Source organism: Pan paniscus, chromosome Y, assembly GCF_029289425.2.
Source record: "Pan paniscus chromosome Y, NHGRI_mPanPan1-v2.0_pri, whole genome shotgun sequence".
Lineage (NCBI taxonomy): Eukaryota > Metazoa > Chordata > Mammalia > Primates > Hominidae > Pan > Pan paniscus.
The window spans coordinates 24,436,857-24,504,387 of NC_073273.2; the positions used below are offsets into that span (position 1 = coordinate 24,436,857).

The 67,531-nt window shown below is 40.8% G+C and overlaps 1 long non-coding RNA gene and 2 pseudogenes across 1 annotated transcript; all 3 read left to right on the forward strand.

Moving 5' to 3' along the window:
• Nucleotides 1-24,268: 24,268 nt before the first annotated feature.
• LOC134729851 (uncharacterized) lies at nt 24,269-26,640 on the forward strand. Its single transcript, XR_010111353.1, has 2 exons — nt 24,269-25,095; nt 25,630-26,640. It is a non-coding gene; the product is annotated as an uncharacterized LOC134729851 (long non-coding RNA).
• Nucleotides 26,641-51,009: 24,369 nt separating this feature from the next.
• On the forward strand, nt 51,010-51,952 carry LOC134729859 (keratin, type I cytoskeletal 18-like; annotated as a pseudogene).
• Nucleotides 51,953-55,015: 3,063 nt separating this feature from the next.
• On the forward strand, nt 55,016-57,915 carry LOC129395690 (C-terminal-binding protein 2-like; annotated as a pseudogene).
• The last annotated feature ends 9,616 nt before the right edge of the window (nt 57,916-67,531 follow it).

The following is a 67,531-nucleotide window of genomic DNA, read 5'->3' on the forward strand; positions in this document are numbered from 1 at the left end:
TGTAGTTCTTTGGCATAGCAGCCTGAACTAATGCAAAAATGATATCCTTTTCTGTATTTCACCGGACAGAAGCTGAATTTGTACCCCCTACACTGTTAGAAAAAATGACATAAAAAAATGGATCTTCAGAATGAAAGATAGGAAACGGTTTGTTGAAACACTAACATTTTAACTGCTTATAAGGTTTTTAAACACTGGCTGAAATTGTTGGAACCGATATGGCCAACTGAAGTCCATGAAGAATCAGTTTGCAGATGTTAGAGCCCAAATTTCCATTGTGTGTTTCATACTAACTCTCCCTGAATTTACATGTGACCTGTGAGGAAGCAAGAAGAGATGACTGTGTATGTCTCATGATTTTCCATATTCCTACTTTCCTTCCAGCAATCCCCTACAGAAACCACCTCTTAGGCCTTTTCTAATCACTGCCTTAAAGCCAGTATAACAAAACAAATTTGATCTGAACTCCTATCTCCTTGTTAGCCAACCTAGAAGATAATATTTTCCTCAAAACCGAAGGGCCATACTACTGGCATCAGGAAGTATTCCATTTTATTCAATAAAAAACTGAGTCACTAACCACCTAGTACTGGGAGACTTTGTGAAGACTTCCCCTGTCATAGGTGTGATAAGGCACATGGATATGATTCTGAATATAAAGAGAAAGCACTAGAAAGTTGAAGCCTGTATTAGGTCATTCTCATACTGCAATGATGAAGTACCTGAGACTGGGTAACTTATAAAGAAAAGAAGATTAATTGACTCACAGTTCCACATAATTGGGGGGGGGCACCTCTGAAACCTTCCAATTACAGTGGCTGACAAGTGAAGTGAGTGAGAGCAGGGGATATACCAGATGCTTATGAAACTATCAGATCTCGTGAGAACTCACTATCACAAGAACAGCATGAGGAAAACCCGTCCCCATAATCCAATCATCTCTCCTCAGGTTTCTCCCTTAACACCTGGGGTTATAATACACAATGAGTTTTGGGTGGGGACACACAGCTAAACTATATGAATGCCAGAGGACAATATCTACATTTAATTTCAACTTCATACTGGAGCAGAATGAAAATGAGGCCCAGCAGAGAAGTGACATTCCCAAGATCACCCTGGCAGACCCCAGGCCTGTTTGAGTTGTGGTCCATGCTACCTCCCACCTATTCTCCTAATGCTTCCATCTCTAAGTGTGTGCATTATCTACAGGTGACACCACATCATTATTTTTATGTCTTATCTTATATACACCTAATACATTCCCTAGGAAGTAGATGTTAGCATCATCCCCACTGTGCATGCTAGGAGGCTGGGGAAGCCTCAAATACACAGTGACTTTTATTGGTTCCCAGAGATGGTAAGAAAAACACGGTTATGTTCCAGCTATCTCTTCTATCCTGGAACCCAGGCTGCATTTAGGTCTTTCCAGGGAATTAAGGGGAAGTTGTGTTTGCATAATTGTGTACAAATAAAAAGTTGAGCAATCAGTAGCATAGTGGGGCCTTTGGGTATGTCTTACAGAAACAAGCGGACCAGTAGATGGAACCTTGAAGAGTTTAACACACTTTCTTGGTGACAGAACCCAACAGCAGTTAAGAAACCAGGAATTCACATTCTTGAGACAGCTCTGTATCCACCTCTGTTGGTGAGAGATGCTCAAGAGAGTGAGATGCTCTTTCATTGTGCCCTGAAATTTCTGAGTTTCGGCCTTACAAAGGTTCAATGTAAAAGTCTTATCTGATAACACAGATGTCAACTCAGCCCTCATTACTGATGTTCCTGGCTACTGGCTGGTTGCACCTACAAATAACGCAGGGCAGCCCAGAAAAGACCACTCCAGGCCAGGCGTCTCTTCTCAACTCATCTGGGCAGTGGCACACCACTTCTTATACCATGAGTTGTAGGGGGAACAAGAGGGAGGGCACTCTTCTTGGACTGAAGCAGATTGTCGAGTGTTGGAACTCTTGAGTATCTGTCATGTTCATACCCAGGCCATAGCTGGCAGAATAAAAAGAAGAGGCTTGGAGAACGAGTCTATGTACTCAGATGTGAATTCCAAGACTTTAACTTGTCCTCTGGTTTCCTTCCTTGATGGAGATTTATACAGATTGTCCTTATGTGCCTAATCTGAAGAGCAGAATTTCTTTTCTTTTCTTTTCTTTTCTTTTGTCCTTTCTTCTCTTCTCTTCTCTTCTCTTCTCTTCTCTTTTCTTCTCTTCTCTTTTCTCTTCTCTTTTCTTTTCTTTCTTTTTCTTTCTTTCTTTCTTTCTTTCTTACTTTCTTCTTTCTTTCTTTCTTCTTTCTTTCTTCTTTCTCTTTCTTTCTCTTTCTTTCTTTCTTTCTTTCTTTCTTTCTTTCTTTCTTTCCTTCTCTCTCTCTTTCTTTCTTTTTTTCATGAAGTCTCGCTCTGTCATCCAGGCTGGAGTGCAGAGAAAAGCAGAATTTCTAATGGAGGTGTCACATACAGTGAAAACAAGGCAGACCACAGACTTTTCTTTGCGTGGTTTCTAGGCACTTTTTACAAAGCTGCATTCAGATTGATGAGGAGCTGTTTGATGTGGCCAACTCCTCTCTCTTTTTGGAAAAAGAGCAGGTGCACTAAACCAGCAACCACAGCCAGCACCTTCCTGTGCTGAGAGCAGCCACATAGGCATCTCTACAGACAGAGACCTGAGAAGACCGGGACAGACCCAGGACCCAGACTCAAATATGAAAAATCTCTGGGCTTTGTCCTACGGCCTTCCCATGAGTAACTCATAGTCTTATTCCAGTGGAATCTGGCCTTCATTAGTCTCAGTGGCAAGTTGGTTATGTGGAAAGTCTCTCTTCACACACTTGTGCGAATAACAGTACAGACTTTTGTATTGTTTTCGCTTTACATTAGGCCATGAGTATTTATGCCTGTGGCTGCAATTTTTATTAGTTTCCTGCCCCAGGAATCACCTGCAGCATGCAGCTTTAGTCCTACCAGACCCTCAAAACTTAAAAGCTGACACTATTACCAGGGAAGATTTCTCAGGAAAATGGAGAAAGTGCTACACACAAAAAAGGTTAAACTACTCTATGCATATTTCTGCAATGTATTATCTCAAGAACTCATCTCTGTAGCCCATCAGGGCAGGAGCTGGGCTCTCACCTTTTGATAATATTCCATAAGGGAGATTCTTCCCCACAGTGTTTAGTCTTCCAACGCTGGTACAGCCTGACATGATGACATTCTACTTTCATGTCGGTCATGCTGCAGGAAAAATTCTGTGAGTTTCCTAATATGCTGGAATTATTTGCTAGGGCGAACCCCATCTTTGTTGTTCACTTTTCTGTTATCTTATAATTAGCTTTATTCTAAGCAAATCCATGTCTATTTTATTTATTTGTTTATTTACTTATTTTTATGTATGGAAAAACACATTTTTTAATTAATTAATTTATTTAGAGACAGGGTCTCCCTCTGTCACTCAAGCTGGAGTACAGTGGCAGAGTGGTGTGATCATGGCTCATTGCACCCTCAAACTCTTGGGCTCAAATGATTCTCTCACCTCAGCCTCCTGAGCCACCATGCCCTGCTAGTTGATTTTAATTTTTTATAAAGAAGGAGTCTCATTATGCTGCCCAGGCTGGTCTCAAACTCCTGGGCCCAAGCAATTCCCTCATCTCAGCCTCCCAAAGCACTGGGATTAAAAACATGAGCCACTGTACTGAGCTGTGCCTACTTCAAAAGACTGAAAATAAAAAATCAATAAATCTTTGCCAAATTAAAAAACAAACAATAGTTTCCAGGTCTTAGATAAAGACAATTCTGTGTCATGAAGAATGGCGAAAGGCTTATTTAGCTGTTAAAATGATTTGCTTATATTTCAAAGAAGCAGAGAGAAAAAGGTACATATAAAAGTTTTCCAGGCCAGGCACGGTGGTTCATGTCTGTAATCCCAACATTTGGGGAGGCCAAGGCAGGAGGATCACTTGAAGCCAAATATTTGAGTCCACTACAGGCAACATGATGAAATTCTGTCACCATAAAAAATAAAATAAAATAAATATGGCTCGGCATGTTGGCTCATGCCTGTAATCCCAGCATTTTGGGAGTTGGAGGCAGGTGGATAATGAGGTCAGGGGTTCGAGACCAGCCTGGGCAAAGTGGTGAAACCCTTTCTCTCCTAAAAATAATAACAATAAAAAACTAGCCAGGCATGGTGGTGTGTGCCTGTAATGCCAGCTACTCAAAATGTTGAAGCAAGAGAATTGCTTGAACCTGGGAGGCGGAAGTTGCACTGAGCTAAGATCATGCCACTACACTCCAGCCTGGCCCACAGAGTAAGACACTGTCTTGAAAAAAATAAATAAATAGATAAATAAAGTTAGCCAGTCATGGTGGTGCATGCCTATAGTCCTAGGTAATTAGGAGGTTGATGCAGGAGGACTGCTCAAACCCAAGAGGTTAAGGTTATAGTGAGCTATGATTATGCCCTTGCACTTCAGACTAATCAAAAGCATAAGATTCTGTCTCAAAAAATTAGTGATACACGTTTTCTAAATTACATTGTTTAAGAAAAGGGAAAAGAAAAAAATATCTTTTTTAATTTTCAAATGGGAGAATAGAGCCTCTCATTTCTAACTTGTATTTCCTTCTGCAAAAACGCGGTCTAGGCCCATGGTCTTGAACTACTGGACATCTGAATTTTAGTAGGTGCTGGATTCAGGCAACTGAGGGGTGGCCTGGACACACTGAGTGCACTTAAAAAAGGGTTTGAGGTGAACTAAAAGGTAAAAGAGGGGAAGGTGCTATTAAGAACCCACAATTGGGAGACAGTAAAGGGTTGGTGGAAGGACAGGTTCATGCTACAGATACTGACCTAGGTGAAACTTTGCTCTGACTTATTTCTATGTCCATGCAAGAAGATGAGATTATGATCAGGTGGCACAGAAACCTGGAATGGTGAAAAAACCAGGTTGCCACTGCAGATTCGGTGTCTAAGGTAGAGCATATGCCAGGGGTCTTGTAGGCACATGTGTGGGTTTTTGGTGGGAAAGTCTTTGAGGAAAGGTAGCGTGGCAACAATCTTGATGCCGAAGCCCTGTCCTGGGAAGGGCTTGACCACATCAACCTGCAGTGCGTAAGTTCAGTGGGTGAAAAACATGTTGTGGCCTCAGGTTGGCAGGAGGGTAGAAGTCATCTGTTCTCGGAACTTCTTCCCTCAGAGTCCTTGGTCCTTCTCACCCTGGGAGGATGCCTGGAACCACAGGGCAGTTCATGGTGTATTAGCCTGTGTGCAGAGCAGAGCCTACCTTCCCCGAAACCCACTGATTCTCCAACACCCATTTGTTGCCCCCAAATTTAATTCTGACACAACTTAGAGTTCGCACAGACCCTAAAAATTCAGGGCTCAGTCTCACATCGCCATCTGCACTGCAGAGGAGAGTCACATGTCCTTGAAGCCCATCTATACTTCTCAGCTACTGCCTATAAATCTGAGACTCCCATAAACCCCTTTTCAAGTTAAATAATTTGATAGAATTACTAAAAAAAAAAAAAAAAAAAACTCAACAAATAACTCTAATTATATTTACCACTTTATTATAAAAATATAACTCAGAAACAGCCAAATGGAAGAGATGTCTAGGGCAAGGAACAGTTGTGGGTGAAGGTAATCCTGGAAATAGCTATATTTAAAGAAATTCCCCCATTCTTTGTATTCTCAAAGAACAGCTTAGTGAAGAGAAACGTGCTTCCCATTATGACTTTGAGAATGCTCCCCGCTGTCTTTTTAACCTATCACAAGATGGACACAGATTGAAAATTCCCATTTTTAAAAATGAACAACCATTCAGTAATTTAGTCTTCAGTGGTCAAAATAACATACTCGTTACAGGAACTTTGCTTGTTTCTCTTCTTCCAACCAGCCCCTGAACTTTGACTCACCCACCACCTCAGCAAACCTACAACCCTTATACATAACCCTCCTAAGAACAGGCTGACTTCAAGGTGAAACATTATCTTATCTGGGATCCGATTTTGCTGCCCTCCATCCTGTGCTTCCCTTCCAACCTTCCTTGTAAACTTGTTTTCTCCTCCCTATGAAATAAGACCCTTTTCCGCCTAACCTTTGAGACCCTCAAAGATCTAATCATTTGAACTTTTTCTTAATTGCAATATTTCTTAGGTAACTTCTTAGACCAAGTCTAGAAACAGTCTCAGGACAATAACAATTCCATTCTAGAAAGAATCTCCCAACATTTCTTCTATCTCAAGCTCAATTGCATCTGTCTGTGAACTTCCGGCTTACCAACGTTTTATATCTTCTGGCAGTAACAAAGGCTCCTTCCATGGTTGGTGTGAGCAGGCTTGGATGCCTGCAGGGCAGACACCCAGGAATAATCAACTGGGCCTTCAGTGGTCCTCTTTTGCAGGGTCAAGGTGGGCCTTAGCTTTTAGTCAATGGTCTAAGAGTTCTACTTACCAGTTAGTCATTCAGTTAGTTTTCAATTTAAAAAATACTTCATGTTTGAAGAATCCAGCAAAAATTATTCAAATCTAAGGTATAAAACAGAGGAAATTACAGCCGGGCATGGTGACTCATGCCTGTAATCCCTGCATTTTGGGAGGCCGAGGCAGGCAGATGACCTGAGGTCAAGAGTTTGAGACCAGCCTGACCAACATGAAGAAACCACGTCTCTACTAAAAATACAAAATTAGCCAGGTGTGGTGGTGTATGCTTATAATCCCAGCCACTCGGGAGGCTGAGGCAGGAGAATCTCTTGAACCCGGCAGGTGGAGGTTGCAGTGAGCTAAGGTCTTGCCATTGCACTCCAGCCTGGGCAACAAGAGTGAAACTACATCTAAAAAATAAATAAAATAAAATAAAATAAAATAAAATAAAATAAAATAAAATAAGATAAAATAGGCTTACATCTTATAACTCATTAAGAAAAGCCAAAGTATCTATCCCTTTCAGAAAATAAACATGTAATTTAATTATGTTCATAACAAATCATTTAGTAAACAATTAATCATATGTGAACACTTCCAGTAGGTGCCAATTCCCAGCTCCTAAAACTTAGCATTACCCTCAAACACCCAGATGGCAGCATATGGAATAGAGATATTCACTTTCACAAGTTCTCTGTTTTGAAAAAAAGAATAACTGATGTGATAAATTTATGTAATTTGACAATTAATCTACCTCATGGGCTTGCAGATATGTATTCATTTCCTACCACCGTAGTGGAAGACAGACTGTCCCTGTCTTTACACCTAGAAGCATTTCCAACACTAAGCTGTGAGATTCTGCTTGAAGTCCCCTCTCAAACAAATAAAAAACAGACCTGGAAAACGTGCTACACTCATTCTGCTGAAGAAATAGGTAAGTAACAATTTTTAACAAATGAAATATATTACTATTTAATTTTATTCAAAATTCACCAACTTAATGTGCTTTATAAATATTTTCATACCTTTGAAACTCTACTGATAAAACATAATTTACAGTTAATGAAAAAGTGAAGTTAAAATAAATACAATAATATATTCAGGGTGACAAAATTAAGAGGTGACAATGCCAATTGAAACACAGACATATCTTACCCAAGGGTCAAGTCAGCCCATTCTATTACTTGGGATATTTTCCCTGCTCCCATCTGTTTCAGTGAAGTGGGTCATCAGCATCCTACCAGGAGCCACTATGCTGTGCTCCACTGTGTCCCTGAGGTGCATTTTACTTTTCAGGTTTTTGCACTGATGCACTAGGTTGGGTTTCTTTGTCCTTTGAAATATTTTCTCTCCCTTCACCAATCTGAGGACATTTTTTCCTCAATATCAGCATCCAGTTGTCTGGACTGCAATGTGTATCTAAGGAATGGAAACTAAGCGTTGGGCTAAGAAATTCTTAATGTCCTAAGGGGTTTGCTTTTAGCGCAAGGGTATACCTGGAGATTCCTTCCAGGTACAGTGAATCCAATCACTCCACAAAGAGGCTGCGTTCTCAGACCTTGGGCTGTTCCCTGAGAGGAGATGACACAAGGGATGCTATTTACTAGACACTTCAAGAGTCATGGCCAGTGTTGGCATCTTGGGGAATCCTCAAACAGTTTTGAAACTCAAAACCAAGAAAATAACACAGGATGGCTGAGGATGTATTGCCCTGTGAAGTTTCCAAAATGAAACCTCAACCCAAAGACATTCTGATGGGGTGTCTGTGCCAAGGGAAGATTAAAGAAAGGGGCACAAATATTTTCCTTTCTTTCTTTTTTTTTTTTTTTTTTTTTGTACTGTGGAGTGACAGGGGATTATTATTATCTGCTTTCATCTCCTGTAAAATGTTTACAAATGAAAAATATTTTTTAAGGGTCATCCACTGCTTTTTGAAAAAATGAAGAATTAAAATACTGTGTCTAAAATGTACAATAAAGAACAGTTGATAATACTGTGAGTTACACAATGTTAGTTAGTGTTGGCAAGTGTCAGGAAAGAACCGGAAATTTAAAATCTGACTGCAAGCCAGAGTTAGGCTGGGGTAACAGGGAGGTAGATTTAAGGCTCTGCTTGCCACACATTTGGAAAATGCATGAGAAAACTAATTCTCTTTTGGAGTGTTAAAACAACTAAAAAACAGGCGATTGTGTTGAGGTGGCTCTAGTGTCCTGAGCTCTGAGTGGAGAGACAGGCAAAGGCCTCCCTAGATCCAAAAAGCTGTCCATTCTTCTCCAGCTGTGCACCTGATTAGATACTTTCCACTCCAGCACCCATGATTGGATATAGTTCAATTCCCCATCATGCCCCCTCAGGCCATGAGTGATATATGTGATTTGACACTGGGTTGAATAAAGCAAGAATTACAGGTTTTTTCTGGATCCTTTTCTGGCAGGGCTTCCTCCATACACTGGACACTGGCCCTGCCTGTAAAATACTTGCATTTACATTTGTGTGTAAGATTATTTTTATTTATGAATAATATATATGTGTTATTCATACATGGAAGCAATATAATGACTATTATTTTAAAATTTCAGATTTTTTTACCTTCCTGGCACATCCAGGTTTTAGAGCAGGCAGCCTGAGATTTCAAAAATGAGGCAATTCTCTAAGAAATAATATGTGAGGCACATGTGAATTTTAAATATTCTAGTAGCTACATTTTAATAAATACGCCAGACATGCTTGCCTGTGCCTGTAGGTCGAACTGTTAGGGAGACTGATGTAGGAGGATCACTTGAGGCCAGGAGTTTGAGACCAGCCCAGGCAGCATAGAGAAAGCCATCTCTACAAAAAAAAAAAAAAATTGAAAAATTAGCCAGGTCTGGTGCATGACTTCAGTCCCAGCTACTCAGAAGGCTGGAGCTGAAGGATCACTTGAGCCTGGGAGGTCAAGGCTGCAATGAGCCATGATCACACCACTGCACTCCAGCCTCACTGACAGAACAAAACCCTGACTCAAAAAACTCATCTCTGGAAAGGCATTTTCTTTTTCTGCAACGTAGCCAAATAGCTAAGTATGTATTGAAGCCATCCTTTAATTTTTAACAAGGCAAGAATGTTTTCTAAGACCCCAAACTCCAGATATGCAATGGGGCAAATCCTGAAGCGTACATGGATATCTCTCACAGCTAAAGCATTCCTCACCCCCATCCAGCGCTTCTTACCCCTGGTGCAAGAGAATCACCTACGGGGAGGAAAATTTTCAAAATCCCTTAAACCCAAGTTGTAACTGCTCAATTAAATCAGAATCCTTGGAGTTGGATCTGAAAAAAATATGGTTTAAGTTGTGCAGGTGATTACAATGTGGAGGCAAGCCACAAAACCATGGCTTTAACCAGCAGCTTTTGTTAGAAATGATTTCTCAAATGAATGTAAAAACGTTTGCTGCTGAATTGTGACCCTTCAATTTTATCTGCTTTTCCTACAAAGCATATTTTGCAGACCCAGGCTCGCTTCTCCTTTTGTTCCTGGTTCACCCAGTGCCGTGTGTGCTCAATGCATCCTGTGCATGGGTCACTGTGCTGTGTGCTCTGGCCTGGGAGAGCATCATTCTTCGGGGGGAACCTTTCTGAAAACAAAGCTGCATTCCAAAATGTTAAAACCATGCTACTTACTGTATTGAGGTAAAAATTAAAAGACCTAGGGGACTCATCCAAAAGTTAAAACATAAATAAATATCTTGGTACATTAATATACACCTGATGATGTCCTGAGTGAACATGCTCCACTTTAAAACAAAACAAAACATTACTATTATTCTAAAATATTAATTTAGGACTGTTATGCAGATATGTACTATTTAAATTTTTATTGATGAATAACATGCATACAGCAATATTGGAACAAAATATTTATGGAATGCTTGATGAATTATTACAAAATAAATACACTTGTGTGTCTAAGAATCAGATTTGTTCATGCCCTTGACACTTTCTCCTTCCCAAAGGTAACCAAGATCTTAAGAGCTAAGTGCAGATAAACTTTGTCATCTTCTACAAGTGTTTTATTGCAGATCATTGAAAATGTATACACAATACAAAAAAAGTATAACAGACCAGTCACTCAGCTTTAACAGCTACTAGTCATGTATCATTTTTGTTTCACCTATACTTCCAGCCATTCTCACCCCAACTTCATTATTTTTTAGGCTTTTTGGATAACATGTATATTCATTGCAAGGTACAATGTGAACTGTAAATAGTAGAGAGATGGGGTTTCACCATGTTGACCAGGCTAGTCTTGAACTCCTGACCTCAGGTGATTCACCTGCCTTGGCTTCCCAAAGTGCTGGGATTACAGGCATGAGCCAATATACTTGGCCTGAGAATTCATATTTCTAACAACGTACAAATCCATAGGGCACACATGACAACTGCAATGTCTATCTACAGTAAATACAGTTTGATGAATAAAATGAAAGGCAATTGACCTAAGGTGAAAAAAAAAAACAAAAACAAAAAATCAAAGCATGGGTACTATGTGCTATCTGTAAGAGCATTTGGTTAAGAATAACAAACAAACCAGTTTTATCATTTTAATAACCGAAATTGGCAAAATTTCTAGTTTTTCTTTCATAAAAATGCTCTTTGCAAGAAAAAATTTTCATATAGTGAGAGCAAAAATGGCAACCATTTGCAAGTAAATGTCTTGTGAAATTAAGTAGCACATATCAAGCTCATGACGTTCAGATAGTTACCCCTAACTCAATCATTTACACAGCAAGTGCAGATAATTCTCATAACTCCCTATTAAAATTATATTTGAATGCCCTTACAAATTGTGACTATTTTTAAATAAAGCTCACTAACTAAAATTTTGTATGTGACATATGATAAATTCGCCTTCAAGTCACCTTACATTTACTTAATTTTATTAGCCAGTATCTGTCTACTACCTAATAATACTTGGGGATTCTCCCTCCATTTGCACAGGCATCATAGCTGGGAAACAGGGATTCAAAAAACCCAGGCTGTTCCCTACATATGTTTCCTCCTCAGACATCAGTTCATCAGTCAATCAAGTCATGTGAGAGTGGAGGCCATGTATTCCCTATTATTTTGGGGCACTCTCCTCCAAGGAGGAAAAGGCCAGGAGGTCCTGTTAGAGGATGCACTCTGAGAGGCCAGGCTTCCTAAGGTGTGAGAGTTCTAACCAGCTGGTGTAGACTTTTCAGGAGTCAGGAAGGAGGCAGGCATTCCAAACCTGGAGCTTCATCACCTTTTGTTTCATCTCAAGACAGTTCTGAGGGGCTGTTTTGGAACGTGTCTGCAAGGTGAACATTGACGAAGAATGTGGGCTTTGCTGTGACTCAGATGAGATCTTTCATGGGGAGGCAGGAATTCAATGCCCAGAATCTGGGCTGGTGTCTTTGAGGTCAGTAGGTTGCCTCTTTGTATCCAAGTCCATTGTTACTAGGTTGGAGGCTGGAGATTCTAAATGGCTTCCAGACTGCCTCTCTGGTTCTCTTTGGGAGATGGGGTCTGAAAAAGACAATGTCAGTATTTTTGGGAAATTCTAGAAAGTCTGCTTGGAAACGTGGGAAGAGCTCTTGCCTAGTGCCTAAATGCTCCATTTGCATCTCTAGCCACGTAGATGCTTGGTAGGCATAAAGCTGGGTTTGCATTTATATCAGCAAAACCTATGTCAGAGTTGAAGAAGTAGTCAGGACAAAGTGTCTTGGTCGCAGGCTGGGGAACATCTTAGAAGCAAACTTCTAGCCTGCTGACTCTTGCAGTGAGTGTTGGTTCCTGGCTAAAGCGCCTTGAATGCAGCATGAGGCCAATCCATGAATCCAACTTCTCATGGAGAAATGTTAATATTTTTTCAGTTTAATGCAATCAGGGTGAAACTACCATGCTATTGGGTTGCTTACCTTTTATTATTTCATATAAAATCTAAGACAAAATACATTAAATGCTTATTGACATATGTATTTATTCTTCACCTGGCTGATAATATCTGCCTAATTTTAAACTTTCTTCCATTTTGTAGGTTTCAACTTATTTTATTGTAAGATATTATTAAATCTAATACAGGCATTGTCACTTTTACATATAATTTTATTTTATTTCATGTATTTCCTATTGGCATTTTACATTTAAATTATGGAGCACTTCATCATATAAAAAGCTTCATTTATATTTAAACAGTAAGTCTTTGGGTTTTTTTGTCTTGTAATTTCCATATTACATAGTAATGAAATAAACATTAATGTTTTCAGGGTATTTTAAATTTTAGATAATTACTCATTGTATTCATGTGAAATTTGTTTTTACTGCATGTGCGGGTTGGAGAACTGTTTTCACTTCTGATTCATCTTTACTCTTATCTCCTCAGAACTCATACCTCTTGCAGTTGGGGGATTGCAGTTTAGAATTCCAATAAATGGGGCAAATTCAATAATAACATAATACAAATGAATTTGAATGCAGGACAGGTCTTCAAAGCATACACAACATGGGTCTACATATGTACAACAATAATAATTTATAAGTTACAGTTTGGATGGAAAGTAAAAGTACTGAAAATTTGTTAAAGTAAATTAAAATGGAGATCACATCTCAATAATCTCTGAGCAGACAAAATTAGTTAGGTCTCATAAGTCATTTCAACCTTGCTTGATTTGCAAATACAAGCAAAACTTAAATTATTTCTTGTAGCTGCCTATTTAAAAAAGAGAAATGAAGCTCAACCAATCAGGAGTAGCCAACAACCTTATATAAATAGAAAGTGTCCAACAAGGTAAACAGACAAACAAAAAACAAAACAAAAAAAAAAAAATTTGTGCTACCACCAATCAAATGTTTTCTTTGTTTCTACATTTTTCAAATAAATACTTGCTTCTTACATTGTCAATAAGCACTCAATATCTTTCTGTCTGATATTTTATAATTTATCAATTGCTCTTACTCAAATAAACACTTTGCAAATTCATTGTGTCTCAAATTACTTTTTAGCAGAATAAAATAAACTAGGAATAAATATTAGAAAAATATGTACATAATATGGAAAAAACATGGAAAGTTTATGAAATATATGAATGTACACATAAGCAAATAGACAATTTGTATCATATTCTTAGGCAGAAAAACTCAATATTATCAACATCAATTGTCCTTAAAGTTATTTATAAATTCAATTTTGTTCCTATACTGATACCATTTAATATTGCAAGTAGACGTTACTATAAAATATTAGATAGATGAAAACACAAATAAGAATAGACAAGAAAATTCTTTAAAAAAAAAACACTGGCAAGCCCTGTGAAAAATCTTGATTGATTAAAAATCTCATAGATCACTGAAACTAAAAATTCAGAAATAAACCAAAGTGCCTAAGAAAGTGTCATAGTGCATCCTGGCTGCTATAACAAAATACCTTGGACTGGGTAAAGGATAAATAACAGAAATGTATTTTTCACAGTTATGGAGGCTGGAAAGTGGAAGATCAAGGCAGCAGCAAATTTAGTATATGGTGAGAGCCCTGTTCCCCATAGATGGTACCATCTTGCAGACTGGATAAGGGCATTCCCTTCAACTTCCTTTGAAAGAGCACTGATTCCATTCATGAAGATGAAGAACTCTTGGCTTCAACACTTTCCCAAAGGCCTCACACCTAAAATTATCCACATATGAATTTGAAAGAGGACATAAACATTCAGGCTATAGCAATAAAAACTACATGGGGGATGGCATCATTTATACATGAGGTGTAAAAATGTGACGTTCTTATCACAAAGGAAATAAATGATTTATTCTTCATGGCATATATCAAAATAAAGGTCCAATGAAAATATTGTTTATAAAGATAAATCTATATGGCAAAAAATTAAGTGTTGATAAGGTTAACCCTACAGTTTGCATCACGACGTTCAAGGTTTCAGGGAATGAACAAGGCCCCGGAGTTTCATCCTGTGACATTTTCCTGAAAGTTGCTCATGCTGTTATTCAATTTGAAAGTAGATAATATTGTTTTTTTCTGTTCCGATATTTACTAAATTCAAAATAATATAGGGCTCTTTACACGTAATTCTCAAACAATCATCCAGTCAGTGGGGCTCTGCTGAGGAAGGGCACAGACACATCCACACAAGTATAATGTTCCTCAAATAGAAGACATCTCCCTGTGCTGGAGCCACCTATGTTGCACTCGATCAGAGGCTTTCTCAGGATATAATTTCTCTGCAGCCCTACCACAGTCTTAACCCTGATAATCCGACTCAGAAGGTGACGGATGAACACCCACCCTAGGGTTCTAATGTAATGGATCCTCTCTTAACAATCCCTTCCAGGGATCTGGGATCTTTCCTGGATTCGTCGGCCACACACAGCTAGGCTCAAAATTTGAACAGAAACTTTGATCCTCGTTGGCCCTCCTGAGCTGTCCTACCAGATTCTCTAGAAGTATGCTTCTCTAATTGCTCCTGAGACACACTATCTAAGGGTATCTCCCTGTGCCAATATAATTGATCTCATAAAGTGAGAAGGGAAATAGGCAAGAGTCCAGCTAGGCTAGAAGCAGTGTCTAGGGTTCCTTACCTGATTTATGTCTCTGACTTACTTAAATATTGACAAATACAGATTCATCTCTACGTGGTAGAAAAACAGAAGGAGAAATCCCAGTTCATAGAGGAAGAAGAAAATGCAATCAATGCTGTCTAGAGGCCCACTTAAGCTCAGCCACAGGGTGCTAAGTCTCTTCAGGAAAAAGCAATGGTTGTCCATCATCTGAAAAACTGTGGCCTTGAACCAGGGGCACTGAGAGTGCACACTGCCCGCTAGAGTTCCAAGCCTACATCGCAGAGAGATAGAATAGTCTCAAAGGATTCTTAAGGGTAATGTGGAGACCAAAAGGAGATGAATCCGCAGCCTCTGCCTTACCGTCTGATCTAACGAATAGTACTTCCAGACCTTTTTGTGGGCTGCACCAGGGGTTATTCAGAAAGGAAAAAAGTTGTTAATGTCCCACCATTTCCCGTAGCTTCCGAGGTCTGTGTTGTTCATTCCCCAGGTTACAGGTTGTTGTTCTCCCACTACTTCCACAGAATCAGTGTATCTCATTCCGGTACCTATAATCTCACTTTTATTCTAGTCACCCTCTACTTTTTTCTAGACATTTTATCTAGTAGAGCCAGGTAAAATAGAGACAAGAATATTTACATAAAACTTAACTAGAACTAAGTTGGAGTCCCATAACTGCTACTAGGCTGGGATGCAACTAAGAGGATACAAAAGCCAGGCTTGCCTAGAATTGCAGTTATCGGAAAGAAAGTCACATTTCACCCAGGAATTATTAGCATGAAATTCCAACTTTGTGAAATAGATTCCTAGATCCCCCAACCATTTCATCCTCATCTTGGAGGCAATCAGGAAGAGATAATAAACCATATCTAATCAACAAATTATCTAACCAACATGTGTGGAAAAGAAGAGAACATCATAGAGTTGGCTCATTTTAGTACATGTGGTGAAAAATGCCACAAAGTCAGTGCTCAATTGGGCTCAAAAGCCTAAAAGATGGCACAGATTAGCTTCAAGGGACACATGGTGTGGCTGGAGTCGGCTTACTGTTATGCTGAAGATGTCGCGAGTGGTGACTGATATCTCAAGAAGTGGGCCAAAAGTCCACTTCTGGTTATTCTGCTAGGTATGGTGTAGGAATTCTTAAACCATGAGACAAACAGGTCAGCTTTCACCAGCAACCCCAAGTCTGGCTTGCAGTATTAGACTCTGCATTAGACACAGATTTAGGCTCAATCTGCAGCTTGATTGTGGTCACTCTCTAGAAAACAAACCCTTACCATGGATTTCTAGATGAGTGATCCAGTTAGATCAGCATCTGAGATTGTTTCTGGTTGGCAGCCCAAAAGACATTCAGCCAGTCTACAGTTTCCATTGTAGACAACCAAACAGATAGAATATGTGCAATTACCCCAAACCCTGAGTTCTGACCTTTGAGAGGAGCAACCACTCATGTCAGGTTCGGTATGGCTGGCACAGATTAAACAGCCACAGTGGCCCAGTGGACATCATGAGGTTTCACCTTCCCTGACTCATCTATGAACCAGGACCAGTCATATAGGAAATGCTCAGTAAATTGGGGGCCCCACAGAGACAGCAGCTTTGCTTCAGAGGATAGAAGGAGGCACAAAATTTCTACCAGCTAGGGATGCTCTAGCCCTCTATGGGTGAAACTGAGTTTGGCAGGAGTTCTGCAGCAAGCTCTTAGCTGACTTTCAAATCAGTGTAACCAGTAGTGTGTCACTGAGTCCAAAAGGCCAAAGAACACTTCTAGGTGGAGTCTAGTCCTTTACTGGAGGCTCCAAATGTCAAAATCAAGATTTTCTTGACCTCAGGATGAATTGATCAATGCAAATCTCCCCAAATATTTTTACTCAACCTTGATTGGATAGTAAGACTCCAGATTTTTTAATCCTCACTAAAAATAAATATCTGATTTTTTCACCTGGGATCTATGTATGTGTGTTGGAGCATGCCTTTACCAATCAGCATAAAGTTACAACTCTCCTTTAGCTTCTACTTTCTACTTGTGCAGAGTTTAAAATACAGAGGTGAGAGCTTAGGGTTTTCTGGGTCTTTTGCTAAGCATGTGCCTGACCCTGAGCATCGCCATTTCCCCATTTCCTTCTTGACCCCGAAGACCATTACCACAGTCCCAATTCCCAGCAGCTTTTCCTCCTAGAGCTTTTTGGCATGATTATTCTTAGACCCAACTGATATCCTTTGTTCCTGGTGGACTGTGTAGTTCATTTCCATTTAAATGCTTTTACAAACATTAAGCTATTGATTTAAGATTTATCTGCTTTTTAAATTAAGTAATGCTGCTGTTAGCTTTCCACAGGACTTGAGGGTTTAAAAAAAGGAGGAAAATAATTATTTTATGCCAATAGTATGAAAAAGAGACTGCAGATGACTATATTAATAGCAGCCAAAATAGACTTAAAAACTTTCAAGAGACAATAAGACATCATATAGTCATAGAATATCCATTTGGAGGGAAGATAGAAATAGTTTAAACCCATATATAATAATTAAACATTTAGATATGAAAAGCATAAGTTGACAGAATTAAAGGGACAAATAGACAGTTCTAAAATAATAGTTGAAGATGTTAATATTCCACTCTGAGTAATGAATAGAAAAATGAGATAGATGATAAATTAGGAAATAGAGGACTTGACTAACTCAATGAACCAAATTGATCTAACAGACAGATACAATATACTCCATCCAACAAAAGAGACTACACACTCTTCTCAAATGCACATGGGGAATTCTCCAGGATGGGCTGTATAGTAGATCTCAAATTAAATCAGTAACAGAAGAAACGCTAGAAAGTTTACAAAATTGTATAAATTAAACAACATACCCTTAAACAACCAATAAGGAAAGGAAGAAATCACAGAGGAAGTAGAAACATACTTACAGAGGAAGAAAAATGAAAACAAAACATATCAAAAGTTATGGGAAACAGCAAAAACAGTGCGAAGATGAAAAGTTTGCAGCTAAAATAAATTTTAAAAGAACAAAGATTTTAAATAAATAATAACTTTATCACCTAGCAAATTAGAAAAATAAGACCAAATTAGATGCAAAGCAAAGAGAAGGAAGAAAATATTAAAGATTTTAGCAGAGATAAATGCAATACAGGTTATACGAACAACAGCATTCCAAAAAAAACAGAAGTTCATTCTCAGTTCTTCAAAAAATTAACAATTGGCAAACTTTCAGCTACACACAAAAATAATTAACAGCATATTCACATACTAAAATGAGAAATGAAAGTGGGACATTACTACCAATTCAAAGAAATAAAATGTTTTAAAAAATGTACTGCGAGCTACGATAGGATGATAAATTGGAAAACCTAGATAAAGTGGGCAGATTCCTACGTATACATGACTTGATTACAAATAAATACAAAATCTGAATAGATACAAAACTACTAAGGAAATGGAATCAGTAATTAAAAATCTCTTCTCGAAGAAAAGCCCTTGTTTTTCTGGCTTTACTAGTGATTTAGATCAAGCATTTATAGAACAAAAATCCTTTCCAAAGTCTACCAAAAGCCCGAAGAGAGCAGTTCCAAACTTATTCCATGATGCCAGCATTAGCTCACACCAAAGCTTGACAAAGAGACTACAAAAACCCATTGACAAATATCCCTTATGAACACAGATGCAAAACTACTCAGCAACATCCTAACTAACTACATTCAGCAGCATACTAGCAAGATTACAACCCACGACCAAGGGGAATTTATTATTGGAATGTAAGGAAGTTTTAGCATATGGCTGGTTTCAGTGCAGTGGTGTTTACAAATAATTGATCACAACCAGTATAGATTTCTTTATTCTTTTTCCACTCTCACTGGTTCACTTAGCTAGCCTTTCTTAACAAATGTTTAAGCATATGAAAATTAATCAATGCATATGCCACATTAACAACATTTTTAAAAATATTCTCTCATTAATACAGATAATGTATTTTACAAAATTCAAAATATTTTATAATAAAAACAATAAATTAGGGATAAAAGGAAACCATCATTGTAAAATTCACATATAAAAACCCATAGCAAACAACATATTCTAGAGAAAAAGATCACAATTCTTTCCTCTAAGCTCAGAAGACAGACTGAATGTCTGCTCTTGCCAGCCACTTTTATTCAACACTATATTAGAAGTTTCATTCAGAGAAATTAAAAAAGACAGTGAAATAAACTGCATCAAAGTTGGTACAGAAAATATATTCTTATATGTAGAAAATCTTTAAGGTTCCACAGAAAAAAAATATTACAACTAATAAATTCAGCTGAGTAGTAGCATACAAAATCAACATAGAAAAACAAACTGTATTTTTGTAGTAATATGAATAATCTGAGAACAAAACTCTGAAAACAATTCAATTTACAATAGCATCAAAAGAAGAAAGTACTTAGGAAGTAACCAAGAAGTAAAATGCCAATTACTTTCGTGTAGATATAAAAAAATCAATTTTTAAGTTTATGGGGAATCTCAAAGATCCTTAAATTGCAAAAATAATTTTGAAAAATACCACAGTTAGGGAAGTCACACTTAATGATTTCAAAACTTACTACAAAATTCCCAAATAGCATGCTACAAAGAGACTAATGGAGTAATACAGAAAGCCAATATAAATAAACCCTCATATATATGGTCAAATGATTTTTATGGGAAATGAACTGCCTTTCAAAAATTAGTGCTGGGGAAATTGAGAGCCCACACGTAAAAGAGTGAAGCTGGGCCCTTAACTTCTACTATAAAAAAAAAATTAACCAACTGGATCAAAGACCTAAATGTAAGAGCTAAAACTACAAAATTCTTAGTATAAAATGTAGGTAAAACATGTCATAACACTGGATTTGGCAGTGATTTTTTTTAACAGGACACCAAAAACTCAAGAAACAAAAGAAAAATAGATAAATAGGACTGTATCCAGAATATACAAAGAACAATTCAGCAATAATAAAACAAACTACTTGTTTAAAATATGGGCAAAATACTTACTTAAACAGACATTTCTCTAAAAATTATGTGAAGTGGCTAATAAGTCCATGAAAATGTACTCAACAAAACTAATCATTAGTAAAATGAAAAGCTAACCCCAAATGACATATCACTTAATACGCATCAGCATAACTACTACCAAAAGAAAAAAACAAAACAGAAAATCACAAGTGTTGGTGGGGAAGTGGAGCAATTAGAACACTTGTACGCTGTTGGTGGAAATGTAAAATGCTGCAGCTGCTATAAAACAACAGCATAGTGACCAAATAATTTACACACAAAATCACCATACGATTCCGCAATTTCACATCTGGGTATGTAGCAAAATATGTGAAAGCAAAGACACAAAATAGTACACATACACCTAGGCTCATAGCAGCATTACTCACATCACCCAAAAGGTTTTTGAATTACCCGTGTCGTTTGAATTATGATCAATGAATAAATAGATAAAATGTGATTCATACATACAGTGGGATATTATTCAGTTATGTAAAATAAGGAAATTCTGACACATGGTACGTCACACATGAACCTTAAGGACATTGTGCAAAGTGACATGAGCCAGTCATAAAAGGACAAATACTGTATCATTCCACTTATGAGATACTGAGAGAAGTTAAATTCTGGAAACCCACGTGGAAGAGTGGTTCCTAGGAGCTGGAGGGGGAGTAACAGGGAGCTTTTATTTAATGTGTATTGAATTTTGGTTTTGGAAGTTGAAAGAAGGTCCCTATGAATGGGAATAATAGTTGGAAAACAACGTGAATGTAGTTAATTTTTCTGAGCTGCACACTTAAAATAGCTAAAATGGTTAATTTTATGTATACTTTGCCAAAATATAAAAAATAAATTTAAATAAACTATAGCTATCTGAAATAACATGAATTAATATCATAAATATAAAGTTGCAATAAGGAAAGTAGATGTAAAAGTATACATATTATATAATTTCACTTATATAAAATCCAGAAAGTGAACACAACTGAGGTTCTGGCTTCCAGCAATAATGAAGCAGACTAGTTCGTTGAATAACTGTTTCACAGATAACTATAATAAAGCTTAATAAAATACTACATTTTGCCATATAGAAACGCGCACTGTTTAAAGACTGAATGAAGATTTTATCTATGTCACTGTAGAAGAGATAAGGATTGGGGTTTGAATCTATTCAAATTAACTCCCTCTTAAAATAATAATTTTCAAAGAAATACAACAGAATCCAGAGTCCCTGTAGTTCCTATTTACACAATTTAAAAATTCATGAGATGCGTGAAGAAGCATGAAAATGTAATCTATTCACAAGATAAAAAGCAGACAATAGAACCTATTCCCAAGATGTGCAGGATGCTGCAATCAGTAGATAAGATTTGAAAGAAGCTATTGTAAGTACGTTCATGGGGGTAAAGGAAAACAGTCTCATGACAAGTGACAAGATGTGTAACTGTACACTCCCAGTCTTTTGGTGACAGGGCTGTGGGACTGAGGAGGGAAATTAAAGAAAAATAAAATTAAAAAGCAAGAGGAATACATTTTCTTGTATTAGGCTGACTTGTCCCAGAGGCATCAACAGGCACAGCGCAGACCCAGGAAAAGTCTTGATAATATTATCTTATGTGCTCTGGAGGCTCTCCCAACACTCCCCCAACATAGGGAAAAGAAAAACAAATTTCCTTTGTTTTACGAAATGAGTTTATAGATTCTTGTTCTCTGTAACTAGTGACTTCAAGCATTCTGTTTTATCGAAGAAGTACAATGAAAAGTCATGAGAAGCCTGAGTAGGCTGAACTATAGCTGCTTAGGCACCATAGTGAGGGTTATAGCATAATCCCCTGCCGAGGGAAACCTAGAAAATGGACATGTGGGTTGCTTGGCAATGGTCTTGTGCAATCTTGTCTTTGTCCTGCCTCTGTATTCCTGCCTTCACGCCACTGTAAGCTTGCTTCAAGCTGGCCCACCCCCTTTTGTGAAGTGTGTCTAAAAGTCAGGTTCTGTCTTTTTTCCGGGCCCAGTCTTTTTGACGTGAGTTAGCTGGTCCTGAGTTTCACGCGCATCCGTATGGAGAGACCACCAAACAAGCTTTGTGTGAACAATAAAAGCTTATTTAATCACCTGGGTGCAGGCGGGCTGAGTCTGAAAAGAGAGTCAGCAAAGGTAGATAGGGATGGGGCCGTTTTATAGGATTTGGGTAAGTAAAGGAAAAAGGGGGGTTGTTCTCTGGCGGGCAGGAGTGGGGCTCACAAGGTACTCAGCGGGGGAGCTTTTGAGCCAGGATGAGCCAGGAGAAGGAATTTCACAAGACAGTGTCATCAATTAAGTCAGGAACAGGCCATTTCCACTTCTTTTGTGGTGGAATGTCATCAGTTAAAGCAAGAACCGGCCATCTGGATGTGTACATGCAGGTCACAGAAGATACGATGGCTTAGCTTAGGCTGAGAGGCCTGACACTGAGTGCACTCAATAAAAATTCTCCTGTTTCAACCCGAGGTCTCTCTCATCCTCCTGAATTCCGCAACATGAGAATTCCAGCATGCACCAGGTTCACAGGACAGTGCGCGGTCACTGAAAGAAGAGTGGGGCGGGGAGGGTGGTGCGCGGCTGTGGGCACCTCTTGCGCTTGCTGGGAGATGTAGTCTTACAAAGACTCCCAGCCCTTTGGTCACAGGGCTGCAGCACCACAATTCCAGCATACACCGGAATCAGGGGCAGTGCGCGCCAGCAGAGGAAGAGGTAGAGCTGTGCGTGACTCGCTGGGCTTGATGGAAAATGTAATCTCATGAACACTCCTTAATGAACAGTGCGCCTCACTGGAGGAAAAGGCGGGGCTGTGCAGGCCTTGCTCTTCTTGCTGAGAGATGCAGTCTCATAAGAACTCCCTACCCTTTGGTCACAGGGCTGCAGGACTACATTCCCATCATGCACCGGGATCAGGGATAGCGCATGTGCCTGGGCGAAGAGACAAAGCTTTGTGCGCCTCCTTTGGCTTCCTGGGAGATGTAGTTTCATAAAGACACCGAGACTTTTCATTACAGGGCAGCAGGACTACAATCCCAGTATGCACCAAGATCAAGGATAGTGTGCATAACTGGAGGATGAGGCGGGACTGTGCACGCCTCGCTGGGCTTGGTGGGATATGTATTCTCATAAGCATGCCCAACCCTTTGGTCACAGGGCTGCAGGACTACAATCCCAGCATGCACCTGGCTAAGAGACAGTGCTTGTCACTGGAGGAAGAGGCGGAAGACTACAATCCCAGCCAGCACGGGGCTCACGGAAATTGTGCGTCACTGAAGGAAGAAGCGGCGTTGTGTGCTACTCGCCGGGCTTGCTGGGAGTTGTATTCTCATAAGCCCTTCCAGCGCTTGCATCACAGGGCTGAAGGACTACACTTCCAGCCCCAGCATGCACTGGGCTCGGGGACAGCGCGTGTCACTGGAGGAAGAGGGAGGGCTTTGCGCTTCTCTCTGTGCTTTTTTGGGAGATGTAGTCTCATTAACCCTCCCAGCCCTTTGGTCACAGAGATCCAGGACTGCAATCCCAACATGCACCCGGCTCAGGGACAGTGCGCTAGTCACTGCAGGAAGCGGCAGATCTGTGTGCACCTCCTGGGCGTACTGGGAGATGTATTCTCATAAACACTCCCATCCCTTTGGTCATAGGGCTGCAGGACTACAATCCTAGCATGCACCCAGCTCAGTGACGGCGCGCTAGTCTAAGGAGAAAGAGGCAGGGCAGTGTGCGCCTTGCTGGGCTTCCTGGGAGATGTAGTCTCATGGCCTCTCCCTGCCCTTTGGTCACAGTGCTATAAGACTACAATCCCAGCAGGCATGGGGCTCACGGACAGCCCGCGTCACTGGAAAACAAGAGGAAGGTTGTGCACACCTCGCTGCGTTTGCTGGGAGATGTTGTTTCATAAAGACTCTCAGACCTTTTGTCACAGGGCTGCAGGACTACAATCCCAGGATGCATCGGGATCAAAAACTGTATGCGTCACGGGGAAAAGATGCGGGGCTTTGTGCCTCTCCCTAGGTCTTCCGGGAAATGTAGTCTCAAAAACACTCTTGGCCCTTTCGTCACAGGGCTGCAGGACTACAATCCCAGCATGCAGCGGGTTCAGGGACAGTGTGTGTCACTGGAGGAAGACTTGGAGCTGTGCGTGCCTCGCTGGGCTTGCTGGGAGATGCAGTCTCATAACTACCCCAGTCCTTTAGTCACAGGGCTGCAGCACTACAATTTCAGCATACCTCTGGCTCAAGGAGAGTGCACTAGTCACTGGAGGAAGAGGCAGGTCTGTGTGCGCCTCGCTGGGCTTGCTGGGAGAGGTAGTCTCATAAACACTCCCAGCCCTTTCATCACATCTCTGTAGGGGTACAATTCCAGTATGCACGGGGCGCCGGGGAAGTCCGCGTCACTAGAGGAAGAGAAAGGCGTGTGAGCGCCTTGCTGGGCTTTCTGGGAGATGTTGTCTCATTATTTCTCCCAGCCCTTTGGTCACAGGGCTTCAGGACTACAATCCCAGCATGCACCCTGCTCAGGGACAGCGCGCGTCACTGTAAGAACAGGTGGACCTGTGCTGTTCTCGCTATGCTTTTTGGGAGATGTATTCTCATAAACACTCCCAGCCCTTTTGTCACTGGGCTGCAGCACTACAATCCCAGCATGCAACGGGCTCAGGGAGAGTGCGCTAATCAGTGGAGGAAGGGGCTAGGCTCTGCACGCCTGGCTGGTCTTGCTGGGAGATGCAGTCTCATAAACACTCCCAGCCCTTTGGTCACAGGACTGCAGCGCTACAATCCTAGCATGGACCGGGCTCAGGGAAAGTGTGCGTCACTGGAGGAAGAGGCAGGGTTGTGCGCGCCTCTCTAGGCTTGGTGGAAGATGCGGTCTCATAAACACTCCCAGAACTTTCATCACTGGCCTGCAGGACTACAATCCCAGCATGCGCCCGGCTCAGGGACAGTGCGCATTACTGGAGGAAAAGGCTAGGCTGTGGACACCTCCTTCTGCTTGCTAGGAGATGTAGTTTCATAAAGACTTCCAGAACTTTCATCACAGGGCTGCAGGACTACCATACCAGGTATGCACTGGGGTCAGGGACACGGCCCGTCAGTGGAGAAAGAGGCGGGGCGGTATGCGTGTCCTTAGGCTTGCTGGGAGATGTATTTTCATAAACACTCCCAACCCTTTGGTCAAAGGGCTACAGGACTAGAATCCCAGCATGCGCCAGTCTCCGGGGCGAGGCACAGTTCTGGAAGAAGGGGCAGAGTGCTACACGCCCCACCTAATATGCTGGGAGCTGTAGTCTGTTAACTAACTGCTCTCAGCCTGTTTGTCGGTAGGCTTCAGAAATATAATCCCAGCATGTACCAAGAACCGGGGTGCATAGCCCTGGAGGGAGGGAGAGAGCGGTGTGGGTGTGGACTTCCCGGTGTGCAAAGCACTGCTGAGTTCTTATGCTATGCCGACTCTTTGCCAAGGAGAATGAGTACAGAGGTGGACCTGGAGGACAGGTCTGCGCTGAGCATTGAGAAGGGTATTACCCTACGTAGACACCTTACCTTTGCCCAAATCAGGCGGGTTGTCCTCAACCGATTGGCCCTATCCTTCTCAGGTTCTTCTTTCAGCTGTACCCAGGGTTCTTTCCAGAGCATTGCGCCTTCTGCAGCCCAGGGCGCTGCCTTCTTTCCTAAACTTCTGTGGAAACTGTCCTGATGTCTGAGACACTGTCCATTGTGCCGCAGCCCTCTTTTTACTCTAGCCAGAGCTCATGCTCAACAGCTTTTGAGAGAAATCTTCCACGTGGCCTGCTTATGAACAGCTTCAGAACTCTGCAGGGGGTGACAACGTCTGTGCCTCCCTGGAAATGTCACTCTCAATGGCGCCTTTTTCACGAATGTGAAAGTCAAGGCATCAGGAAGGTTAATTATTGGGTGGCACAAAATCTGCTAAGAGCAAAGGAGAAGACCCCATTTCCGAGGAGTGAGACTTGTGAGCCATTTTCATCCACCCATTTAAGCGGACAAGCTCCAAAATGCAAGCTGAAGCTGCTGATTATTTAGGCATTTTACGCTTGAACTCATCAGTCTCATCTCAAGTCACGCCTGACTTGCCAGTGTCTCAGAAACACAGATGGGACCTGATCTCTCAGGAACAGATAGTGTTCCAGGTTTGTTGGAGCGACATTTAAGATGTGGAGCACTTGGGGTCCTTTGAAACCCGCTATCTTCATTAGGGACTTTTACTTCTAGACAGCATGTGCATTTTGATTTTATCTATCCTCAAACTGAACTTTTGCTCATTTTAATAGTAAAAACACATTCCTGGGTGGAGACTTAATATGCTAATGAGACATGCAATGTATGCACAAATATGTACAGCTACTGCACATGTGCATCCAGAAAACGACTCAAAACCTGCTTCCTATAACACTTCTTTCCACCTTCTTATGAATAATCACGTAAAAGTCCCAGAAGGAGGGTTTCTTCAGTAACAATTAATGCTGTCTCACTCTTATGAGCAGGCTGCCCTGGAATCTCTTTCTCAGAATGTACCGTCTATTCTGCACTTAATTTTCAAAGTATTCTTTTGTGTGTGTGTGTGCAATAAATTACTCTATGCGGTACTTCTTTTGCTGCGTGTTTCTTGTTTAAATTCTTTTAAACTAAGAAAATAAGAACCAAGGTATTACATCAGCCATCAACATTTCTTGTGCCATGGCCCGGAGAGATGTCTGTCCGCTTCATTAATTTCACTTTCATTTTACTTGCAGTGAATACTATGGCACTTCCAGACTACCTGGGTAACTATCGCTGGTTGTTCCAGCGCTGTTTCACTAACGTTCTGGGGAAACCCTGTCCCTTCAGGCTTTATGGATTTCCCAGCTCCTTGAAATTGTTCTTCAACAGTCTTTCTTTGCTGAACAAAAGATGCACAGTCATGTAAATGCCCAGTCGTAGGGTTTAAATCTGAGCATTGCAAGTGTTATAATTGGGCATCATAAATGGCAAGCCAGTGAATTAGGGAAAGGCTTGTCAGCCAGACATCTGCTCCCTAGCGAGCAGTGGGGGTCATCTCGGCAGGGCTGGAGATGTCCACCGCTGGTGAGATAGGACGGTGTATGGCAAATGCCTATGACCTCCTAGAGCTTCAGTTAATGGGGTTTCGAGGGGATGCACTGGACACCTTGGTGCTTCCACTTGGCCCATGGGGATGCCCATAGTCTCCTGGACTTTAGTACATGTTCTCTCGTTGCAGGATTCTCTCAGCACCATGGGAGTCACTTCCTCTATTGACACTGAAACACACCTGGGATGTATATTTAAAAATTGAAACAGCTTTTGGCTAGATGAATAAAAAAAATTATCTTCTTTTGTAACACTATTTAGCCTGCATAGAGATTAGTTCACGAAACATGGCTGGAGAATGAGACTGTGAACGTTAACACCATTCTACAGCTAGATCTTTTCTGTAGAAATCAGGGAAAATGGTCTGAAGTATCCCATCTGCAAGCCTTTCTGGGCTGACAACAAAACCCAGCTCTACGCAGCACCTGTGGGCTAAAGCCTAGTAAGCCACAAAGCCCCTCAGAACCATTAGAAGATCATCTGTTTTAAGGGTAAGGGACCCCAGACACCACAGCCCAATACCAGCTCCAGATAGGGGCCCTCAGAGGCCTACACCTCCTTTAGAATCCCCAGCGTCCCCACACTATCAGTCTTCTGTAGAATCTAAGCTTGTTTCATCTCCTCCTTATGCTCCTCTTTCGGCCTTTGCCAGGTACAATATAGACCAGCCCATCTGTAGTTACTCACAGTGGAGCTTCACACCATGCAGGACCAGATAATTTGATTCCCTTACAGAAAGTACCAAATGGAGAGAGGACCATCAGAGTGTTTGTTCTCTTCTCAATAAATGATCTAATCCAATGTAAGCAACAGCTCTGATGGCTCTCAGAGAACTTCAGCGCATTTACTGAAGCCTTCTAGGCTCTAACTTTGACCACAATTCAACTTCACCATCCATAAATGGACCCAATGACTGCTGACCACATAGCTGCACAAAACTTTTTCTTATTGGCAAAAAATAGTAAAGACTTAAAACTTTTGCTGCTTTCACCATTTTAATGCAGAATACTTTTGCAGCACAAATGTCACCATAAGGTGGATCCTTGGGAATCCAGTACAAACTATCTCAGAAAATCTTAATGTATCCCCAACGAGCAGCAGAGGGCCTCAATAGACTTCAACAACATCTGAACTCTATGGCCACTGTAGTCCAACAAAACCAAAGAGCCTGGGATATTCTCCTAGCAAGGCAAAGAGGAACATGTTTATATCTAAAAGAAGAATGCTGTTTTTTGAGATCAATCAGTCTGGTTTAGTCCAAGACAATATTAATAATATCATCACCCAGGCAGACAAAATTGAATCTCTAGGAACTTCCATGGGAACATGCAAGCAATGTCCATTGCCTGCCTTGCTCTCTTTAATAGTACCAGACATTATTATACTTTCAGCTTTTACTTTTATTCCAATTTTGTTTAAAATGTTAACTGATTTCTTGCTCTCTTGCTTGCAGCAGCTCCATGTTTGCATGATGGTTGGCAAGGCTTTCAACCTTTGGCTGCCAGCATCTTGCCCACTGGCTCCGTGAATGATGTTGTTTACACCCAGTTAGATCACACAGGAAGAAACTTTAAGGCCCAGGCTAGGCAGAAGTAACACCCGTCTCAGCAGGAAACAGCTCCAGAAAAAGTGGCTTAACCCCTCAACCTCCAATAAGATGATTGCCCTAAAATCTCTTAGGGGGAAATTGAGGCAGAATAGATAGTCCAGAAAATGACCATGATCTCGGGATACAGAAACCATGGTGACTGTACGGCCAACACAATAAGCCTTAGCATTCGCATTGTAATTGGGCTTATTCAAGCAAAGCTATCCTCATTAAGGACTTTCTGTTCTAGAGAGCATGTGCATTTTGATTTTACCTGTCCTCAAACTTAAATTTTGCTTATTTTAATAGCAAAAAAATACACCGCCTAGCCAGGCACGGTGGCTTATACCTCTACTCTCAGCACTTTGGGAGGCTGAGGAAGATGGATCACTTCAAACCAGAAGCTCGAGATTAGACTGGCCAACATAGTGAAACCCCATCTCAATTAAAAATACAAAAATTAGCAGGGTATGGTGGTGCATGCCTGTAATCCCAGATACTCAGGAGGCCGAGGCACGAGCATGGCTTGAACTCAGGAGGCAGAGGTTGCAGTGAGCAGAGATCACACCGCTGCACCTCAGCTTGGAAAACACGGTGAGACTCTGTCTCAAACAAACAAACAAACAAACAAACAGAAATACACTCTTGGGTGGAAATCTAAGATGCTAACGAGACATGCAACATATGAACAAGCATGTACAGCTACTGAGCATGTGCACCCAGAATACCACTCAGAACATGCTTCCTAGCAACTCCTCTTCCCTCCTCCTTATTAACAATAATGTAAAACTGCCATAAAGGGGTTTCTCCAGCGACAATCCACGCTGTCTCACTCTTATGAGCAACCCACCCTGGAATATCTCTCTCAGGGTGTACTGTATTCTGCACTTAACTTTCAAATATTTTCTTTTCCAATAAATTATGCTGTACTTTTTTTCTTTGTGTCTCTTTTTTAAATTCTTAAAAACTACGAAGACAAGAACAGAGGTATCACATCAGTTGGCAACACAGCAATAAGTCAGCCTCCTTCTTGTAAGCATAGCCCATGTAGAAAAGGAGAGTCACATCACCTAGGTGCTGGATCCAGAGACATGTCACAATTTATCCCATGCACAAAGTTAAGGTCATTGAGGAGAGTCGTATTAAATAGTTTCTGGGCTCAGGGATATGTCACAATGGCTCCTGTGAGCAGAGATCCAGCAGCATAATCACATAACTGGTGTGCTGGACACAGCGATAAGCCACCCTTCCATCTGTGAGCATGACCCAGGCAAGAAAGAAGAGCCACAGCATTTAGGTGCTTGCTGCAGAGGTACTTAACAATCTCTCTTATGGGCAAAGCTCAGGTAAGAGAGAAGAGTCAAATCTCCAAGATGATTCATGTAGAAATTTGTCACAAGAGACTTTTTAGGCAGGGCCCATGCTGGATCTTCTTATCTTCCAGAAGTTAGGTCCAGGGATACGTCAGAATACCCAAAATGCACAGGGCTCAGTCAATAAAGGAGAGTCACATCACCCAGGTGCTGGGTCTAGACATATGTCACATCTCTTGTGGGGAAATCTCAGGTGAAAAAGGAAGGTCCCATCAAATAGTTGATAGGCCCAGAGATATGTCACATTGCCTCCTGCTTGAAGTGTCTAGGCCAAAGACTCACATCACATTGGTGCTAGGCCCGTGTTCATATATAAACATTCAACCAGAGTTGAAATGGTGGCTCATTTCTAAACCCAGCTTATAGGCAAGGGAGGACTCTCTTATCCTGACCTAGTTAATTGTAATGATGTTGACTCTCATACCTGGGCTTAATGCTACAAGTATGATCTTGGGTCCCTACCATTAGGAAGGTCTCAAAGTTGATTACAACTCTCATTCATACTGTATAGGGCCATTGAGTAGTACATAGAGCGTGCTAACTGGGCCGAGCACATAGGTGAGATTGTGACACTCATATGCACACCCAGCCAACAGTAACTATTGTCAACCTCTCACGGGAACACAGGTCAGTCTGCGGAGGAATTGAGGTTCTCATACACAAATCCAGTCTGGTGTTGAGACGGTTATTCGTGGGCTTAGACCCAACATACAGGAGATGTTGAATGTCATGCCTACAACTGAGACAGTTGTGGGATTGTTAATCTAATTCCTGGACCATTCTGCAGCTTTCATTGTGAAATTTGCCAGTGCCTAGCACCTGAGTGCCTTGACGGTCTTGCATGGACCCAGCCCACAGATGCGATATTCACATATTGCTGGATCCAGCATATTGAGGATGTAACTCTGTTCTTCTTCCTTGGCACTGCCCACAGTGAGCATTTTGACATATCGCTAGACCTTGCACCCAGGTGATGTGCGTCTCCTCTTCTGCCTTGGTGCTGCCCACAGGAAGCGTTGTTATATATAGCTTGGCCTCGCACCCAGGTTATGTGACTCTCCGGCTTGCACACTGCCCATATGGGACACTGTGTTATATTTCTGGGTCCACTACTCAGGCGATGTAACTCCCCTGTCTGGGCCCTGCCTTACAGGGGCATTGTGATATATTTCTGTGCTCATCAGCCAGGTAATGTGATTCTCTTCTCCTGCCTGGTCCCTTTACACAGAAGGGATTGTGACATGTTGCTGGGCTTAGCACCAAGTTGATATTGATGTGAATCTTCTGCCTGGATCGAGTTCACAGAAGGCATTGTAAAATACCTCTGGGTCCATCACCTATTTGATATGACTCTCCTCTCTTACCTGAGCGTTGCCCATAAGAGAGATTGTGACATATCTCGGGGTCTAGCAGTGGGATGATGTGACTTCTCCCTGCCTGGGTCATGCCCACAGAAGGAAGTGTGACTTATAACTGGGCACAGCACACGGGTGACGTGATTCTTCTGCCTCGTCCCTACATACAGGAGTCATTGTCAAATACCTCTGGGCCCATGATCTAGACTATGTGACTCTCTACTTCTAGGGCCTGCTCACAGTAAGGATTGTGACATATTACTTTGCCCAGTACCTACATCATGTGACATTTCTCTCATGTCTGGGCTCCTTCTTGGAGATGAATGTGACATATAGCTCGGACTGGCCCCTAGGTTCTATAACTTCTCGTTTTTCAAAATCCTACCCACCAGGGGCATTGAAACATCTCTCTGGGCACTTCACTTAGGTAATGTTACATTGTTGCCTGGAGCCTCCCCTCAGGGGGTATTGTGTCATATTGCTGGACCCAGTACCTTCATGATATTACTCTCCTTTCTTGCCTGGGCCTTGTATACATTGTGTATTATAATATATGGCTGGGTTCAATGACTAGGTGATGCAACTCTTATGCATAGCACCTACGCACAGGGACCTTATGACATTTCTTTAGCTCTGACTCTCCTCTTTTTCCTTAGCCCTGCCAAAAAGGGAGGTGGTGACATATATCTGGACCTAGCAACCAGCTAATATGGCTCTCCTCTTTTGCCTGCACCCAGCATATTTTAGGTGTTGTGTCATATCCTTTGTCTCAACACCTGCAGGATGAAAGGCTCCTGCTTGAGCCCAGCCATCAGTCAAAATCGTCATTCTCCCACACGAACATGGACCATAATTGAGGTTCTGAAACTCACACCCAGAGGCAGTCAAAAGTTGGAAAGTTGGCTCTTATAAGTGGATATGGTCTGCCAGTGGGTTTGTTACACCCTGACCGAGATCCAAAACACTTGTGAGGCTGTGACTACACTAAGATAAGTCAGTTTTCAAAAGGGATTAAGGCTCTCATGGAAAAAATCCATTCCTCCATTGAGATTGTGACTTATGCATATAGATGCAACATACAGGAGGCGTTCACTCTCATACCCAGAACTGACACTTATGTGGGATTGTTAATCTCATCCATGGACCTTCTTGCAGGTGTGATTCTGACGTACACCTCTAGCCAGCACCTGAATGTTTTGCTATTTTTGCCTGGGTGTAGCCCACAAATGAGATTGGGATATATCCCTGAATCCAGCATCTAAGTAATATGCTTCTATTCTCCTGTCTTGGCACTGCCCATAATGGGTATCCTGATCTTTCACTGGTCCTGGCACTTTGTTATGTGACTCTGTCCTGTGCTTTGCCCATATGAGCCATTGTGACATATTGCTGGGTCCAGCACCCAGGTGATGTAACTCTTGTCTAGGCTTTGCCTACAGGGGGCATTGTGATATATCTCTGCACTGATCACCCAGGTGATGGGACTCCCTTCTCCTGACTGCTGCCTGTTCATAGCAGGAATTGTTACAAATCGTTGAGGGCAGACTGTAGGTAATGTGACTGTCTTTTTACTGAGCGCCACCCACAGGAGGCATTGCAAAATATCTATGAGCCTCTCACCTAAATGAGGTGACTCTTTGCCTGGGCCCATTTCTCAGGGGCATTGTGACATATGGCTGACCTCAGCATCGAGGTGATGTGAGTTTCTTCTATGGCTAGTGCTCTGACCAAAGAGAGATTACAATGTATCACCAGGCCCAGTACCTGAGTGATTGGACTCTCCCCTCTTGGCTGTGTCCTGCATATATTGTGTATTGTGACATATCACTGGGTCCATCACCTAGGTAATGTGACTCACGTGCATGGGCCATTTCCACCTGGGTATGATGACATATCTTTTTGTTCATCACTTAGGCGATGCAACCCTCCTCTTTGCCTTCGGCCCCGCATAATTTAGCTATTGTGATGTATCACTGGGCCAATAGCCTAGACAATAGGAAGCTTCTGCCAAGGCCCTGACTACTGGGGGCCTTGTGACATTGCTCTGCATTTATCACCTAGAAAATGTGATCCCTCTCATTTCTGCCTGAGCCCTAATCACAAGAAAAATTGTAGCATACTTCTGGGCCCAGCAAACAGGTGATGTGTTTCTCCTGCCTGTGCCTTGTTCACAGGGAAAATTGTGACATATCGCTGGGCCCAGAACCCAGGTGAGGTGACTCTGCTGCATGTGTCGTGCTTTCAGGAGGGAGCAAGAACATATCCCTGGCAGAACACCTAGGGATGTGACTCTCTTGCCTTGTCCCTGTCCTCAGGGGAGACTGTGACATATCCCTGACACAGACCCAGGTGATGAGACTCTCGTGCTTCGTGACTACCCAAATGTGAAGTTGTTACATATATTTTGGCTTAGCACGTAGATGTGATGATGACATTCATACCTTAAACCAACCAATAGGAGAGAAACTTTCTCTCATAGCCAGGCTTAACAAAACTTGCAAAATTATGGGTCTTCTCTTACTGTGAAGGTCAGAGAAAATAAACACTCTTGCATATCATATAAAGCACTCAGATGGTACAGTGTCATCACAGGGTCCAGAACACAGGTGAGATTGTGTTCTCTGTGTGCACACCCACCAATCATCTGAATTGTCATTCTTACACAGGAACAGAGGTGATTGTGGAGGTCCTAAATCTCATACCTGAATCAGTCCACAGTTGGAACTGTAACTATCATATGTGAACATCCGATCACAGTTGGGATAGTGACTTATTTCTGAACCCAGTTTATGGCCAAGTAAAGATCCTCTTATCTGGATCCATCCAGCTGGAGAGATGTTGACTCTCATACCTGGGCTTATGGCCACAGGTACAATCATAAGTTCATATCAGCACGAAGACCTCAGAGTGGATTATGTTTAATGCATACTGTACAAGGCCCACAGGAGGTACATAGTGTCCTAACAGGGCCCAGCAAACAGGTGAAATTGTAACACTCATGCACACTCTGGTGACAATAAAAGTTACCATCCTCAAAAATGGGCACAACTGGCTGGGCGCAGTGGCTCACGCCTGTAATCACAGCACTTTGGGAGGCCAAGGTGGGTGGATCATGAGGTCAGGAGGTCAAGACCATCCTGGCCAACATGGTGACACCCCGTCTCTCTACTATTTATGATTATGATTATGATTATGATTATGATTATGATTATGATTATTTTGAGACAGAGTCTTGCTCTGTCACCCAGACTGGAGTGCAGTGGCACCATCTAGGCTTACTGCAACATCCGCCTCCCGGGCTCAAACAATTCTCTTTTCTCAGCTTCCTGAGTAGCACGGACTACAGGCTTATGCCACCATGCCCAGCTAATTTTTGTATTTTTAGTGGAGACGGGGTTTCACCATATTGGTTAGGCTGATCTCAAACTCCTGACCTCAGGTGATCCACCCACCTTGACCTCCCAAAGTGCTGGGATTACAGGCATGGGACACTGCGCCTGGCCACCCTATCTCTACTAAAAATACAAAAATTAGCTGAGCGTGGTGGCATGTACCTGTAATCCCAGCTACTTGGGAAGCTGAGGCAGGAGAGTTGCTTGAACCCAGGAGGCAGAGGTTGCAGAGAACCGAGATCGCCCCACTGCACTCTGGCCTGGAGATAGAGTGAGACTGCATCTCAAGGGACCAAAAGAAATAAGAAAGAAAGAAAAAGAAAGGAAGAAAGAAAGAAAGAAAGAAAGAAAGAAGAAAGAAAGGAAAAGAAGAATGAAAGAAGAAAGAAAGAGAAAGAAAGAAAGAAATGAATGAATGAATGAAAAGAAAGAGAATGAAAGAAGAAAGATAAAGAAAGAAAGGAAAAGAAAGAATGAAAGAAGAAAGAAAGAGAAAGAAAGAAAGGAATGAATGAAAAGAAAGAATGAAAGAAGAAAGAAAGAGAAAGAAAGGAAGAAAGAAAGAGAAAGAAAGAAAGAAAGAAAGAAAGAAAGAAAGAAGAAAGAAAGAAAGAAAATTGACTCTCATATATGGATCTTGTCCACAGGTAGGTGGGTGACTCTCAAACCAAAATTCATTACATCTGTGAGACTGTAACTCTCCTAAGGGGAGAAATTCTTCTCAGCCAGAGAAGACTTATTTATGAATCCAGTTCACTGTTAAGATTGGGACTGGCGTACTTAGGCCCCACATACAAATTCTCATACTTGGAATCTGGACATGTGTGAAGTTGTTCATGTCATCCCTGTCGCTTTCTGCAGGTGGGATTGTGACATACATCTCTGCCCAGCTCCAGAGTGTTTTAGATGTTTCCTGTGTCCAGCTCACAGATGGGATTCTGATATATCACTGAAGCCAGCACTTAGGTGATGTGACTCTTATCTCCTGCCTTGGTGCTGCCCACAGGGGACATTGGGACATATCACTTGGCCTTACACCTAGGTAATGTATGTTTTCTGTCTTGCATTAGTGCTACTCACAGGTGCGTTGTGATGTATTGCTGGGACCCACATCCAGGTTATGTGACTCTTCTGCCAGTGCCCTGTCCACAATGGCCATTTTGACATATTGCTGCATCCAAAAGCTAGATGATCTACCTCTCCTTCCTGAGTTTTGCCCAAGAGGATGTTGTGAAATATCTTTGTGCCCATCACCCGTGTGGTGTGATTTTCTTCTCCTGCCTAGTCCCTGCTTAAAGAAAGTATTGTGACATATCACTTTGCCCAGCACCTAGCTCATGTTACTCTTCTTTTGTTTTTTAGGAATTGTTTGGAAAGAGATTGTAATACATTGGTGGGTCCAACTTCTCGGTGACATTACTCTGTTGACTTTGCCCTACAAGCAGAAAACACTGTGACACATTATTGGGGCCAACACCCAAGTGAGTCTCCTGCCTGAACCCTGCCTACAGCAATTTGTGACATAAGGCATTGGGACATATCTCTGGGCCCATCAACTATTTGACAAGACTCTTCTTTTTTAACAAAGGCTTTGCCCATAGGAGAGATTGTGACATAATTCTGAGCCCAGAAAATAGGTGATGTTTCTTTTGTTTTCTGCTTGAGCCCCACATTGTGATATATTCCTGTTCTCAGCAACTGAGGGAAGGGAATCTCCTGCCTGGGTCTTGCATACAGGGAGCCTTGTAAAATCTTTCCACACCATCACCTAACAGATTTGACCCTCATCTTCTGCCTTGGCCATGTTTACAGAAGGGAGAGTGGGTTATTCCTAGACCCAGCACACAGATCATATGATTCTGCATCCCGGTCTCTCTAGAGGGGTCATTTTGACGTATCTCTAGACTCATCAACTAGATAATGTGATGCTCCTCTTCTCCCTGAAACCTATCCATATTGTGAAATATGGAGATTTTGAAATACAGCCTGGCACAGCACCCACATGATGGTACTCTCTTCTCATGCTTGGGTGCTGTCCACAGGCATCATTGTGACTTATAGCTGGGTACAGTCTTCAGGTGATGTAACTCTCCTCTGTTTTTGGGCCCACACACACAGGGCATTACCATATAGCTCTGCTCCTCTGACCTAGGTGATGTGACTCTCCTGTCTGTTACCTCCTCTTAGGAGGTATTGTGATATATTGCTGGGCCAAAACTGAGGTGATGTATCCTTTTGTCTTGCCCGGGCCCTGCATACATGGTATATGGTAACATATGTCTGGGTTGAACAAATAGGTGATGTGACTCTTCTGCATAAGTCTTGCCAACAGGGGTATTATGACATACCTTTATATTCATTGCCTAGGCGATGTGACTCTCCACTCTTATCTGGGCCCTTCCAAAAGAGGGCATTGTGATATATCACTGACCCTACCACCAAGGTGATGTGATTGTTCTCTTTTTCCTGGGTTTGCATACTTTGGGTATTGTGACATATCCCTGGGCCCAAAACTTAGGGAATAAAAGGTTTATTCCTCTATCTTATGCACAGTGAAACTTGTAACATATTTCTGCATTCATCACCAAGAAGATGTGACTCTTCTGCCTGCATCCTGACCACAGAGAGGATGGTGACATATTGCTAGATCCAGCATGCAGGTGATGTGTCTCTGCTGCCTGGGTCCTAATTTGAGAAGTGGATTGCAACATACTGATGCCTGAGCATTCAGATAATGTGACTGTTGCCTGGTCTCTGCTCTCAGGGAAGTGACATATCACTGGCCCAGCGTCCAACAGATTTTACCCTCCTGCTCTCTTCCTATACGCAGGTGTAATTATGACATATATCTTGGAACACAACACACAGGTGCAATGATGACTTTCATATGTCAAACTAGCCAATAGGAGAGATACTGCTTCTCCTAGCTACACTTAGGGAAATGAAAAAAAAAACATGGGTCTCCACGCTAGGATCATCCACTCTCTCACATATTACAGAAAGCTCTCAGGTGGTAGAGATTCTTATCACAGGGCCCAGCACACAGGTGAAATTTGTTTCTCGTATGCACACCCTGCACCCTCCTGACCATTATGATTTTCACCCTCACATATAAACAGAACCCACTGGTGAGGTCCTGAATTGCACACATGAATCAGTTTATAGTTGGAACTGTGACTCTCATATGTAATCATCTGTCCAGAGTTGGAATGGGAACTTCGTTAAAAACCCAGCGCATAGAAAGTTGATGATTGTCTTATCTGGACCCCGCCAATTGTAAAGGTGTTGACTCATATATTGGCTTAGGGCCATAGGTATGATCATGGGTCCATGTCAGCATGAAAATCTCTGAAAGAATTGAGACTGTCATGCATAACATATAAAGCCCTCAGGTGCAACACAGATAGTCCTAATAGGGCTCAGCACACAGTAATATAATGACATTGGGATGCACACCCAGCCAACATTAAAAATTGTCGTTCTTTCACATGATCATAGTTCGCTTTTGAGGCTCTGAATCCCACACCCGAAGGCAGTTTCAAAAGTTGAAAAATTGACTCTCATATGTGAGAGTCACAGATGTGTTGATGACTCTGAGATCATGAGTCAGCACACCTGGGAAGCTGTGATTTCAATTAGGGGACAAAGTCTGCAAGAGAAAATAGGGTTGCCACGCACAAGTTTAGTCCACTATTGAGATAGTGACTTGTGTACTTAGATCAAACATACAAAAGGTGTTCACTCTCGTGCCTAAAACCAGAATATGTGCAGGATTAATCCCATATCTGGACCTTCCTCCAGGTGGCATTGTGACAAATATACACTTTTGTCCAGCACCTGAGTGATTAGACTCTTCTGTTTAAGCCCAGATCACAAATAAAATTGGGACATATCATTGGACCTAGAACGTAGGTGATGTGGCTCTATTCTCTTGCCTTCATGCTGCCCACAGGGAGCATTGTAACGTATCACTGAACTTAACACCTAGGAGATTAGAGGCTCCTGCCCAAACTCTGTCCACAGTGAGCCTTGTAGCCTATTTCTGCTTCCAACACCAGATGATGTGACTCTCCTTTCTGCCTGCACCTTGCCCACAGGAAAGATTCTGACATATCACTGGGCCCAGTAATCGGTAATCACGTGATGTGTCTCTCCTGCTATGGCCTTGCCCACAGGGAGTGTAGTGACATATCACTGAGCTCAATATTCAGGTGATTTGTCTCTGCTGCATATACTCTGATTTCAGGAGGGGATTGTAACATATCCCTGGTGAGCACACAAGTGATGGGACTCCCTTCCTAACCTCTGACCTCAGAAAACATTGTTACATATCCCTGGCCCAGCCTTAGGTATGTGACTCTCCTACCTGGTCCCTGCCATCAGGGAAGATATTGACAAATCTCTGGCCAAGCATCCAGGTGATGTGACTCTCCTGCTACCTCCCTACCCAGAGGAGAGATTGAAAAATATATCTTGGCCAGCTCACAGGTGTAATGACTCTCATACCTCAAACCTGCCACTAAGAGAAACATTGTTTTTCATAGTGAGGCTTTGGAAAACAGGTAGGTCCTAAGTTTTCCTTTTGTATGAAGGTCTGAGGGGAATACCACTCTCTCTTATATTATATAAAGCCCTTAAATGGTACAAAGAGTATTATCACAGGGATATGTTGCACAACCTAGGGAAGGGGCCCAGTTATATGTCACAATTACCCCAGGAGGCAGGGCATATGCATGAGAAGAGAGTCACATCACATATGTGCTGGCCTAAGTGATATGTCATCATCCTCACTGTGGACAGGTCTCAGTAAAAACAGGAGAGTCATATCATTCTAATAATAGTCTCAGAGATACATCACAATGACTCCCCTGGGCAGAAACAAGAAACAAGAAACAAGGGATAAGAGTCACATCACCTGTGGGCTAGGCCCAGAGATGTCACTCTTACTTCCGTGGGCATGTGTCAGGCTGGAGAGGAGAATCACATCATTTAAGCACTGGACCAAAAAATACATCACAATCTTTCTATGGGCAAAACCCAGGTAAGGGAATAGAGCCATATCAAATAGTTCATGGGCTCAGAGATATGTCACTATGCTCTCTGTGGGCACGGTTCAGGTAGGACAATCACATTACATTGGTGCTTGTTCAGCAATATATCCCAATGCCTTCTGAGGGCAGAGCCAAGATAAAAGAGTAAAATCATTTTGGAGTTTTACCTATCGATATGTCACAATCTCCCCCTTGGGCAGAACCTGAAAAAAAGCAAAGAGTCACATTAGCTAAATGCTGCGCCTGGTGATAAGTCACAATTCACCCTGTAGGCAGAGACTAGACAGAAGATAGAGTCACATCATCTAGTGACTGGTGCAGAGATATGCCACCATGCCCTCTGTAGGCAGAGTTCAGACAGGAGAGCTATGTCACCTGTGTTTTGGACCCAGAAATATGTCACAAGAGCTCATGGACAGAGCACAGAAAAGACAGTCACATAACCTGAATATAGGGTTAAGTGGTATGTCCCAATGCCTCCTGTGAGCATTCCAAGGCAGGAGAGGAGACTCACATCACCTGTGTGCAAGACCCAGTGATAGGTCACATGGAGGAGTACCACTGTCATGCATATTGTGTAAACTATGGTAGAGAAATTGTCACCACAGGGCTCAGCACACTGGTGAGATTATGCTTCTCAGATGCACACCCCACCAATATTCAGGATGGTCTCTATCACACGTGGAGAGAGTCCACTCTTGAGGTCCTGAATTACACATGCAGACACAGTCCACAATGGGGATTCTGACTTTCATATGTGAACACCCAGCCACAGGTGGGATGGTGACTTATTTTTAAACACAGCTCATAGGCAGTTAAGAACTCTTACTTGGAACTTGCCAATTAGAAAGATGTTGACTGTCATACCAGGGCTTAAAGCTAAAGGTACAAGGAGGGGTCCGTGCCTGCTTAAGGTTTCAGAGAGGATTGTTATATTCATGCAGACTCTATAAAGACTTCATGTGGTGAAGAGAGTGTCCTGACAGGGCCCAGAACAAAGGTAGATTGTGACACTCATATCTACTCTGAGCCGAGAGTAAAAACTGTCATCTTTTCACATGAACACAGCCCACTGTTGAGGTTCCGAATCTCACACCGAGAGGCAGTTGAAAGATGAAAAATTGACTCTCATAAGTGGATGCGATCCAGGTTTGAGTTAGCGACTCTAAAACTAACATTCAGTAAACACGTGAGGCTGTGACTCCATTAAGGGGCCACAGTCCTTAGGAAAGACTGAAGCTGCCATGCACAGATCCAGCGCACCATTGAGACTGTGACTTGTATATTTAGACCCAACATACAGAATGTGTTTGCTCTCACACCTAGATATGGGACATGTGAAGGGTTGTCAGTCTCAACCCTGGACTTTCCTGGAGGTGTAACTGTGAAATATATCTCGGCCCAGCTCCTGAGGGACTTGACTCTTCTGCCTAGCCCAGCCCATATATAAAATTGTGACATTATTGAACCCAGCACCTATGACCCTCCTCTTCTGCCTGGGTCCCGTCAAAAAGAGAGATTGTGACAAACCAATGGGACACAAGCACCCACATGATGTGACTCTCCTCTTTTGCCTGGGCGCTGCATATTTTAGATATTGTGACATACTGCTGGGCATAATACCTAGGGAATTGATGGCTACTGCCTGAGCCCTGTTCACAGGGGACCTTGTGACATCTCTCTGCATTCACCACCTAGAAAAAGTGCGTGCACCCTGCCTACTAACAAGATTGTAACAGATTACTTGTCCTAGCAACCAAGTGATGCGAGTCTCCTCTCCTGCCTTGGTGCTGCTCGCAGGGGACATTATAACATATACTTGGTGCTGCACCCATGTTTTGTAATTTTTCTGCCAGGGCCCTACCAAATAAGCCACATTGCCTGATCCAACACCCAGGTTATGCAGCTCTCCTGCCTGGGCTCTGCCTACAGTGGACACTGTGACTTATCTCTGCACCCATCACTCAGGTGATGTGACTTTCTTCTGCTGACTGATTCCTGCTCAAGTGGGGATTGTGACATATCAATGGGGGCCCCATCTAGCTGATGTAACTATTCTCTCCTGCCGAGGTTCTTCCTGCAGTGGAAATTGTGACATATCACTGGGCTTAACACCAAAGGGACATTAGTTTTTTGCCTTGGTTCTTCCCTCAGAAGACATTGTAACATATTGCTGGGCTCAGCACCAAAACGATGTAAGTTTCCTGTCTGGACCCTGCATACAGGAGTGTCTGTGACATATCTCTTGACTCATCAACTATTTGATGTCACTCTCCTCACTTCCCTGGGCTTTGCCTATAGGAAAGCATCAGCCTGGGCTCCAGAGCCAGCCACCCACCCCTGCACAGACAAGTAGAGGTCTCATTAAGCTTCAGCACAGTCTGGGACCTTGGCTTTTTTTGTAACGATTTGTTCGACATGAGGCCCACTCACAAGGGCCCTTCGTGACTGGACTCAAGGAAAATGAAAAGGCCAACTTGTCTTTGTGATTGTCTGTTGTTTCTCAATAACTATTTCTCAGTAACAGTGCTGGATGAATTCCACTAGGGGTTCACACAACCTGTTCCAGGACTTAGTGACCATTGTTTCTGTCCGTGTTCATTGAGTTCAAATTTAATATTTAACTTTTCCTCCTCATTCAGCCTCAATTTGACACTGAATCACAGGAAAATATTTTTACCGATATACAGGGAAGGCACAACTGGTATAGATTACAGATAAAGCAGAGGAGAATTAAAAGCACAATTAATAGAAACCACACCCACCACGGCCAACGCCAATGCCGGTTTGACAGCCAGTCCATGATGGGGTCCTGACGGTTAGATTCTCACTGTTTTACTTGTCCTTGCATGTCTTGGTCAAGGAGAGTAATATTGTGAGACTTGTCAGGGATATACACACAACATTCAGTATGCAGCAAGGTTCAAAGCCCTCCTTAGGCTGCTGTAAGCATACCTAATGCCATTCGATTTTGCAACACAACAGTACACAGCTGAGCAAATTCTTCTGATAACAACAGAAGTCTAGTGCTACTATCTTAGGCGCTTTTTCTACATGTAGACTTAATATTTTAATTTGTTGCTGAAGCAGGATTGTACCAGGGGCAAGGGAGAATATTGTGATAAGTTTCCACCACCAGGGAGTCTGGCACGTTCATAACCAGCTCTCTTCGTAAGCATCTAAATTACTGGGGAGGGGAATATTATCCCAGATGCTGAACGGAATTAATGGCACCCCCAAGTGAATCTCCCCATCCAACATGGGGGCAGGTACAGCCACCCATAGTGTCTGCATACCCAGAGGGCCCCCCAGGGGACAGTAATGGTTATACTATAATTATAGTGCATTAAGATGTTATTAAAGTAGCAAAGAAGTCCAGGTTGGATTGCAAGTGTTGTTGTTTTGGCCCCATTGGTAGTGACAGAGCCATTCAGAAATATTGGCAAGGACAACTCTCCAAGGTAGTCCATTTCCTGTGGCCTCTGTCAATTCGATGCATAGCCAGCATTGACTGCAGTTGGCTTCTGTTGCAGTGGTTGCTGCCCAGTTGATGAACTCATTCTCAGCCTCAGACAAGATGACCCAGGTGCTGAATACTAGCAGACAGGTTATTCTCTGTAACAACAAAAATGAAGGGGAACATGATATTGTTTTTCATTTTTAGGAAATTGTACTACCTCTTTATTTTCTGCTCCCATAGCTACAAGGTCACCAGCCTTAGGGGCGGGTTCTGATGGAGGCTGTATCCATATTTTGGCTCCAGGATTTAAGCTACCTATACCAGTGGATCTGAATTTCCCAGTTCTGTACGTAGCCTCTGTTGAGGCAGAGATTTCCTCAGGGGTTAATTGTTAACAAGGTACCAGGTACCAATGACAATTGAGCAACCTGCATCTGCGGTCTTGTAACAAAAGAATGTGGAGTGGTATTGTGTAAAGTGAACTATAACTCTTCCCGGTAATCATTATCAGTTATACCACCATACATTATAATGTGTCTCATTGCCAGGCTTGAACGTGTTGTAATACATTCACCCACATTCAAGTTTGCATTTATGCTGGAAATTTTCGCCTGTCGATCTGCCTGCTGTTTAGTCTGTCAAGAGAAAGCAGAGATGCATGAGCATCAGTATGGAAAACAGCAATAATGGTAGTGTGCATCAGGATTCAGGTATCTTCCAATATTGTTTTCTCCAAACCTCTTTATTTGTAATTCACCATTTATTTCATGGTCATTTGGGCAACTAGGTAGTAAGACAATTTTCTGCTGACTAACAGTCGGTATACAGGCAACAAATCGCTCTGGCCTCCTCCTAAATAGCTCAGGGGATGGCTTCTAGTTCAGCCAGCTGGCTGCTCACACCCCTCCCTTCATCAGAAATGTTTATGTTTTTAACAGGATTATAAACCACAGCCTCCCAGCATCGAGTACCATCAATGTATTTGGTGGGACCATCAGTAACCAAGCGTGTTTCTGATCCTCTGGACTTAGTACTTTAAAGGATTTGCCCCATTGGGCAAGGAAGGTTTCCTTCCCTATCTGCAGGACTTGCTCAGTTGTTTGCTGAGCTGGCAAGTTTTGCACATCCTCATGTAAAAATGATACATGTTTTGGTTCCAGCTTAGCCTGGTCTTTTATGTACCATTTCCATTTACTTTCTTGAGTGTACCCTATCCAGTGAGTTTTGAGGGAGCTCATGACCCAAGTCATAATAGGAATTTGGGGCCTCATAAGAACATCATGATTGAAACAAAGGTGTTCTGTTTCCTGTGAAGCCCAGTAGCAGGCCAACAACAGCTTCTCAAAGAGAATATAAGCTTTGCCAGCCTCTGGCAGCTTCTGGGTCTAAAACCCCAAAGGTATCTTCTTCCCATCTTGTTTCTACCTAAGGCTCCAATAAGCATGTTGATCTAGGACAGTTACTTGCAGTTCTGTTGACCCATCCTATAAGGGCCATAGATCCAGGGCCAGTTGCTCCGCTTGTCTGGCTTACTGAAAAGCCAGGCTGTCTTTCTGTCTCCAGTGAAATTCATAGCATTTTCAAGTGACTGCCTGCAGAGGTTGTAAAATGTTACCCAAGTGGGGAATATGATGTCTCCAGAATCCAAGCAAGCCACTACAATTTTGGACCTCCTTTTCAGTGGTAGGGCTGCAAATTCTAGTATTTTAGCCTTAGCCTTTGGTAAAATGGACCGTTTCCCTGCATTCCATAGGATGCCAAGAACTTTACAGTTTGTGCAGGCCATTGAATTTTACTAGAGTTAACTTCCCATCCTTGAGACAGGATTTGGGTTTTTACCCTCTCCAAGCCCTGAAAACTGACTAGTTCTTCAGTTTTACCCTGACCGGGCCACTGGGACAGCTGCTTTTTCTGCAATAGGCTGGTAGCTTTGAGCCTGATCAGTCAAGACATAGGCCTGGCATGGGGCCAGGGCCAGTCTGGAAGTCAGATTAAAATTTTCCTTTTCCAGCTTACATTTCTCTTGTAGCAACCAGTCCCTATATTGACACTTTAACTCATAAGCCGTAAGCAAGCATCATCAATGCTGGGAAATTCCCTCAGCATTCCAATTACCAACTGGGATTCCCTGCCGCACCTCACGCACAGCCAATGATTCAAAATGCACTAATATAGATTCCCAATTTTCACAAAGGCCAGTTCCCTTGGACCAGTCAAAGGCCAAGGGGAAGAACTGGAGGAGTTTCCATCTGAATACATGGGAAGTTCCTGAGCTCCCTGTCTGGTTTCTGCTGCCAAAAAAATGGCACGCTTTTGCTTTTGAATCCTGTTCATGACGCCAAAAATGTACTGTGCGGGAAACACCCAAAGGGAGAAGAAAAAACACACACACACACAATAGCTTTAAGGGTAAACAAACTTTATCCCACTTAAAAGGCAATGCAGATATAATAAGCAAATATATAAGCAAGTTGCAGTGGGAAGGGGAGAAGGGAAAGTATATATATTATATATATATAGTGTATATATACATTATATATAGTGTATATATATTTTAAATATAGTGTATATATATTATATATAGTGTATATATAATATATAGTGAATATATATTATATAGTGTATATATATTATAGCTATAGTGTATATATATTATAGCTATAGTGTATATATATTATATATACTGTATATATATTATTTATAGTGTATATATATTATATATATAGTGTATATATAATATATAGTGTATATATATTATACATATAGTGTATATATAATATATATAGTGTATATATATTATATATATAGTGTATATATTATATATATTGTGTGTATATATATTATATATATAGTGTATATATATTATATATATATAGTGTGTGTGTGTGTATATATATATATATATATATATAAAATATATATATTTACACTCACCAAACTATGGAGGATTCACTACCAGACTGTGAAGCAACAGCCTGGGCTCCAGATTGGCCACTCATCCGTGCACAGACGAGGAGAGATCTCATGAAGCTTTGGCGCAGTCTGGAACCCTAGCTCTTTTTGTAATGAGTTATTTGGCATGAAGTCCAGTCAGGAGGGCCCTTCACGACTGGGCTCAAGGAACACAAAAAGGTCAACTTGTTTTTTTGATTATCTATTGTTTTTCAATAACTAACATATAGGAATAAATTGAAATAGAAATTTATCTGAAACAGAGCCGGATGAAGCCTTCAAGGGGCTCACACAACCTGTTCTGGGACTTGGTGAACATTGTTTGAGTCCATGTTCAATTGAGTTCAAATTTAATATTTAACTTTTACTCCACAAAGTGTCAAAAGTAATTCCTTCAAATGCAGGAAATTATGTAGCTACTCACAAACTAAAATTCTCAACCAAAAGTCATAAATTGAGTACAGAGATAAAAAATAAAATAAAATCTAACTACATCTGTCTACAGGGTGCTCAATTTATTTATTGATTTGTTTATTTTAGAGGCATGGCATTGCTGTGTTTCCCAGGTTGGTCTCAAACTTCTGGCCTCAAGTGAACCTCCTACCTCAATCCCCTAAAATGCTTGGATGACAGATATGAGCCATCATACTATATAGTAACAAAAACAGACTAAAAGTGGCAAGATGCATCAAAACAATTTTATGCAAATCGTAAACAAATGAAGACAATGTCACAATTACATTATGCAAAATACTTTTTAAATGACTGTCTTAGTTTATAAAATATACTGTAAGTTAAAACTGTCAAAGAAAACAAAGGACAAACTAATAAAAGAGTTTATTCACTGGAAACCTAGGACAATTATATACATTTATATAATTGTATTTATCTAATTATGTATACACACACATATATATGCACCTCACATGAGGATTTTAAAAATAAACCAACAACATTTTGTCAGAACATAAACAAAAAACTGCAATATACTGAGAACAATATTTTAATACACCAGTTCTGTAATTAATAATAAAGCCAGATAGAATATTAAAAAGAAAACAGAGGACATGAAAATACTATAAAGCAGTTAGATTTAACAGATGCATAGAGACCCCTCTACACAACAACAAAACTCACAGTCTTGTCAAAAGCTCATAAAACATTGTCCTAAAAATAAATATTAGGCAAAAAAAAAATTCTTAACAGAATTAAAAAAAAATTGCACGTTACAGAAAACCCTTCAAAAAATCAATCAACCCAGGAGCTGGTTTTTTGAAAAGATTAACAAAATAGACAGACCGCTAGTAAGACTAATAAAGAAGAAAAGAGAGAAGAATCAAATAGACGCAGTAATAAACGACAAAGGGATATCACCACCAAACCCGCAGAAATACAAACTACCATCAGAGAATAGTATACACACCTCTACGGAAATAAACTGGAAAACCTAGAAGAAATTGATAAATTCCTGGAAACATACACCCCCACCCCAAGACTAAATAAGGAAGAATTATTAGCTATTGCTATGAATAGACCAATAGCAGGTTCTGAAATTGAGGCAATAATTAATAGCTTACCAACTAAAAAAAGTCCAGGACCAGACGAATTCCCAACAGATTTCTACCAGAGATGCAGAGAGGAGCTGGTACCATCCCTTCTGAAACTATTCGAATCAATAGAAAAAGAGGGAATCTTCCCTAACTCATTTTATGAGGCCAGCATCATCCTGATACAAAAGCCTGGCAGAGGCACAACAAAAAAACAATATCCCTGATGAACATCGATGCGAACATCCTCAATAAAATGCTGGCAAACCAAATCCAGCAGCACATCAAAAAGCTTGTCCACCACAATCAAGTCAGCTTCATCCCTGGGATGCAAGGCTAGTTCAGCATATGCAAATCAATAAACATAATTCATCACATAAACAGAACCAAAGACAAAAATCTCATGACTATCTCAATAGATGCAGAAAAGGCCTTCAACAAAACTCAACAGCCTTTCATGATAAAAACTCTAAATAAACTAGGTGTTGATGGAACATATCTGAAAATAATAAGAGCTATTTATGACAAACCCACAGCCAATGTCATGCAGAATGGGCAAAACCTGGAAGCATTCCCTTTGAAAACCAGCACAAGAAAACGATGCCCTCTCTCTCCACTCCCACTCAACATAGTATTGGAAGTTCTGGCCAGGGCCATCAGCAAAGAGAAAGAAATAAAGGACGTTCAATTAGAAAAAGGAGAAAGCCAAATTGTCTCTGTTTGCAGATGACATGATTGTATATTTAGAAAACCCCATCGTCTCAGCCCAAAATCTCCTTAAGCTGATAAGCAACTTCAGCAAAGTCTCAGGATACAAAATAATGTGCAAAAATCACAAGTATTTCTATACACCAACAACAGACAAACAGAGAGCCAAATCATGAATGAACTCCCACTCAACAATTGCTACAAACAGAATAAAATACCTAGGAATCCAACTTACAAGGGATGTGAAGGACCTCTTCAAGGAGAACTACAAACCACTGCTTGATGAAATAAAAGTGGACACAAACAAATGGAAGAACATTCCATGCTCCTGGAAAGGAAGAATCAATGTCATGAAAATGGCCATGCTGCCCAAGATAACTTATAGATTCAATGCTATCCCCATCAAGCTACCACTGACTTTCTTCACAGAATTGGAAAAAACTACTTTGAAGTTCATATGGAACCAAAAGACAGCCTGCATAGGCAAGAAAATCCTAAGCCAAAAGAGAAAATCTGGAGGTATCATGCTACCTGACTTCAATCTATACTACAGGTCTACAGTAACCAAAACAGCATGGTACTGGTACCAAAACAGATATATAGACCAATGGAAAAAAACAGAGGCCTCAGAAATACCACCACACATCTACAACCTTTGGATATTTGAAAAATGTGACAAAAACGAGCAGTGAGGAAAGCATTCCTTATTTAATAAATGTTGCTGGACAAATTGGCGAGCCATATGCAGAAAACTGAAATTGGATTTCTTCCTTACACCCTATACAAAAATTGACTCAAGAAGGGTTAAAGACTTAAATGTAAGACCTAAAACCATAAAGACCTAAAACCATAAAAACCTAAAAGAAAACCTAGGAAATACCATTCAGGACATAGGCATGGGCAAAGACTTCATGACTAAAACACCAAAAACAATGGCAACAAAAGCCAAAATAGACAAATGAAATCTAATTAAACTTAAAAGCTTCTACACAGCAAACGAAACTATCATCAGAGCGAACAGGCAACCTACAGAATAGAAGAAAATTTTTGCAATCTACCTATCTGACAAAGGACTCACATCCAGAATTTACAAAGAACTTAAACAAATTTACAAGAAAAAATGAGCAATCCCATTAAAAGGTGGGCAAAGAATATGAACAGACACTTCTCAAAAGAAGACATTTATGTAACCAGCAGACATGAAAAATTGTGCATCGTCACTGTCATCAGAGAAATGCAAATGAAAACCACAATGAGATACCATCTTACACCAGTTAGAATGGGGATCACTAAAATGTCAGAAAACAACAGATGCTGGAGAGGATGTGGAGAAATAAAATGCTTTTACACTGTGGGTGGGCGTGTAAATTAGTTCAACCACTGTGGAAGACAGTGTGGCAATTCCTCAAGTATCTACAACCAGAAATACCATTTGACCCAGCAATCCCATTACTGGGTATATATCCAAAGGATTATAAATCATGCTACTATAAAGACACTTGCACACGTATGTTTATTGTGGCACTGTTCACAAGAGCAAAGTCTTGGAACCAACCCAAATGTACATCAGTGATAGACTGGATTAAGAAACTGTGGCACATATACACCATGGAATACTACGCAGCCTTAAAAAAGGATGAATTCATGTCATTTGCAGGGACATGGATGAAGCTGGAAACCATCCTTCTCAGCAAACTATCACAAGGACAGAAAAACAAACACTGTATGTTTTCACTCATAGGTAGGAGTTGAACAATGAGAACACATGAACACAGGGCAGGGAACATCAAATGCTAGTGCCTGTTTGGAGGTGGGGGGCTAGGAAAGGGATAGCATTAGGAGAAACACTTAATGTAAATGATGAGTTGATGGGTGCAGCAAACCAACATGGCACATGTATACCTATGTAACAAACCTGTACGTTCCGCACATGTACCCTAGAACTTAAAGTATAATAAAAACTGAAGGTTACAGACTATAATTTCTGACCAAAATGGATTAAAACTAGAAATCAATAACAGAAGAAAATTCATAAAATTCACAAATACATGAAAATTAAACAATTTACTCTTCAACATGTTTTTGTTCAAGAGTTAGAAAATTTAGTATTTTGAACGTGTCTATAACACCCAAGGTGAGCTACAGATTTAATACAATCCCTATGAAATTCTTAAGATTATTTTTGACAGAAACAGAGAATGTGACTCCCCAAAGTATACGGAATTTCAGGGGACCACATAAAGAAAGTTGGAAGCATTACAATTCCTGATTTCAAGACATGTTAGAAATCTACAGTAATCAAAATCGTTTGTTACTGGCATAAGGACAGAAAACTAGACTAATAAAAAAATCTTTGCCAATTCTGCAGACAGTGCCTGCATCATCCTGCAGACTGAGAATGATCATTTTGCTGCTGATGACTTTGAAGTGTGAGACAGAGCTGGCCATATGCCAGTTTGTGGAGAGCGACATTACTGATAACACCAGTATCACTCAGCCTCTGCTGGAGACAGAGATGGAGGCCCTCAAGGAAGAGCTGCTCCTCATGAAGAATCATGAGGAGGAAGTTAAAGGTTTATAATACCTGATTTCCAGCTCTTGGTTGACCATGGAGGTAGATGTCCCCAAGTCTCAGGACCTTGGCAAGATCATGGCAGGCATCCAGGCCCAATATGACGAGATGGCTGAGAACAACCGAGAGGAGCTGGACAAGTACTGGTGCCGGCAGACTGAGGAGAGCACCACAGTATTCACCATGCAGTCCACTGAGATCGGAGCTGCCGAGAGGATGCTCAGGGAGCTGAGATGTACAGTCCAGTCCTTGGATATAGACCTGGACTCAATGAGATATCTGAAGGCCACCTTGGAGAACAGCCTGAGGGAGGTAGATGCAGATGGAGGAGCTCAACAGGATCCTGCTGCACCTGGAGTCAGAGCTGACCCAAACCCGGGAAGAGAGGCACCAGGCCCAAGAGCACGAGGACCTGTGGAACATCAAGGTCGAGCTGGAGGCTGAGATTGCCACCTACTGCCGCCTGCTAGAAGACGGGGAGAACTTCAATCTTGGCGATGCTCTGGACAGCAACAAATACCTGAAAAACATCCAAAAGAACACCCCTGCAGGATAATGGACGGCAAAGTGGTGTCTGAGACCAGTAACACCGACGTTTTGAGGTGCTGAGCCAGCAGAAGCAAGGTCCCTTTGGGGAGCAGGAGGCCAGTAAAAAGTTCAGAGGTCAAAAAAATTACCTTCAAATCACAGAAGTGTTTCCTTCACACAAAAGTAATATAGAATCATTAATACATAGAAGTGGAAATTAAGACAATTTCCACAACTACGCACCCAGAGAGGATTAAAAAAGTAATTGACCACCAACTAATAAAACAAATACACAAGTCATAAATAAAGTATGAGTAAAGTTTATACAGGCAGATGAACAGAGAATTATGTTGGCAATAGACATATGGTTGATTCACATTTGACTTATTTTCTACACTCTTTGAAACTGTACACAGTTGAATATAGTCGTGCAAAATTATAATATATAGGCAGAATCTAAAAACACAAATGATGTAAGGCAGCCTATCCTAACAAGGAAATAGAAGAATATATAATATTAGAAAATAAAATTAAATAAACATTAACCTGTGAAATACTGAATAAACAAAGCATACAACGGAAGAAGACTCTTTCTAGGTAACTAGCATGTTCAACCATAACTGGGCACCCAGAAAGATCAGATTTTGAATTATTAGCATATGGTTAGAGTAACAAAATTGCACAACAAATACATTATAATCTCCCATAAAGAGCATTTAGAAGAAAATTTTAATAGAGATTTCAATGATATTAGAGACACTTTTTATTATATTCTTAATATATTACTCCTCTTTTTATACAAATGCAAAGGCTATTATTTATTTATTTATTTATTTATTTATTTATTTATTTATTTAATTTTTTGAGACGGAGTCTCGCTCTGTCACCCAGGCTGGAGTGTAGTGGCGAGACCTCGGCTCACTGCAACCTCCGCCTCCTGGGTTCACGCCATTCTCCTGCCTCAGCCTCCTGAGTAGCTGGGACTACAGGTGCCCACCACCACGCCTGGCAAGTTTTTGTGTATTTTTAGTAAAGATGGGGTTTCATCATGTTAGCCAGGAAGGTCTAGATCTTCTGACCTTGTGATCCACCTGTCTCGGCCTCCCAAAGTGCTGGGATTACAGGCTTGAGCCACCGCACCTGGCCGGCTATATTTTTTGTAGTTTTAGTAGAAACGGGATTTCACCATGTTGGCCAGGCTGGTGTTGAACTCCTGATCTTGTGATCCACCCATCTCGGCCTCTTAAAGTGCTGGGATTACAAGCATGAGACACAGCACTGGCCAATAATTTATTTTTATAAAAGCAAAGAAAAGCCTTACATTTTTACATATGGGAAAAACATGAATATTGTAAAATATGCTGTGGAACACTACAATATAATAAGCAATTAGAAATAAATTATACTATCATTCAGATAGATGTTGAGGAAAGTAAATGGAAACACTAATGATAAGTTTTTCTATGCAGTGAACTTAGACACAAACTAAAACTTTTCTTAATGTGATGTGCATACTATCTACTTCACTTTCTGTATAACACATAAATTCAAGTATGCTATTCTGAAACCCCCGAAGCTAAAATTATAGGCTAATTTGACATACACAAAAACAGGACAGGGAAAACGTACAGATCACAGTCCCACTAAGCTTCATATAAGATTAATTAATAAAATAACTCATTAAGAAATCATGTGACAATTAAGAATTTGTTCTATTCCTGGCAAGTTTCCAAGTTTTTCTATGGCATCAAGTTCTTTAAAATTTCTTTGAGATGAGTAGATACAATAAACTATTCCACAGGTGAGACGTTTGGCATAGAGAGTTCACATTTCTAAGTTAGTTTCTACTAAGGGAAAGAAAACATTTTGACCTACATTACCAGAGATGAAAAAAAGAATAAAGTGAAATAGAAGATTCAACTTTATCATATGTGCTAAGGTGCTTTGGGCTCTGATAATTTTTTTTTCCAATTTTTTTGCAGGATCACATTTGAAATCATAGGACTGAAAATTATGAAGAAGAAACCTTTGTCCTTGGACTTTCTGAAATATGTGAACCAAACCCCAAGGCCTGCACTTTTACTCTCACAAACTTCTGACATGAGGCACAGATTTTTACAAAACAGCTTAACATGGAAGTCTCACAAAATGTGCAGATTTCCTCAGATCCCAAAAACAATGGAAAAGTACTTAGACCACAAGGCCTTCACAGGAATAACAGAAAGAAGAGGAGAACTTTGGCTGTCACTGTGAATGCCCTGGAATGCTAGAGGATGAACAGGAGAAGCCTTAGAAGATTGAAGAGCATAATAAGCAAGGGTAGGAAATTCCCATCTGTGGAGGCAAAAGAAGTAAATCTAGAATTTTCCAGAACCAATTTCTTTGAAGCAGAACTTCCAACACCACATTTTAAAGGTTTTCTCCTTGGCCTTTGCACCTCTCATCTTTGTTATTTGTTCATTCTTTCCTATTGGGGTGATGCCTATTATTCTCTCTTTTTACATTCCAAAGATATTTCCTTTACTGTAGAATGGGGCATCCAAGGGAGACTACAGCCATGAGTTCTTAGCTTCTGTTTCTGGTTGAGCCAGTAAGGTCCTTTCCTCATTCCCCTTTGCTGCTTATCACTAGAGACAGAACCTGAAAACCATTGCTGCAGGCTGCTAAAAACCTAACACAAAACAGAGCCATAACAAAAACAAAACAAGGCGGGTTGGAAAAGCTTGCTGTACAAGGCAACCAGGTCTGGCTTATATTCACCACATCCCTTCTTCTTTCCCAGAACAGCAATTGGGCTCAAGAGAAAACATCCAACTTTCAGTATCTCCCTCAGTATAGAATGAGAACAGTGGAACATATATTCAAAGGTTTGGCTTTTTGGGCTACCCCGATGACTAGATTCTGTCTCCCCCAACAGGGAATGCTAAAGGAAATGGCAGAGTTATGAGAATGACAACTTATGACTGCTGAGAAGAGAAGTTCCATGCTTATCACAGCCTCAGAGAAACAAACACTGCAATCAACTGCGGAAGCAAAGGACTACCGTGTCTGGAAAACAATGGGAAAAAATATCTTTACCTTAAAAATACACACACAAGCCCACAGAAGACACATTGAGGACCCTGTTAATGAAGCACCAGGATGTACAGCCTCACTGATTGTTGTATTATCTTGTAGTAAGAAAGTTTGTACATACTACATTACACAGTTGTTTTATAAATTTCTGAATCTCATCAAAAGATTGCAGGGCATACAGAAAAGGACGAAAACATGTCCCAAATGAAGAAATAAAATAAACCTACAAATATTGACCTTTAAAAATATTTGTTGACTTTTAAAGGTCAAAATTTGTAGGTTTATTCTTTGTTGTTTTTGTTGTATTCGCATTATATAATTTCAAAAATCAAAATAATTATCAAAGCTCCTTAATGACATGGACACTCCTCCGGTCCGCAGGGCCCCCGCAAGGGAGGAGACTCGACACCATGCAGGACACCCGGGTGGACCCCCAACCCACGCCCAAGTCTCAGAGCAGGAGCAGGCACCTGGCTGCACCAGGACGAAGCCGCCTCCACCCCCAGCGGTCGCGGACTCCAGGAGCTCCAGACCTAGGGTCGTGGTGAGATTTTTTGATTGACTGCGCGATGGTGGCTGAGTTGCAAGCAAATGGGTTTCATCACCTTAAATGGTTTTGAATCAATGAAGCTATATTCCCTTAAAAAGACGGACAGCCCATCGTGTGAACTATAGAGTTTGTGAACAAATTTATATTGGGTTCATAGTGGCATCATGCATACAGACTCCTGCGAGTTCCCCTAAGTTCTTAGAGGACTGCTTTGCCTTTTGAGCTGAGAGTTGCAAAGTTCCGTAAAGAATGGCCCTTGTCGATAAGCGCTAAGTCAAGAGACAGCGATTGGACAGAATTTGTGAAGGAATTCGCCGCCAGATCATGAAAGACCCCCTGAGCCCCCGCTCACTGGCCGCGTTCCTGGTCGGCCGTGACTGCACTGTGTACATGCCCATCCTGAAGGACCTGGCCACCGTGGCCTTCTGTGATGCAGTCCACGCAGGAGATCCACGAGAAAGTTCTAAACGGAGCCGTGGGCTCCATGATGTACCACACCATCACCTCACCAGGGAGGATCTGGCAAATTTCAAGGCCTTGAGAGTGATCGTGGGGGTGGGCAGTGGCTATGACAACGTGGACATCAAGGCTGCCAGCGAGCTTGGAATTGCTGTGTGAAACATCCCGTCCGCAGCCGTGGAAGAGACAGCAAATTCCACCAACTGCCACATCCTCAACATGTACCGGAGGAACACATGGCTGTACCAGGCACTGTGGGAAGGCAAGCGGGTTCAGAGAACGGAGCAGATCTGCGAGGTGGCCTCGGGAGTGGCCCCCATTCGTGGGAAGACGCTGGGCCTCATCGGCTAGGGTCGCACGCAGCAGGCTTTCGCAGTTCCAGCCACAGCCTTTGGATTCAGCGTCATATTTTATTACCCCTACTTGCAGGATGGGATCGAGCAGTCCCTGGGCATGCAGAGGGTCTACACCCTGCAGGATTTGCTGTAGCAGAGCGACTGCATCTCCTTGCACTGCAGTCTCCACGAACTTAAGCACCACCTTATCCATGACTTTACCATAAAGCAGATGAGGCAGGGAGCATTCCTTGTGAATGCAGCCCGTAGTGGCCTGGTGGACGAGAAAGCCTTAGCACAGGCCCTCAAGGAGGGCAGGATACGAGGGGCAATCCTCGACGTGAATGAGTCGCAGCCCTTTAGCTTTGCTCAGGGTCCGTTGAAAGATGGCCCCAATCTCATCTGCACTCCTCACACTGCCTGCTACAGCCAGCAGGTGTCACTGGAGATGAGGGAGACAGCTGCCACGGAGATCTGCGGAGCCATCACAGGCCGCATCCCAGGAAGCTTAAGAAACTGTGTGAACAAGGAATTTTTTGTCATATCTGTGCTTTGGTGGGAAATAGACCAGCAAGCAATTCATCCAGGCATCGTGGGGGTGGCTCCAGGAGGACTTCCCGCATCCATGGAAGGGATCTTCCCTGGAGGCATCCCGGTGACTCACAAACTCCCCACAGTGGAACATCCTTCCCAAGCGCCCTCTCCCAACCAGCCGTCAAACACGGGGACAATCGAGAGTACGCCAAGGAGAAATAACAGACAATGCCGGAAGGTAATCATTCAGATACACTTGGGAACAAGAGACAGTGAAAAATAGATAAACTAAGAGAAAAAGAATCTGACGCTCTTTTTAGCTGATTCTGGACATAGGCTCATTGGTATTGCAGTGCTAAAACTACAAGAGCTAGAAAACTGAAGATGTCGTCTGCTTACGGAAGCTCTGAAAGACTAGAGTGTGATTTATTAACGACCAACTTCCGTTATTGTGTGTTGTTTTTCATCTGTGCGTCAAATCACAAAGAATAAATAGAACTTTTTCCTTTATCAGTCCCTTGGGCACAGCAGGTCCGGAACACCCTGCTCAGAATGTTGCATCAAGACTTCAAACATCAAAATAAAAACCATGAGGAGGAAATCCCCATCTTTTGACTTGAGTCCCTTCAGTCTACAGGGACTGTTTACCGCTTTTTGCTAATAGGAAGATCACATTACTAGAAAATGTGGAGTAAACTATGTGCCTGTGTTAGTCATCCGCACCCATAGGATTGAAGACAGTACCGGCCCCTGTACAGAGAAGCATCTCTCATATCTGAACTGCATACTGAGCGGGCAAGTCGGTTGCAAGTTCAGTAAAAGCCTCCGATAATGCAAGCAAAAAAAAAAAAAAAAAAAAAAAGTATTAAGTTTCACAAGCTGTTTGTAATGAAGTATATTTTCGCAGTTTCAGATCCTCTGCTATTTTCTTGAGTGGAAAGGGTTCAAGGTTTCTTGAACCCTTGCACTAAAAGGGTTCAAGAAAAATAATATTGCATTTTCTTATGTCACAGGAAACACTTTTAATGGTAACTTGTCAGATGCTCTATGAACAAACCCACTTTTTAAGACATTGATAAAGTCTTCTTTTCTTCACGTTGTGTTTTATACAAGAACACTTCAGATGTATTGGATGTGACTGATTTTAACAAATTCTATTAGATTTGCCTCAATTAGTTACATGTTCTGTTCATAGTCTTTTGTGAATCATTGTCTTTTTGTTTAAAAAGATGGCCTATTTTGATGCTTTGATTAGGTACATTTACGTTTTTGTAAGAAAAGAAAAATTTTTTAAATTGTCCCAAACAGAAAAATAATGGCTATCAGAAGTACGTTTTTTTGTAGTGTAGTACGAGTTACCATTACTGTAGTTGTTTATTGTAAAGATGGACATTTAGCATTCAGTGCAGTTTTCAATAAAATGTAATTAGAAAAAAACTGTTTAATGAACAAAAACAGAACACAGATAACAAAAGAATATTAGAAGAAGTGATACATAAAGAAAATGAGATATCAATAAAAATATTTTTAAAAACCTACAACAATTGTGAATCTGAAGAACATAATAACTATATTAAAAATTTAATCAACACTCACAAAAGCAGACTAATAAAGAGAAAAAAATTACACAATTAATGACATTGTAGTTATAAATATTGAGTGATAAAAACAAATTTTTTAAACAGAATGTAGAAAAAAGTATAGGACGTACTGCACACCATCAAGTGGACTATTATATTTATAAATATAAATATTTACATTTTTTTGTTATCTTACAAAAACAATACAGGAGAAAAGTAATAAAGCGGTTATTTTTAAAAAGTAGCTGAGAAATCCCCAGATGACAAGGTAATTAAACAAGAAGAAATACTTCCAAACAAAAACCTTCAACTGGAATAATATCACTTCAGAAATAAAAAAACTAAACCTTTCCAAAATAAATAAAAGTTGAGTCTGTTACTAACCACTGGAACAGTCCTAAAGGAAACGTTAAAGAAACTCTATCACGTCAAAAAATGAAATGTTGCTGCACAGCATCATAAAAGCACATGAAAATAGAAAGTGCTATATTAAAGGTAAATATATAAACAGGTAAAGAAATCTCTACTGTCATAATGATGGTGCACAAAATTTTCAAAATATTGCCATGGACTTTAAAAAATGCAGCAAAAATCTGCATAAATGTGTGTTCATAGAGAATAAGAAAAGATAATATGTGATATTAATAAAACGGTGGGGATGTGAAGAGGTACAACTTTGCATTCAGTTGAAATATAGTTGTTATATACTGTCATAACTTTAAGATGATTTATGAAGTCTTTATTTCTCAAGATGATTACCAAAAAAACCTGTAGAATGTACGCAAAGGCAAATGAGAAAGAAATTCAATCATGTCACTACAAAATCAACAAACAAAAATAAAGAAGTAAGAGAAAAAATGATAAATAACACATCTACAAGAAACACAGAACACAATTACAAATAATAAAGTAACTTCATTAACTGCAGTAATTACTTCAAATATAAAAAGCTAAATACCTTAAAGAAAGTTAATAAATAATTTAATGTATTAAGAACAAAGAAGATCCGGCAATGTGCTCTCTACAAGAGTCACTTCAGCTCTAAGAACTCAAATAAGTTGAAAGTAACAGTATAAAGAAAATGTACTTTATGCAATGAGTAGCTACAATTGGAGGGCCATGGTCATAATTATATTAAACAAAATATATTTTAAATCAAAAATGTGAACAAGAGACAGATTGGTATTATGTTTTTGTTTTTGTTTTTGGAGACAGAGTCTCATTCTGTCACCAGGCAGGAGTGCAGTGGCACTATCTCGGCTCACTGCAACCTCCGCCTCCCCGGTTCAATCGATTCTCCTGCCTCAGCTTCCTGAGTAGCTGGGACTACAGGCATGCGCCACCACACTCAGCTAATTTTTGTACTTCTTAGTAGAGATGGCGTTTCACCTTGTTGGCCAGGATGGTCTCGATCTCTGGACCTCATGATTCACCCGCCTTGGCTTCCCAAAGTGCTGGGACTGCAGGCGTGAGCCATTGCACCCGCCCGGCCGAGACAGATTGGTATTATGTAATGGTGAGATGGATTAACTTTCAAGGAATCTATAACAATAATTTATAAATCACATATGTATATAATTTGAAAAATCTGCAAAAATATACCAATGAGATTTTGACAAAAATTACATTAAATTTTTATATTACTATAAATAGCATTGACATCTTTCTGTTTTTTTTTTTTTTTTTTTTTTTTTAGAGACAGAGTTTCTTTCTCCCAGGCTGGAGGGCAGTGGCACGATCTCGCGATAGGCTCAGTTCAACCTCCTCCTCCCAGGTTCAATTGATTCTTGTCTTTCAAATATGTAAAAGAAATATTGACAGAAGTCATGCAAGGAATACATAGCAACACAACAATGGTGGACTTCAAGACTCCACTTTCAATAACGACTAGAATAGTCAGATGTAATATCAGTAAGAAAGCCAAACCTGAACACTATAGACCCAACCAGCATTTACAGAACTCTCCAATTGAAAGGAGCAAAATCTGCGATATTCTAAGTCACACAGGGTACATTCTGTTAGGATACATGTCTTATTAAATTTAAGAAAACTGAAGTCATACAAAGTAAATGAAACTAGAATTCAAAAGCAAGAAAATGTGGCAAATACGTAAATAAGAGGAAATTAAGCAAAACCTTTCTATAGTCTTGCTGAAGTGTCAGGTGATTTAATATTGTTAAGATGTCAGGGCCGGCACGTGGCTCATGCCTGTAATCCCAGGACTTTGGGAGGCCAAAGTGGGTGGATCACTTGAGAGCAGAAGTTTGAGACTAGCCTGGTGAATATGGCAAAACCCTATCTCTACTAAAAATACAAAAGTTAGCGAGATGTGATGGTGCATGACTGTATTCCCAGCTACTCTGGTGGCTGAGACTGGAGAATTGCTTGAACCTGGGAAGCAGAGCCTGCAGTGAGCACATCTCACACCCCTGCCCTTCAGCCTCAGTGACTCACTAAAACTCCACCTCCAAAAAAAAAAAAAAAATTGTTGTCATTACTACTCATGATGATATAAAAATGTAATGTAATTTTTGTCAAAATCCCAATGGTATTTTTTTTGCAGAATTTTTGTGTATAATTATAAAGGTTGCTTAGGAAATGTGACTAGCCAAACACCCTTCAAAAAGAACAAAGAGTTATTAAATTTTCTGATTTAAAATCATAATACAAAGCTACGAAAATAAAAAAAATATAGTATTGCCACAAAAACAGATACATAGATGATGAAACAGAATAGAGATCCCAGAAATAAACCCTTGCATATGTGATAAAATACTCTTCCATAAGCTTTCCATGATCACACAATAGAAAAATAAGAATCTCTTTAACAAAGAATTTTCCAAATTGAATATTTACAGAGAAAAAAATAAAGTTGGATGCTTCCTTTGTATCACATAAAAAAAGAAAAGTTTTTTTTTAATGGATTCAATACTTAAACACAAAAACTAATAAAATTCTTAGGAGTAAACATAGAGGAAAAGTTTATGACATAAGTCTTAAAACTCTTCCCTTAAGTTTGACATCAAATTCATATGCAACAAGGAAAAGAACAACGACAAAAAAAGGGACTACATTAAGCTTCAACTATTCTACACATCAAATAAAACATTTAGTGGCATACAAATGTCACCTAATAAGTGGGTGAAAGCTAGGCATGGTGGCTCATGCCTATAATTCTAGAACTTTAGGAGGCCAAGGTAGAACAATTACTTGAGGCCAAAGTTTGAGACTAGCCATGAAAACATAGGAAAACCCTGCCTTGTATAGGGTTATATATGTGCATACATACATACACACATACATGTAACAAAAAAAAGTAAAAATATTTTCTAATCACATATTTGGTAGATGTTAATTTTCAAAATATATAAATTCCTAAAACTCAACAACAAAAAAAGTTAGTAACTTGATTTAGAATGGCAAATGTTTGAAATGACTTTCTCCAAAGAAGATATAGAAATGACTAGGCATTTAAAAGGATACTCGACATCTCTCTTCTAGAAAAATGCAAAGCAAAGTCACAATAATCTACCACCTCAAACCTATTTTTAAAATAGTATGAAAGCTCTTCAAAAAATTTAAAATAAGATCATTATACAATCCAGCAAACCCTATTCTGGCTATGTATTTAAAATATACAACACATGATCCAGAAGAGATATTTGCACACCCAAATTTATTGCAGCATTACTAACACAAGCCAAAAGGCAGAATAACCCAGATGTCCCTTGACCAATGAACAGATTAATAACAAGTGACACATACATAAAGTAGAATATTATTCAGTCTTTAAAAAGTCACATTATATGATAATTATTGAGAACATCATGTTAACTGAAATAAGCCAGGAACAAAGTGACAGTCTATGATTCCATTAATAATCAGGTATCTTAAGCAGACAAACTCATAGGAAAAAAAGTTAGAATGGTGTTTCTTAAGGGCTGAAGAGATGGTAAAATGGGCAGTTGTCTTAAAAGGAATTTAATTTTAGTTTCGCAAGACATAGAAGTTCTACAGATCTTTTGCATAACTAGGTGAATGTACTTAACACTAACGAAATATACACTTAAAAAGAATTAAGATGGTAAATTTTACATTATGTGTTTTTACCACAATCACGATTTTTAAAAGAAAAAATATGGACTTATAAAGCTTTCCAAAAATTAAATTTTGTTCACAAAAGATTTTCTCTCACACAAAGGAAGTATAGATTTATAATTAAACACCTTGTGAAATTAAGACTATTACAATGACTATTCATCCACACAAGATAAAACAACCACTGAAAATCAGCCAAAAAATATGGAAGATAAGCCATGAGCAAAGTTAGGGACATATTTATAGAGACAAGCACACACACATATAATTTAATTTTGAAAACGTATGACCGATTTATATTTTAATTAAACCCAACATTAGTTGCCTGAGTGAAATTTGGTTTTCAATTTGGGCAAATGAAAACGTTTCTGGGGTTAAATGGATTCTTTCTTCTCCGTTTCTTGATATGGACCTGTGCTGGGGATTGGTCAGCTGTTCAAGTGAAATGCACTCAGTTTTGGTTCTGTGCCAGGATTAAACCTACGATATTTCACATGTCATATATAAACCCCGATGAAGTGTTTCTAGGAGATGGCTACCCCATAATCTATGTTTTGCCAAACGTTTACTATGAGTTTCACCACCATCCTCTTGAACGTGGTATTGTAACTAAAACCCTTCAGGAAATTCTACTTAAAACTAAAATCATGTATATCTCAAGAAACTCCTTTCTGATTTGAAATGCCTCTGTCATGTATTGTCTGCAATCAGCATCCTCTTTCAAAGAAAGTAGAAAGGACACATGAGGAAACTGATAGTGTTAGTGCATGGGAGACAGAGGTGAGGATACCCATGGCGGATGAAAACATGGAAGTTATTTCTACAGCACGATCTTGTAAGTGTCTGACTGCGATGCTCCCTTGTATATCAAATGATGTACCTTTATTGCAAGAGAAGAAACTGTGCTGTTTACCTTGACATTAAGAGGCAATTTTGAATCTCTGTCGTGATTGCTTAGGACTGAGGATTTAATGTGTTATTTTGTGGAAATCTTAGAAGCAGTAATGGGATTTAATGATCTTAACTATCATCCATCTGAAAAATCTAACGCAATTTTAAATAAAATGGCCTGCTGCTTCCACTGTTCCCTTTTTAAACCAGGAGCTGCCACTGCTTTTAACATTATGAAGGTGAATCTATGAACAGTTTGTACTATTAAAAAAAAAATCCACATTGACTTGAAGTGTACAGGCAGAGTTGGAAATTATAGCATCCAAAATTATAATACATACGTAAAACGCAAAATGAAATCAACTGCTTCCCTGGAACCTATTCTAAATAATCGAGACAGTAATATGGAATTGTAAAGAAAAGTAAGAAACATACTTACTCATAAAATCTTGCAGGCAAAGTTTTTTTTCTTTTTTTGAGACAGAGTCTCGCTCTGTCACCCAGGCTGAAGTGCAGTGGCGAGATGTCAGCTCATTTCAACCTCCGCCTCCTGAGTTCAAACCATTCTCCTGCCTCAGCCTTCACTGAGATTGCAAGCACCTGCTACTAGACCCAGCTATCTTGCATATAAACTTGATATATCATTTATAAAAATATTTCTTAGATAACTAAAATATTCTACTGTGACTGTGCATTCATGAAGTTCCGGTATCTTGAATCATTGGCATGTAGTGTATGACAGTAAAATTTTACAGAAAATACACTATAACCGTTAATAAAAGGCTCTAATAAGAGAACTTTAATGCATAAGAATTGAAAAGACACCATAAATAATTTCCATTATGTTTTTAATACACTGATGCTATTCTTACATAAAGTAAAAAGGCTGGGTAAGTTGTGGTGGCTCACACCTGTAATTCCAGCACTTTGGGAGGCCGAGGTAGCAGACTGCTTTAGCACAAGAGTTCACAACATGCCTGGGCAGCATAGGGAGACCCTGTCTCTACAAATAATAATAAACAGCCAAGTGTGCTAATACACATTTGTGGTCCCAGCTGCTCAGGAGGCTGAGGCAGGAGAATTGCCTGAGCCTGAGTGGTCAAGGCTAGAGTGAGCTGTGATTGTGCATTGCATTCCAGCCCAGGTGACAGAGTGAGACCCTGCTTAAAGAAAAAAAACAAAAAAAACAAAAAACAACTACAAATTAACCAGGAATAGTGGCATGCACCTGTACTCCCAGCTACTTCAGAAGCTGAAGTTAGAAAATCATTTGAGCCTGAGAGTTTGAGTCTGCAGTGAGCCATAATTGAGCTACTGAACTCCAGTCTGGGTGACAGAACAAGGCCTTTTCATAGATAGATAGATAGATAGATAGATAGATAGATAGATAGATAGATAGAATACACCTGGAGAAAGAGTAAATTTTAAAAAATATAGTGTAATTTTTAAAATAAACTTTATGTGTATCACTTAGAAATTTATAGAACAGGCCAGGCGTGGTGGCTCATGCCTGCAATCCCAGCACTCTGCGAAGACGAAGTGGGCAGATCAATGGGCCAGATATCGAGACCAAGACCATCCTGGCTAACACGGTGGAACCCTGTCTCTACTAAAAATACAAAAAATAAGCCGGGTGTGGTGGCGGGCACCTCTAGTCTCAGCTACTCGGGAGGCTGAGGCAGGAGAATGACATGAAACCGGGAGGCAGAGCTTGCAGTGAGCCGAGATCGTGCCACACCACTCCAGCCTGGGTGACAGAGTGAGACTCTGTCTCAAAAAAAAAAAAAAAAAAAAAAGAAATTTATACAACTTAGCCAGAAGAATAAAAAACAGCCTCTTAACAGTTTTTTCAAATTAAAAAAAAATGAGTTTGAAGAGAAGGGAATAAAGGGGACTTTCAGTTTATTATATTTTTATTTTTTGGGTCAGGGTCTCACTTTGTTGCCCACATGGAAGCACAGTGGTGTGATTACAGCTCACTGCAAGCTTGGCCTCCCAGGCTCAAACAATCCTCCCACCTCAGCCTCCCTAGTAGCTGGGAATACAGGTGTACATCACCACAACTGGTTAATTTTTGTATTTTTGTAGAGAGAGGGTTTTACCATGTCGCCCACACTAGAGTTGAGCTTCTGGGTTCAAACATTTCACCTGCCTTGGGCTCCCAAAGTGCTGGGATTGAGCCACTATGCCAAACAAGTTTTTTGTTTTGTTTTGTTTTTGAGATGGAGTCTTACTCTGTTGCCCAGGCTAGAGTGCAGTGGCATGATCCTGGCTCACTGCACCATTCGCCTCCTGGGTTCAAGTGATTCTCCTGCCTCAGCCTCGTGGGTAGTTGGGATTACAGGCACCCGCCACCGAGACCAGCTAATTTTTGTATTTTTTAGTAGAGACGGGGTTCCACCATGTCAGCTAGGCTGGTCTCAAATTCCTGACCTCATGATCCACCCACCTCGGCCTCACAAAGTGCTGAGATTATAGGCATGAGTCACTGCTCCTGGCCACCAGCCAAGACTTTTGCTTTATAAAGATATTTATGATGTGTTCTTTTCTTTTTACAGTATGTATTGCATTTATAATTGGAGATACAAAAAAAGGCGACTGTTACTGTTTGACAGCAAGGCAGTAGTATTATCTTCATCAATATTTGCAACTTCATTCACAGGAACCTGTAAGAGAAAGCCCAGACAAAACTTTAAGGCAAAGAAATTACACTTGTAAAAAGTGAGAGGACTATTTTTTTTATAATAACCAATATTCCAGGTGAGGGCTGTTCAGGATCTACCACTGCTCCATCTCACTTGATAACTCTCACACCTGCCAGGGTAAGAAGAAGCAGAGAGAAGGACAAATTCCAGTGAGTTTTCTCTCCCACTGAGGACCTGTTTGTCAAGTTTCCTACCATCAAGTAAAAGATGTACTAAAAATAAAACATGTACCCTTGCAGATGCTAGCAGAGAGGCACAAAATAGAAAAGGAGGTAAGCCCACACACTGTGGAGGCAGAGATCCAACTTAAGATTCAAAATGCACCAGAAAGTTGTGTAAAGTTAATTAAATTACGCAAAATCTTGGAACATTAGTTTCCTCACCTGTAAAATGGGGATCATGTGCCTACTTCATAAGTTGTTTTGACAGTTAAATTCACAAAGATATTTAATAAAGCCTGCTATGGCAAGTGTTCACATTAACAAAATAGTATCAAACTTCAAAATATGGGAAAGGTATTTTGAATAATGTCAACGAGGCCAAGGACAACATGCCCAGCTTCATAATGAATCCCAGCCACATTACACTGAGGAGATCTACAGGTAACTATACTTCTTCAACAAATTCCATTAGAGAGGAAGAGCGTGGAGTCTGACAACATGACACAAATGTGACCAGTGTACAGTGACTTAGGTAGTGGGGGGTGGAATCCGACATATTCTCCGAATTGCAGCTACACAGTGAGTTCCCAGGAAACAAATGGAATGGAAAAGGCAACACAAAAGATACTACCATAAATGGGGTGAGCATAGCAGGCTCACAACCATAAATCTAAGCAGGAGACTCAAATCACAAGGAGGACCGAGATCTGTGAACAGCAGCTTGTGGTGGCATCAGGTTCAGCTTTCTGAGACCACCGCTGTGGGCAGTGTCTTTGCAGGCACATACTCAGCAGCAGTGCATCTGAACACAGATCTCAAGGCTCTTCTCTTCATTAATTATTAAGGTGACAGATGACGGATACGCTCATGTTACAACATCCCCCCGCTGTGGACCAGTGAATTCAGAAACCCCCACATAAATACACAGTGAAGAGTAGAATGACAATACTGCAGGACAGGTTAGGAATGCAGGCATTCGACCCCATAGAGTCTATTTAAAATAAGAGAAGGGCCCTAGTATTGTGCTGTGGTCTCCCTATATATAGTTCTTTATTTTTCCAATTTCATAAAGGCCATACAGTTTTTCTTCCTTTCTTTACAAATGTGCTGATGAACCCATGTGTAATTAATCCTAAAGCGGTTAATTCCTCATAAAGTACAGTAACATGATTCAATTGCTATGATGAGGTTTTTCAGGTTTTTTAAATAGTGTCCCATACTCACTAATCACAAGTGAAAATTATAAGAACATGTAATTTGAACAAAGTATCTTTTCACGTAGAGTAATACACAGGTTTGTACAGATTAGATGCATCATGAAAGTTGGTAACATCTGGGAACAAAAGGAACCATCCTGAGGACATAAGGAACTTAGGGACGTCAATTATTAAGAGGTTACCTGGGTTTTCATTGTCTAGACAGAAAAATTTAACGGATAAGCCCCAGCATATAGGTACATCCCCAACGGCTGTGGG